At 43.6% G+C, this 72,089-nt stretch overlaps 2 protein-coding genes and 2 long non-coding RNA genes across 6 annotated transcripts; 2 read left to right on the forward strand and 2 right to left on the reverse strand.

Annotated features, from left to right (window-relative positions):
- The first annotated feature begins 9,120 nt into the window (after positions 1-9,120).
- LOC147253854 (uncharacterized) lies at positions 9,121-19,885 on the forward strand. The gene is made up of 3 exons (XR_015118606.1): positions 9,121-9,235; positions 15,627-15,782; positions 19,825-19,885. It is a non-coding gene; the product is annotated as an uncharacterized LOC147253854 (long non-coding RNA).
- Positions 14,409-27,747, reverse strand: LOC147253855 (uncharacterized). The gene is made up of 3 exons (XR_015118605.1): positions 21,439-27,747; positions 20,323-20,402; positions 14,409-14,759 (listed from the first exon to the last, which is right to left on the reverse strand). It is a non-coding gene; the product is annotated as an uncharacterized LOC147253855 (long non-coding RNA).
- Positions 27,748-27,974: 227 nt separating this feature from the next.
- pou3f2b (POU class 3 homeobox 2b) lies at positions 27,975-29,619 on the forward strand. The gene has a single exon (XM_086219195.1). It carries the CDS (start codon positions 27,999-28,001, stop codon positions 29,142-29,144), a length of 1,146 nt encoding a protein of 381 aa, XP_086075321.1. The 5' UTR covers positions 27,975-27,998; the 3' UTR covers positions 29,145-29,619.
- A 13,630-nt stretch (positions 29,620-43,249) lies between these two features.
- Positions 43,250-57,156, reverse strand: fbxl4 (F-box and leucine-rich repeat protein 4). Of its 3 annotated transcripts, none has more exons than XM_086219198.1 (9): positions 57,094-57,156; positions 55,116-55,750; positions 54,044-54,371; positions 52,096-52,340; positions 51,647-51,860; positions 48,939-49,010; positions 47,908-48,032; positions 47,639-47,826; positions 43,250-45,849 (listed from the first exon to the last, which is right to left on the reverse strand). In XM_086219198.1, exons 2-9 carry the CDS (start codon positions 55,610-55,612, stop codon positions 45,686-45,688), a joined length of 1,833 nt encoding a protein of 610 aa, XP_086075324.1. In that variant the 5' UTR covers positions 55,613-55,750; positions 57,094-57,156; the 3' UTR covers positions 43,250-45,685. The 3 variants fall into 3 exon arrangements, with proteins under 3 accessions (XP_086075324.1, XP_086075322.1, XP_086075323.1); XM_086219196.1 differs by lacking the exon at positions 57,094-57,156 and adding an exon at positions 56,750-57,061; XM_086219197.1 differs by lacking the exon at positions 57,094-57,156 and adding an exon at positions 56,571-56,728.
- Between the last annotated feature and the right edge of the window lie 14,933 nt (positions 57,157-72,089).

Below are 72,089 nucleotides of genomic sequence, written 5' to 3' on the forward strand. Positions count from 1 at the left end.
AAAAAGATGTTCCACAGCATTTATGGTCATGAAATCTTTTCCCGGAAAAATCGTGTAACTTTATTGGCAAAAATGCGTGTGAACCCTGGCAACTGTCTGTGCCTGACCAGCTCAGATTGTTTACATGCTGATTCTTCCAGGTTAGGAGCACTGACTTAATTAATTCCATCTCTATTGATGTCAGGTCAACACATTAACTTTTGCTAAAACCATGAGCTCCATGGAACCGGTCTTGGGTCTGTGGGTTGTGGATGTCGGTGTAGACCACGGTGCCATAGGTTGTCTTTTTTTTTTTTCTTGGAAGATAGAGTCATGTTATTTTACTATCTTTCCATCTTCTTCCTGCTCGTCCCACAACAATTTTGTCTCACTTTCTCTTTCTGAACTTGTTTTTCTTCATAGTCTCATCCTCTATCAGCGGGTCTCACTTGCTTCTCTCTGACACCCACCCATTTCGATATCCTGCCATCTCTCACCCATCACTAATCCCCCCACCTACTTTTTTTTCCCTCTCTGTATTTTCTCTCTCTGGTTTTGAAATCCTTCCCCTCTGTTCCCCGGTTTCTGCTAATCCCCTCATTTCTTTGTCTCTCTCTTGTCTATAAATCAGTTTCATTTCTTCTGCCTTTATGTTCTGGTTTGAGCTCTGCATGGAGTGCTAACACTTTTTGTTCCACCGTAGTTTAAGATCATTTATTTTATCACACCAGTGATAAAACAACTAGTTGATTTATTTTCGTTTTGGTTCCTCCTTTTGCAGCGAGAGCAGTTTGCATGAAGAATATACAGTTGCAAGCAGCGCTTTGAGGGTACAAATCATTTTGTCAGTCAAAATTAGAACTGTGATTAAAAAGCTGCTTTTTTGGCTTCATAACTGAGGCAGGTCACTTCAGCCAGTTTTATTCTGTTTAAACACAAAGCAACAGACCAATCACTCATCCAGACATTATCTGCAGTAAAAAAAGGAATCTGAAGTCAACAAAATCCATATTGCAAATAATATCTTGACAACTAACTTCATAATATACCAGACCTGCAAAGACAGGTTTGGCCAAATCATCTCCAAGCAGAGGACTGCCCCAAGAGAAAGAGGGAGGAGGGAAAGGGAGATCGCCCAGCTTGTGCAAAGACGCCGGCAACTCTGTAAGAACTGGAGGAAGGCACCCCATGCAAAGAGAGAAGGTCTGAAAGTCCTGTGGGATGAGGTCAGGCAAAGGCTTTCCAGACTCCGCAGAGCGGAACGCATCCGCAAACGGAAGCAGAGGGAGCGAGCCAGTTTCTTCAAGGATCCCTTTAGGCACGCCAGGCAACTGTTGGAGGACAACAAGTCCGGAAAGCTTGAAATCACCAGGGAGCAATTGGAACAGCACGTCAAAAGGCAGTACAGCGACAAGTTGAGAAACGTCCCGCTAGGAACACCAGGGTATGTGCCTGGCCCTGTGCCACCAATGACTGAGTTCAACATCATGCCCCCCAAGCTCAGCAAAGTCAGGCAAGCCGTGAAGAAGGCAAGGTCCTCGTTAGCACCAGGCCCCAACAGAGTCCCCTACAAGCTTTAAAAGAACTGCCCCAAGGTACTAGAGGTGTTATGGTACCTAATGAGAATGGTCTGGAAGAAGCAGCTCATTCCATCAGAGTGGCAAAGGGCCGTAGCGGTCTTCATCCCAAAGGAAGCAAACTCCAAGGACATCGGCCAATTCAGAAACATCCCCCTGCTGAATGTAGAGGGGAAAATCTTCTTCTCAGTGCTGGCCAGAAGGATGACCAGCTACCTGCTAGAGAATGGCTTCCTCGATACCAGCTGCCAGAAAGCAGGTGTCCCAGGTTTCCCAGGGTGCGTAGAGCACTCTATGATGATCTGGGACCAGATCCAGAAGGCCAAGCGGGAGAAGATCGACCTGCACATCGTGTGGCTTGACCTCGCCAATGCATATGGATCGGTTCCACATCAGCTGATCAACTAGGCCTTGGAGTTCTTCCACATGCCTCCCTGCATCAAGAACCTGGTAGCACTCTACTTCAATGACCTGCAGATATGCTTTACCCTCCAAGACTTCACCACCGAGTGGCAGCATTTGGAAGTGGGAATTGCAATGGGGTCTGCCATTTCCCCAATCCTCTTTGTGGCAGCCTTTGTGCCATTTCCCCAATCCTCTTTGTGGCAGCCTTTGAGATAATCCTCATCGGAGCAAGGCAAATGGTTGGAGGAATCAAACTACCATCCGGTCAGAGGTTACCCCCATTGAGGAGCTACATGGACGACGTAACCAGCCTCCTTCAGACAGCAGCATGTACATCCCGACTGCTGGGGAGGCTGGACGAGTTGATGTCATGGGCCAGAATGAAGATCAAACCCTCAAAGTATTTAAGGATCAGCTTCCTTATTCACGCAACTTGCGACACGCTTCCCTGTGCTCAAAACCTCCACCAGTGGTTCGGGAATGAGGAATGTTGCTCTCTCTGCAGTGCTCCCAATGCAAGCCTCCAACACATCCTGTCAGGCTGCAAGGTCGCACTTTCCCGGTTGACAGATGGTGCCACGACCAGGTCCTGAGGAAACTGGCTGAGGTGCTGGAGGGCAAAGCAGCACAGAACCACCACCGGCAGAGAACCACACCAGCTTCATCACAGAAGGGGATGGACACAGTTACATCAGGCCCAGAGAGACATCAAGGCCTTTTTCCCTTGGCCAGGAGTGGGACATAAGGTTGGACCTCAACAAACAACTAAGGTTCCCCACGGAGATCACAACATCTCTCCGCCCAGACATCGTGGTGTGGTCCACCAAAGCAAGAGCGGTGCACCTCATCGAGCTGACAGTCCCATCAGAAGAAGGGATAGAGGCCGCCTTTGAGCGTAAGAAGGCCAAGTACTCTGAGCTGACCGCTGAGTGCCGGGAGGCCGGTTGGAAGACCACCATCTACCCAGTGGAGGTTGGCTGCCGAGGGTACGTGGGGCTATCAACAACGCACCTCTTGAGGGACGCAGGAGTGGCTGGAGGGAAGCTGAGGAAGGCCACCAAAGACCTGGCAGAAGAGGCTGAGAAGGGCAGCTTTTGGATCTAGCTGAGGAGGAAGGACAGGAGCTGGGGAAATAACAACTAACCCCAACAACACCCATCAACTGCAGGGGGTGACACTGAGATGTCCCTGTCACTGCTCCGCCACCAGGAGACGTTCTAGTGATTAAAGGAGCGAAACGTTGATGAATGGTGGTTCCTAGCTGACGACCCTGCAGCTGACCCATGGGCACCGGAGGAGGTGCGACAGGCAGCAATGCCAAGCAGGTAATACCACCTACCTGTACATCGACTCATTATGCTGCTATTTGATGACAAAAACGAATTACTTCAGTTCTACTTGTTACCATTTTACTCCAAAAAATTGGCAGCAGTAAATAGTGAGTGCTCTGCTCCCTGCACTTTCGTGAATAATAAATTCAATATTGTCTTCATATTTATTTACATGACTGCACTGAACTAACTGGGCCTGTTGTAAAAATGTGAAAAAAACCTGAAGCGTTATAGTTTTACGGACCCTGGTTAAAGAACTGTTCTCATAGCTTTTGAAGTTTATAGTTCACATTAGTTTCATTGATAAATAGTTTTCATACTCTCTCACACTCAATAAAATCTATGCCAAGAAGAATTGTATCACTATCATAGGCTGCAGAATATTTCACAAAAACAATTTTCAGTCTAAAAAGGCTATTTTATGTATCTTTTCACTCACTCATTCTGTGACGTCACCTCAAATCCCCCACGAGTTTCGGACCAACAAACGCCAAGAGTTTCACAGAGGAACAAATGACAAAAACAATCAAAAGCACACATAATAACATGAAGTAACAAGCTAATAATCTGAGCAAGTCAATCAGAAACACAGCATATATAATAGATTAAAAGCAGTGTAAAAGAGAGGGTTGGTCACCTTAGCTTAACAAAAACTATGCTATGCTATGCTATGCTATGCTATGCTATGCTATGCTATGCTATATTGCTTTGGGGATGTTTTTTGCACTGCTTTGTCTTTTATGTTTGTGTTCCAAACATCAAGAAGAGCTGATGTGATCTATATTCATATGCAGTATGATCAAACTGACAACATGTATACATTACGTAAGTAGTCTAACTTCAATGAGTGAAAAAAAAATGGGGACTTTTAGCAGTTGGTCAATTTGCTACGGACCTCAGGAACCCCCTCAGAGACCCCTGCTGGTCCCCAGATGCCACCTTGATCACTTATCTGAAGGCTGCAGAGAGGAAAATATAATTCATGGTTGAATGCATTCAGAGTTAGCAACATATATGTATAAGCTGCAGTTTTGGATTGAATTAGTGATTTATTAGATAAAATCATGCTGTTTCATTGTATAAAATATCCTAAATTATTTGTGTGATACAATTTGATAGGTATTTGGTGGAGAGGAACTAAGTAAATTTATTCAACTATTCTTGTTCATTCCCTGTTTTCATTTCATACTACTCTGTACATTCATTCTGCTGATCATACTACTTTCTACTTACTCCGGCTTCCTCCACAGTCCAAAGACATCAAGAGGGACCAGGTTAATCCAGACTCTAAATTGACCGTAGGCGTGGCTGGGAGAGCCAATGGTTGTCTGTCTATATGTGTTGGCCCTACCATGTACTGGTTGTACCCCGCCTCTCGCCCGAAGGCTGCTGGGATAGGCTCCACCCCCGCCCCCCCACCACCACAACCCTTAACAGGATAAGCAGAAGAAAATGGAAGGATTCTTGTTCATTCCCTATTTTCATTTCATACTACTTTGTACGTTCGTTCTGCTTATCATATTTATTTAGCTACTTTGACTAACATCAAGGTGAAGATTCCTCACAATTTCACATTTTATATTTATATGTTTTTTTTTAACTTGTTTAAGATCGAACCTGATGTGGTTTTCCTGTTTCTTTTTTAACTTTGTCATGTGATTTCATATCCATGAAAGTCAAAATTTTTCAGTAAAACCATGTCAAAGGAGGTGACTGGTATTACCATCACACATCACATAACCCACCAATAGCTGGCGCTGTACATCAACATTTTTAGATGCGTTTCAGCTCGTAATTCCCATGTGCATGATCTACAAATCTTAAACCTCATGTCCGTGTATTTGCTCACACTCCTCTGGAGATGCCAAGTGAAAGCTTTGCATGGAGGATCTATGGATGGTCATGACAACAAACCATCAAATGTATTTTCATACTGTCAAAAATGTCCTGTCATGTCCACATTTTGCAACATTTGGCCACAAGGTTTTGGCAAAACCAGAATTATGTATATACAATTTATATACACCATCAAAAATTTTGACAACCCATGAAATGCAACAGTGGAACAAACAGTGCTGCATAAAAAGCAGATATCCATTAGAACTTTGATTATCTTGGCAAAAGCAGATCTGATTAATTAGACATCTGTAAGTTTTGTCCTGTCCCCCAGGATGTCTGTGCCAGATTTGGTGCCAATCAGTCAATCTGAAGTATTGACCATATAACAAAAAAATGCTCCGATAGTGCACTGTAGATGAAAAGATTTTAAATTACCCAAGATTTTTTTTAAGGTAATGAGCAATAAAATGTTGCATTCCAAACAGGAAGTGTTGAGCATTGGCTCTCCCAGCCACGCCTACGGTCCGTTTAGAGTCTGGATTAACCTGGTCCCCTCTTGATGTCTTTGGACTGTGGGAGGAAGCCGGAGTACCAGAGAGAACCCATGCAGGAACGGGGAGAACATGGAGACTCACCCAGAAAGACCCCGTGCTCCAGCTGGGGCTCGAACCCGGAACCTTCTTGCTGTGAGGGGACAGTGCTGACCACTGCACCACCGTGCTGCCCAGAACAAATTCACTAGATGCAATTTTTTGTCTTTCTTTCTTCCTGTTTTTATTGAATAAGGACATCGCGCTTCAATTAACATCACTATATATAGAAATACATGATGTTAATGCACTTAGCAAGAAGATAGCAGGAATGCTAATTTACATCCATAGTCCCTCGGCAGAAATGTCCTACCACCCCTCGTCAAACCCTTATCCTGTTCAGGGTTGTTAGGGGCTCCACTCTCTATCGGTCTTAAATGTTGCCTGTCATCACCAATGATGATGTCGCAAGGCTCCATCACGCCAATCATTTAAATCATGGTTGTCTCAGCACTAACCTCTGTGGTACCTTTTATTTCCTAAACTGGTCTCCATGTAGTGCTGCGATTGCTACGTGACTGGTGGCCGCTGAAACGATCCACTGTGTTTTGGTAGGCACCTCCATAGGGACACCTCCCTGGCCTTTTCCCGCTTAGGCCGACCTTCATCCCTCCTATTATAATGCCAATTATTCATAGTGCTCTCTCCATGAGTGTGGCCTCTCTTATCTCTGTCTGGTCTCCACGTATTATTTGTTTCATTGCGGTCTTTTTCCTCATTGCATCCAAATCCACAACGGAACTCTCAAATGGTCGTAGACACTGACACGCTCATACAACTTGACGATCTAATATTTTACTGCTGGATAAAATCCCTTCTGGTTACAAAGTTATGGAATCTAGTATTTATGGATTTCATGAGCCCTAATGTCAAGAGAGCAATTTCCTGTATAAATTTAACTTCAGGTCAATTAAAACAATCAGGCAGCTCACAATATTTGATTCCAGAGGTTTTCATGCAGGTCGCAACTCCTGGTAGAGTCATGTCGACCCAGTAGAACGGCACGCTGGGAGACCAGGAGGCATGCGAGGAATATCGATCCACCTGTAGCATCCAGCTGTTTGTTTACCAACAACAAATCAATGCGGCGCTCGGCTGGGGGCTGCCATGCCTGGCCTCTGGGCTGCTCTGAGTACTCAAACACACACACTCACACACACACACACACACACACACACACACACACACACACACACACACACACACAAGCTGGCACGCTGCTCTTGCTGGTGCAGAGTTTGAATAGAGGAGAAAATCTTTGGGCAGATTTTATTTTGGTATCTTTCCTGAATTCATAAACCAAAATGAGTTTGGTGTAGTTGTTTGTTTCATCGTTGTAATGGAGACACAAGTTAAATAATATCCTGAAAGCCATCAAATCAGTGCCTGTATTTATCGATAACTTAAGAATCATTCAAATCCCACTTTAAGTTTGTCAAATGTCTGAGTTTGAGAGAAGTCTTGAATGGAACGGTTGCGTGAACTGAAAAACCACAAAGGAGAGTTTTACACTTTGTCACGTCTGTCTCCAACAGCCGGCTTCACTCATTCTGACATGCACAATGAAAGACTCAGTCGGTGTTCCTGCTTCTAGACTGGCGTGAAAGGTCGCCCTCGTGAAGTCTAGGACAACATCAAATGCAGTCCGAGGTTCTGCTGGTTAAAACAAAGCTTCTCCCAAAGTTACCATCTTTTTCGTACAAAATTTGCATTTTGTCTTGCTGTCACTACTGCGGCTCAGCAAGGAAACGACAACTGTGAGATCAAACAGGAGGAATTTGCACTATAAAGACTATAAATGTAGAGGACACACTCACCTGATACCTCAACTTTAGAACACATCTCTGCACAGGACAGCCCCTCATTACTTACATACGTCCACATTGTTTAGTGAGTGTTGAGAACAATCACAGCCTCTCCGTCAATGTACATACGTGTGCAGGAGTATTCATTTAAAGATAAACATGAAATCTTTGCATGGCAGAAGTGCTGAATCCTGTGCTGCAGCCACACAATGAAGTGAATCCTGTCATGTGATATCAGAACTTTGTCTCTCACAGATGTGCTGGATGTGAATGTTCTCTTTGACCTTTATGCAGACATCCACTGGTTACTAGTTTGTGACCTTTGACCTGTTTTGGTCACACAGAGCTAATGTTGTTGGTGTCCGGGGCTCTTCTAGGCTTTTGTTCGGGGTCTGTACTTCTACGGGGATAAATGTACCACATGTACAGTGGTATGAGGTATAACTGCTCATGGTCATGTGATTCAACACCACAAGTTTTGGCTCCCGCTCGATGTTCTTCCACTTGTCATTATAAACATACAGTGGAGTGGTCTCTCGCAGTTCAACTGGTTTCTTCGAGTCCAGAATATTTTTTTATCACAGTTGTTTCTTCCCCATATGATGAATGACTTCTAAAATATACTAGATTAAGGGGATGATAAATGATAATTAGGATTATTATGACAATATCAATGAAAAAATGGATGTAAATTGCATGCGCCTGCTAAAGGAGTTTGCTTTTGCCCATGACAGGCTCATATTGTTCTTATCAGAGTCGGAAACCTTCATAGAGAAGATCCCTTCAGAGATAGACAGGTCCATCCTGTGGACAGTTTCCCACGTGCCCCTCTGGTCTTGTCTGTCTTTTTTTTTTTTTGTAGACAGATAAAAGAATGTCTCAAGCACACAAGTTCTCACCACCGCAGGACTTATGCAGATCACCAATAACAGCCAACTCTTTACAACACAGAAGGTTTTTTTTTTTTTTTAAATTTTCCCCTGCAGGCATTACAGCACCCACAGCTACACCACTACCACCACCACCACACCCCGAGCTCCACGGCCTCAGCAGCACCTGCTCATTCAAACTCCTCCGCCTTTTTCTTCTTGTTTCTCCGCTCTCTCATTTCTCCTTCAGGTGCTTAGGAAAAGGCGCAAATAAATACTGACAGCTGCCCCATTCATTGCCACATCAAAAGGACAGTTCAAGAAATCCAGTACAGAAAGTCAACGTGAAGCATAATCGAAAAGGAAGCAATCTGAGCCTGGTGTCAGTGATGAAAACACACACTTACTGTATAGGGGACAGATGAACACAATTTCCCCTGGTATCAATTTGTTGCAGCTGTTTTGCAGGTGCCAGTCAGTGTTTTTGCTCAATATTGAAACATTTAAAATAATTTTGATTTCTTATCATTCATTTCAACCCAGGCAGACTAAACTAAACACACTTCCACCAAGTATTTCCTTAAATAAGAATAGTAATTGAATAATTAGCTGCGGTTCTATTATTTATTCATTTATTTAATAACCCCTTTTCTCTACACTTCCAGGTGACTGCCCACCAAGCCTCAGTGAGGAGCAGCTCAAGACCAAACGAAGAGGAGGCAGCTGGAGCCTTGCACGGTGTTACACTCATCCTCTCCAGCAGCTACCACCCACACAGGACCATGCGCGCTGTGTGAAAGTGTCTGCCACTAGCGTTACTTTGAACGCATGCAAACTGAGGTGAGCGCTGAGTTACTGCCGAGGCCCAACAATCATGCCCTGATAGCACAAATGAAAAACAATAGCCACTGAAAGCAAACAAATGAAGGTAAAAAGAAGCAGAACTAAAAAAAAAAAAGGGGGGGGGCTTCCTAACACCACAACCTGCCATCTCTTCTTCTTTGTCCGGGGCGATGCAGTCAGTCGGGCCACTGACCACAGGGACTGTGATGTGTAATTACAGCGTGAACCCTGGCTGGACCTTCCATACCCGATGACTCCTCCACAATGTGTGTCAGCTCCCCCGATGCCCGTGACCTCTACACACAAACACACACACACACACAAACACACCTCGTTAGCCACACCGGCATGAACCCACCACTGCCGTCATCCCGGTTGGGGGTTTTAGGGTTGTTAGAAGCACTGAGGCATGCTGGGAGAGAGAGACATTGGACCAGACATCCCTGTTGATCTCTGTCAACAGGGGCTCCTGCCGGTCATTGAGGTCCTGGGTTATCATGGAGTTTTGAAAGGTGGTGTGGAAATGTTAGGAGTCTTTGGGAAATTCATTTATTTTCCAGTTCTTTCAGGCTTTATCTGCATGGAAACTGGGATTTTAACCGAGACATGATTTCATCCACATCACATAAGATGAGTGCAGCGACTGCTGGTGCAGTCAATAATCACTGCAATCAATTGGAACACCCATACTGACACAGCGTCACAGCGTGATGCATCTCTGTTTTTTCATGAAGGTCTACTTTTCTTTCTCAACAACGCAGTCTTTCAGGCTTTTGAAATGACATAATTTCCATAGAAACTGCTGTGATTGTGCTGCTGCTGGCCAGGTCCATACACACACACACACACACACACACACACACACACACACACACACGTATGCATGTACCCACATAGGCCTTCTGACTGACAGCATCACGTATGTCTTCAGTGTGTTCCTACTGGAAGGGGGATACGACACTCCTACTAGGCTGTGTGTGTGTGTGTGTGTGTGTGTGTGTGTGTGTGTGTGTGTGTGTGTGTGTGTGTGTGTGTGTATTGCTCTGTTGCTCTCTCGTCTCTTTCTGTCAAGATGCTGATCTCTCTGTTGAGAAATCAATGGTCCCCCCCTCCCCTGCTCCCCCCTCTCTCCATCCATCCATGCATCCCTCGCCGTGCTCCTGGATCTAACCCAAGCTCAAGCTGTTAGTCAATCTGCTGTCCACACACAACACATTTTGGGAAGTGCACTTATTTGCTTTCTTGCCGAGAGTTAGATGAGAAGATTTTTACCGCTCGTGCGTGCGTGTGTGTGTGTGTGTGTGTGTGTGTGTGTGTGTGCGCGCACTGAATAAGGCCCTACCACCAGCAGGCACCTGGATGCAACAGGAATAGGTGAAACATGTTAATTAGTTTTAAGCTAGTTATTTCCCCTGCTTTTCAGGCTTAATGCTAAGCTACGCTAACCTGACTTGGTTTTATGTTCACTGCACAAAGGTGAGATTGTATCAGTCTCTTCTAGATCTCGGCAACAAGGACTTTTAGTGTTGACAGTTCTTTGTTTTAAGTTTAGAACAAATTCTTTCCAGTTGACGAATACTGAATTATCACACAACCTAAAAGGGTACAAATGCTTGTGATTGACAGGAAGTACCATTTTGATGGACATCTGTGTCCCCCTCAAGTCCCTCTCTGTTGGTAAAAAGCATACCTCTGGTGTCTCGAGGGCCTGAATTTTACCCTTAAGTTATCATATGTAGCTTTGAGGGAATATTTTTTGAAAGATTATCTGTTGTGTTCTGCGGAACAGAACTGCTCTTGTCTCATGTCTACCAGTACATTCCAGCATAGGTACATTGTACATCCAGTGACTGTCTACAGGCCCCTTACACAGGATGCTTTCTGGACGTGCCGCTGTGAATCAACGGGATTCATCTGCTGTTTTATTACATTTTGGTGTCTTGCTGCAGGGACCTGTTCAGCAGGAAGAGCATTAGCAAGGGTCGGCCTCGGATGTGATAAGGCCTGGTTTGTAACAGGCGTTACAGCTCATCCAGAAGGTGCTGATGAGGTTTAGTTAAGGCCGTGTGAAGGGCGCTCAAGGTCTTCCATATCAAACGGAGAAAATAGCTCCTTCAAGGACCACTGCCATGTTATAAAAAGACCTCCAGGCCCGCCCAAACTGTTGCTGGAAAGTTGAAAGCACACAGCTGATTTAAGAACTGCTAGTTTTGATCACCTTTCCTGTTCTGTTCTTAAACACAGTGTCGCAGCTAGGTTCAGCTTTAGCTGGACACGTTAATTAATATCATCCAGGCTGCAGATCATGTGGCAACCGCTTCTAAATGTTTCTTGAAACGATGTTGAATCCTCTTGCACCTGCTGTGGCTCTAGTTTCTGTCAGTCTTTCATTGCTATGCGGTCATGCTCTTTGGCAGTGACACCTTTACACTCTCCTTGAAGATTTTTTGTGAGATGTAGAAGAAAAGTTCTTTTTAGTTTAAAACAGTTTGCTCTGGGTCATTGTCTTGCTCAAAGTCCCAAGACTCTTTCCACCTCAATCTTGGCTGTCTGACTCTGAGTGAAACACCTCACTCCCTTTTCCCACGGCACACACCTGTGTACACCTGGGTCTTTCAGATCCAGGTAAACCTGCAAAAGTAGATCCCTTTTACCATTGCGATGAGATGAGGAACTTGATAAAAATCTATTTTCCTGATGCTTCCTGTTTTACTCAGCAAATGCCGTAACCACACCAGAAAACAGCGAAAGGTGTTTTCCAAGTGGCATGGGACAGTGGCACCTCAGGCTTTGGTAGCTGTACTAAAAGCAGCATGGAGGACAGCGACATTGTTTCTGCTTTTTTCCAACGTGTTGCAAACTGAATGATGTTCAAGCATCACAGCTTGAGTACAGATGGGTTGAATCTGTGGTTGAGATGACACGAAGTCATACGTGTTACTCGTTACAGGATTCCATTCCTCCGTGTATGTTGGTAATAGTGGAGCTCCGACCGCTTGTAGCATGTTTGCATTCGAATAAATTTGTGTCAGAGATTGTAAGTGTGACCACGTTCACCCCGGTTTTGCACAACCATCAGCGCTGATCAGACCCGTGAGTGAAAGCTGCTAAAGTGGGTGTTGGCTGGTTGGCCAGTGGGAATTGGACTTACGCTGCGTGGATCATCTGCAGATGTCCTGATTCCCTTGATACCTTCAGTGGCTCCACAGCCTGATGGAACCTCCACCGTATTTTACTGTAAGTTGAATGCTCTTTTCCTTGTCATGTCATTGGTTGAAAGCAAACTGATGCTCAAAAATTCCCAGAGAGCTGGTTTCACCTGACCTGATCTCATCAAGTATAATGACACTGCAGCACTCACGCTTGTCTTGTTTTGTGGTCAACGTTTGGGTTAATTGTGGACCTTCAGCAGAAGAAGTCAGGTCTCTATACAAGGGGTTAGTGTGCAGCTGAGGGTGTAAAATCCAGCCCGCCAGTTTCCGCTTATCACCGTGTTCTGAGGGCACCTCATCAGTTTGACAGGGAAACTTCTTGATGCCATTATGAAGTGACAACACAGGAATTTGAAGGCCCCTTTGCCATTGTCTTGTTGCCTTTGGCTTCTTTTATTGGTTATAAAATGTCATTCTCAAACGGCTGCTTTTTACTCACAAGCATCCGTTTGTGAATTTATTTACTCAGCTCATGCCAACAGAGTAAGACACAGGTGAGTCTTATTTAATTATTTTTTAATTATTTAGAGGCACTAAATCCAATTCCCTCAAAGAGGCACTAATAATTGTGTCAACCATATATACTTTATCTGTTTTTTTTTTAAATCCTTCAATTTTTGCAATTTGAGATTTTTGTTGTCGTTGTCACTCAAGAACTTTGACCATTTTATCAAATATCAAGATGAATTCAAACTGCTTCAATTGCATTGATTTTTAAGGATATTTTACTTTGAATGTTGTCAGTAATTCTGATCATGGTTTTATCACAGTGCTGTAAGACTGCATTCATTTCCAGAGAACATTAGGAACAAGGCAACAAAGCTGTGTACTATCAAGATACATTTATTACGTTCATATTTCAACGAACTGTAAAACTGGATGCGGTACATACTGAAGCATACAGAGTATAGCTGATAGATTATTTTGTGTCTGATTCCTGCTGCAAGACAAAATTGGTCACGAACAGTTTTAGTCATTTACAACTGTTTAATATTCTTATGCACACGCTAAAATATAACATACTGCTTAACCTGGAGAGAAACTGTGATACTTGATAATTCTGTTATATATGGTCATATATATGCAAATGTAAATCTTAAATCCATGCATCGTACTCTGCCAACATCCTCCATGTCTCTTCATGCCAGTTCCCCTGCAGTTAGTTACCACACAGTGAGCCTTACACTCATGATGTGTAGGACGAACCTCCAGCTTCAGTTGTCTTTTGTGATCTAGTCATGTCCATGTGTGTGTGGTTTCCTGCCTCTGTGTGTGTGCTTGCTCCTGTGTGTGTTTATTTGGTGGCTGTGTGGCAAGTGAAGGTAAATTGCTGTGATTATGTGGCAGTAATTGAACAGGGATGGTGTGTTTAATTGAGTTGTTGTTTCCTGATGTTTCTCTGTAGTAGCAGGAGCCGCTGCGCTGACAGGTGCCTCGTCTCGCCTCACAGAGATGAGAGGGTTTCAGTGCTGCCACGTATGCATTGTTCTGTCTTTTTTAGCTGTATTTCTGTGTGTTTGGGCTTAATGGTGTTTGGCTGAAGGATGTGTGTGGATTTTTACTGTAGGAAGGTCCTCTGAGCTCTGGCAAACTACATTCTAAATGTTTAGAAAGATGCATCTTTGCGTGTGTGTGTGTGTGTGTGTGTGTGTGTGTGTGTGTGTGTGTGTGTGTGTGTGTGTGTGTGTGTGTGTGTGTGTGTCAAACTGTTTTTGTTTACAGGGTTACTTGAATACGTGTGTAAGGGATTGCACATGCATTTGTGTGTGTTTGCTTGCATGCGCTGTTTGTCATGCATATGTGTGTGTTTGTGTGTGTGTGTGTGTGTGTATGTGTGTGTGTGGCTCTATCTGATCTGCCTCCTGGGCTCTGTGGCCCAAATCAAATGGTAACATCAGTTTCAGAAACATCAATTTCACCATCCTACCCCCCCCCCATCCCTCCCAGCCCACATCCGCCTCAGCCCCTCTCCTTGTCTAATTTCTTTTCTCCTCTTGCTCTCTCTCCTCTCCCCACCACCCCACCAGCTCCTCTCCTCCTTCTCTCCTCGATGTCTTGCTCTCTGTGGAGCAGTGATTACGTTCCTCCTCTGAACAACAGTGATCTGAGGGCTGTGTGTGTGTGTGTGTGTGTGTGTGTGAGTGTGAGTGAGTGTGCTTGGTGACTCGTTGGTGATCTGAGCAGCCTGGCGCTGGGTATTGTGCGGTGTAATTCACGGACGACGTCTCCAGATGAATGCCTCCATTCACAATTACAGCCTCTCCATTAGCTGCAGCCCTCACCGCCTTGTTGTTGTCTTTTCTTCCTCTCTGCAAAAAAAGAAGAAGCAATTAAAACAGGACAAAAACAAACTAGAACACAAGCAGTGTACCTGAAAATAGAAAAAAAAACAACAGCAAGGAGAGCGGCTGTGAGCGAGTGGTTTGTGTGTTCAGATGCACAAAAGTCTGACGAATTTCAAGATATAGTTTGATTTTCCATTTACACTGCAAGTGCTAATTGTCTTCACGAGACGTTTCAGTGCTTCTCTTGCACTCATCAGAAATGCTTGAAAAGTTTGTTTTTTTAAGTTTTTTAAGTCATTATGTTGTTTCTAGGGTTTTTTTCTTCATGCACCAACAGTATGAAAGGTCGCATGAACTTTCACTTAACCTTTGTTATATATTAAATTGCAATATTTGAACAGAAAAGGCCCATTGCATGCTTTTAAAAATGTTCAACATTTAAATTTCTTGTAAATTCAAGGTAATGTAGCCGGGGTGCTCGACAACCCCGATATCTAAACCTATTATAGGACATAACCATGACATTCCTCAGTAGGAGCATAATGTAAATAAAACAATTCTTTTAATGCAGCGGAAAATTTGAATTAACTTTAAAAAAAAAAAGCTCTGATACAGTCAGGCCATTATCAATGAAACAAAATTACGTTAATGCTGCACTGTTTCCAGTAATTCCCTCGTGCAGGTGAAGACAATTTGAATTCAGAATAAGAATGACAAACTCCGCCACTGTTAATGAAATGTAGAGAGGTAATAAATGAATGTAAATACATGGAAAGACTATTGCTGAACCAGCACACGTTATCAAAAGATGGAGTATCATTTAATGAAACTAGCGCCGTGCTCTTCTTTCAACACATCCTTGTATTTTGACTATTTCTTTTACTTGAGGAGGTCCCCTGCAGAGCATTGGGTCCATGGTGTTGCGTCATCCTGTCCCTCAAAGCGAGCCTGTACCACAGGGAGAGTTACCCCCCTCTGCACCTGACTAAATGGGCTACCAAAGGGAGAGAGCAAGCTGCTGACATCTCCGTCCCAGCCAGACACAAGGTACTGTACGCAGAGTGAGAGCGCACACGTTTCACACATCACACATGCTGTGATTTACTATTCCAATAAATCACTGGTGCCGCCTAATTTCCTATGGATTTCAATTTCCCCCTGGACATATCTGCATTGATCAACTTCACGTGTAGGGATGTGCCAGGCGTCGCTCACTGTGACACTGAGGAATGGCTCATAGAGCCTCACACACACACACACACACACACACACACAAGTGTGTGTGTGTGTGTGTGTGTGTGTGTGTGTGTGTGTGTATGCAACGATAGGATTTGTGCACATGCAGCATTTCTGTTCAACGCTGTAATCACTGTCAAGGCTTTAGGATACAAATCCTTGAGTCTGAGTAATAACATCTGAAAATGTCAGAATCATACAGACAGAGATAGGGATCAGATGGGTGAATCAGGACTTGAGAGATTGTTATTCTGATCATATCTGCTCACAACACTGAGTCTGGGCCTGATTATGAGAAACAATTAAATTTCATTGTAGCTTCTACATTACTGCAGAAAAAAAGACCTGGGTTTAACTCCCCTTTGAAATTTTGTGGTCGACTTAATCATCTTTCAGCACAGTGTTTGAAGTGAAACAAATATAATTCACAATCACTGACGCCTTCTATCTGTGTCCTTTATGCTGCATTATCAGGCCAATTACAGCCCTTCCAGAAGGGTGCCGCTCCACGACAGGTAGCTTTGTCTGCTGCTGCTGACGTGACTTTGCAGGGGTGCACAGTCCTCCGGCTTGTAGATGAGTTTTGAGCTGCCATACGGAGACGATGACATGAGGCCTGACAATGTCTTTACCCCAAGTTCCTCCCCTAGAGGCGGATCTGGATGGATTGTACACGCAAAGAGGAGAAATAAATTGGAGAAAAGGATAAATCGATGCTTGGCGGAGAGGCAAACAGACCTTCCAACCCCTGGCCCAGACACACACATGCACAAATACACACGCACACGTACCACAGCATGGCTTTTTTCCTTGGGCTCTATTGGATTGGTATGCAGAGCTGAGGAGAGACGCTCAGAAAAAGACTTGGCCTACAAATGATGTCCTTTGTTTGATCCATTAGGTTGGGGGGGGGGGGGGGGGTTGGTAGATGGGGAGGGTCGTCCCACCGAGACGGTGGAGGGGCTGGGAAACAAACATCTCTCGCTCTCTCTCTCTCATCTGAAGGAGAAGAGAGAGACCCGCTCCAGCAAAAGCTGGTTGTCATCTGTTTCAGTTGATGAGCTCGAGAGCAGAAAGGGTTTCTTTGCTTGAATGTATGGGCAATCTGTGCATCGGAAGTTTTTAATCTGAAAGACTTTAAAGGATCTCTCCTCTTTAGCACAGCTTGGCTTCCATCACTAAAAGCACAGTCAGGCAATCAGACTGGCGCTTTATTATGTAACCGTAATGACAGGAATGTTGGCCAAAACTGCAGAACTCTAAATTTTAACAAATTAATCGTCACTCATGACTCAGTGGGTCTCATGCAACAAACTCATTTTTTAAAAATTATTCTTATCATCAGTCTCGTTTCCTTTCTTATTTGACCGCATGCCTCCGCCCAGACAACGTCAGCCGAACCTTGCTGTGTTGAACTGATCTGTGAGGGCTCTTCCGTGGCCATGCTGCACCCCTCCACCAGCTGTGCTCACCTCATGGTTTTTGTGTAAACTGCCATTAAAGAAACAAACAGCACCAGAGGGATTCCCTCCTTGGCGCGAGTAACTATTTATATAACCAAATTCTCAGCGCAAACTTCCTAGAAGTCTCTTGTTTCAGCTTGAGGGAACACCACCTCTTCATGAGTAGGTGCATGTTGTTGAAATGGAGATCTTCGTACTATCAGTGTCCTCAAATTCCTGTAAAAAGCTCCTATTTCTCACGTTCAGAGACAATTGTTGTTCGCTTAGACGTCACCCATGCGGTAAAAGACGAACTTGAGGGTGACTGATGCCTTTTGTCAAGAATAAGTTAAAAGAATAAGAATTTACCAATACGAACGGCAGTATGGCGGCAACGGAAAAATATGGCAAGATTCTTCTTCAAGATTATGGACCATGCACACGCGGCTCTTAGCATTTTAGCATGCAGCCGCTCTGTCTAACCTCACGGCACTGGCTGGATTCACGGTGGACACTTGATCCGGTTTATTTTTTTATTTTACTGACACGCTTTTAAAGCACCAGTTCATTTCAATAAGGACATGCTTCCGCTCATAGCCGCTGTGAGAAAGCACAACTTCATGTTCACCATCAACATGGTGGTCTTAAATTGAGTGTCCTTGAACTCTTGCCTCAGAGCGCGTGATTCTTGCACGAGGCCCGCCATTGCAGGACCATATCTTCCGGATTCTGTTAAATCTAAACTTAAGTCGGGTTTCTGCTCCATCACAGCTCACCCTGAGTACACTCCGCCACTCTGTCCTTATTCCTCTGGTTCCAGAGACGCGCTCTATTTTCAGCCCTTCACTAGCACACAACGCCATTTATTTTAGCTAGGGAGTTCTTTCGCTCCATGTCTTTTTATAGTTTTGTCGTTCACACTGTACTCCCCGCTGTGCTTCTATTTTCATGAATGCTGTGAGAAATAATTGAAAGCGCTGTATACGCTCACGCTTGTTGCCGCGCTCCCACTTCCCCTTGCCTTGTAAAATATTGTATCACTGAAACCCCTGCTGTAAGCTGCTGGCTCCGCACTCCTCACAACTCTGAGATGTTAACACTCAATGAAAATTTGAGCCTAGATCAAATCTTCACCGGCGCCTGAATGTGGCTCCCATGGACAGAGCCAGTTTTTGATTGATTTCAAATTCCACTGTTTGTCCTTGTCTCTTTCCTTGAGAAAAGCCAGTTGATTTCTCATGCCTTGTGTGTGTTCTCATGTTCGTTTCCTTCACAAGGAGGGGGAGGGAATGTCAAAGGACCCACAGCCTCTGCTGCAAGTTGTGTTGGTGTGAAGTGCAACAGACGGAGGTCCTCAAGGAGTCTCATCACAAATAATGCACCACTACATCTCCTAATAAAATCATGGCTTATTAGAATAAGATCAAAGGGACACTACGCTGATTTTACACCTATTTTTAATTGCCATGGGATCCGCCAGTCAGCCTGTGAAACATTTGCATGTTTTCAACTGTTGTTCTTGAGGAGCTTTAGTTGATTGTACAAACATGGAGAATGAAGTTTGAAAGTTTGGGGCGTTTATTTACCACGTGGGGTGGATTCCAACATAAATACGCCATTATGGGAAATGTATTTCAACATTTTTGGAGTTGAATTCATATTTGGGCTCCTTCAAACTGCAGGCAAATCTGATTTGTTTCTACAATCAGCTCTCTCTGTGTCCACAGTATTATTTGCAAGTGAGTAAAAGAGGGTTTTTTTGTGTGTAAAGACATCACCAATCTGTCAACAAGACACAAATGTAAGGCAGACCATTTCTACAGAGAGATGGGTTGCGAACGACACAGACGGCACTGCCAGTCCAAATCAGATTTTGGCAGATATAGATTGCATCCAGATTAATGTTCCACAGTCTGAACAGCCCAAAATACATTTGGAGGTAAGTCTGAAACATGATTAGAATCAGATTTTTTTTTACAAATGCGTCTCAGTCTGGATGCTCTGATGCTCAAATCCATTTCTCCATGGAAGTTTGTTACCTTAAGTTTAAGTCTCGTCGATAGATTGGTGATGTCTGGACACATCAAATTGGATTTAATCGCCTGCAAATAGCAGTGTGAACAGGAACAAAGCAGATTTGCCTGCGGTCTGAACGAAGCCACAAGATTCAGCATTTCAGGCTCTGCTGCTTTGATTTGTATCACTTTTCTTCTTTTGTGTTTCCAAACTTAATCAAAGCACAGCGCTGTGCAGCCAGAGTTCCGCTTTGATTCAGTAGATTCAATGACCCTTGAAATGATCTTTCATTATCCTGAGTTTCATCCTCAGAACCTGGACCTGTGGTAGTATACATTTACATGACATCTACATTTTGATCAGTTGTCCTTAATAGCCAACATCTGTTCCATTAGCCAGATGTGACAGAGCCCTGAAGACACGGTGTTGGCTAATCAGACCATCAGCAAGCCTTCGACACCGGCTGTGCAGGTACGACGGTTGTTTCTGTGCTGACTTTTCTCTCGCCCAAACAATGAATGTTGCTATTTGAACACAAAGGAACGGAAACTATATTGCAAGTCAAAGTGTTTATGTGCACAAATATATTAACAAAATATCTGTATCTTGTGAAATATACCAATGCACACGTGAACGTGACACTTTTCTGTATCCTCTGATCCTTGTGCGTTTTACAGACATAATCATGAACTGATCAGTAAAAAAAAAAAAATCTATTTGTCGATTCAATGAAAACAATTGTTAGCTGCAGCCCTGTTTTTTTCTACTGTGTGCTTCTGCAGCTTCTTCACATATCTTTAATATTACAGACAGATGTTGTCCAGATGTGCTCCCTGCTGCTCTGAAGGAGGTTCATAGAACTTCATCATGGCAACCAAAGATCCGGACCTTACCCAGGCAGATCCTCGAAGGTGGTCGTCTTGATGCGAGGCAGGTGCAGCAGGTAGACTCCTCAGATCCAGGAGCAACTGAACTGAGAGGCAGAGGAGGGCCCAGGACAGCCGGTAGAGAACCGAAGAGGAAGAAAACATGAACCATGATCAAATAAAGACTTTCCACAGAGCAGCAAGGCAGTTGATCTTGAATCAATTCCACGTACAGTACTTGGACGGCATGTCTCAGTGTCAGCAGAGATTATTTATTGTGGATTACTTACATGGTTTTGAAACTCAATGACTCTCACGCCCACACAAACACATACGCACACAGAAATCATTCCCCCGAAAACAAATAGTTTCAGAAGCACATCTCAGCACTTCTCTTCCCCTGCTCGTTTGCCTCCAGAAGTTCCAAAGGTTAGTGAAAGATGTGTTTGTCTTTTTCCACTTCATTGAAGGGTGAATTCAGCTCAGCGCAGTAAGAAATGGATTACCCATTCATTAAAGGGGCTGTGTCACTCCTCATTGAGTTGGACAAATAACAAATTAATTCCTAGCCGCCTAATTTCTCTCTGTTCTCCACTGAATTCCGATAACATCAAATTACCGATCACAGCCACGCGAACTCCCTCAACTTTTTATCAATTCATTAAAAATGTGCCACAAAGGAGATGCAGAAGATGATTTTTTTTATTTTATTTTGTTGCATGCTTCCTTTGCCACCTCAATACTTTGTAAACAGAAATCAACTGATGAGTTTCATTCAAATTAGGATATTAAAAACACCAGAAACTGATGGAAAAAGTTACTCTGCAGTCGTTCTGAAACTTTGGAATATATCAAGGAAGAAACAAAAATGTAATCACGTTTTTTTTTTTTCCCCAAGTCAAGAGCAGGGCGAGACAGTGGTGTTTTGTAAAGTAGCAGTACTGTATTGACAGGCCAGTATTGATGTTTCAATTAGAGCAGCGTTACATAGTGCCGCAGCATGGTAACACGGTGCATCTCCTGCCATCTGCTCTGCCTCCACGTCTGACGAACGAGACACGTGGGGCTAATCGAGCCGCACATGAGCGATGGGATCACGAGATCTAACACACATACACACACACACGCTTCTCTTATACGCACGTCCTTATGCAGAAAAATGGGTGGTGGTGAGGAGAGGAGGGTGGGGTGGGTGGGGGAGCTCCTCAGCCCTGCTGTTTAAACACCCTTCAGAAAGCCTGTGATTCCTCCCCTTCACATGTGCCTCACGAGCAGCCAGCAGGTTATTTCACCGATGAGGAAGACACAAAACATGCCAGATGCACAAGTTAAAATTCTTCAAAAGCTCGTCTGACGCAAAGACAGGAAAAAAAACAAAAAAAAGGGAACTGCTTCTGCCAGGTTTTCCCGTGCTGGGTCTGAAATTATGCCCGGCATTACTGCCTGCCAAACCACACGAATCAAAGACCTCATTGTGTGGATTATCTCGTTAATCTGTTGATGCCATTGAGTAGTATTGCAGGTGTTAATGTGCCAGGCTTTTTTTTTCCTCCTGCTCTCTTATTGGGGAGGTGTAGCGTTAGGTTGGTAATCTGCTTTAAATGCTTTCTGGGGAATGAGGCACGTTGAAACGCAGCCAAGAGAACTGTGCTATCGAGAAGAGCTTTCTCTTAATACAGCACACAGACGGGCCTGACTGAGGCTGCAGCACTGATGCCAACGGGGATGAGCTACTGAGCTACACGCCCCACGCCACTTGTTGAAATGTATGACTCTATGAATAATGAAAGAGGGAAAGGAGAGTGATATTGCTAAAGCAGTCCCACAACGACATCTATCACAGAACTGCCTCATTGCTCCTCTTCTTCTGTTTCCTCGCACACACACACGCGCACACAAAAAAAAAACAAAAAAAACCCTCAAAGTTGTGTGTCTTCAGAGGAGCAAACCAAAGCTGAGCTCTGCGCCTGCCTGAACTGATAGACTTTCGAGGTGAACTCCTACACCGGGCAGAGGGTGAAAGAGAGAACGATAAAGAGACAGAGAGTGAAAGGCACAGAAAGAGAGGTAATCCTCCCTTTTTTCTACTCCCTGGGGTGGTCTCTTCATCCAAGGCCTCAAAAAGAGGGACAGAATACACCTCCCTGCTACAATGGAGGGGACCCACAGGGGTTGTTGCTATCTGAGGGTCTGTGCGCGTGTGTGTGTGCGCGTGCGTGCGTGCGCGTGCGTGTGTGTGTGTGTGTGTGTGTGTGTGTGGTGGGGTACAGCTTTAAGCAGGCCTTTGAGTGGCCTAATTGCATTGGAATACAGCAGTCTGAGAGCTGGCTCAGATCACGGCGGGCTGCTGGAGGGGTTAGCGCCCGCACATCGACAGCCACACTCAGCAAAAGAGCCATGGCACAATGCATACAATTAATGCTCTCCCTCTCGTTAACTCTCACTCCCCACTTCTACTTTCCTCTCATTCTCTTCCTTCTCACCCCATCTCTCCCTCTCCCTCTCTCTCTCTCTCTCTCTCTCTCTCTCTCTCTCACTCGTCTCCTCTCTGCTCAGTATGTCGTCATCAGCCGCTGCATTAATCCGCCCATACAGCCTGTCAATCTCCCTCTCTTTGATGCACACAAGAATTACAGTAGGGATGAAAGGTGTGGGTCGGCTGTGGTTATGTAAGATTTGCAGCAGGCCTCAGAAACGAATGATTGATATCTGAACAGCTTATCTGAAATCAAACATCAACGATATGACATTTCTTATCACGGCACCAACTGATCAGTGCTTGATGCAAACTACTGAATGTTGTGCCTCTTATGTTTGCAGCAGCAGTCCACAGTTCTATCAAAGCAGCATTTAATCAGGATATCTTTTGTTTTGCTGTTTTGTAAAGCGTCCTTGGATTTCTTTAAAGATGCTATATATATCTGAATTTTTATTATTAGGCTATTGTTTATTTGAAATGTGATTGATTCAATTTCTTTATTTTCAGTTTTGTGCTGTGTGATGTATTGTGACGGAGGGTATGGATTTATCCATTTAGTCATAATTGTTCTCAATTAATCTTTTTATATCTTCGTGGCACCGAATTTGAGATTATTTCCTCCTTTATCTCCTGTTGAGTTGCTCCACACCGAGGGATTGTCCAACGGTGGCTCAGAGCTGAAACAGCCAGTGGATTAGTCGAGTTCCAGAAAATTAATTGGAACAATCGTTGTACGTATCGCAGTTTAAGGCAGTTTTTTTTTTTCAAATAATGAAAATTAAGTGACAGTTTTTACTATTGTATTCCATGTTCAGTCACTCAGTCAAAGTAAATAGTAGGGTGGAGGGGCATTGCCTCCCAATTTCCTGACACTGAGCAGAGCCATCGATGGAATGATAAATCCAGAGTACTGGACGGATGAGAACTGAATGAAAGCAACTGTTCTACTTGCAGTAATGTCAGCGATGTAAAGCATGAATGCTGTAACAGACCGGCTGTAGTTATGACAGATGTGCTGAGAGGACTACGTCTCTACTACAGACAGGCGTTATATTAATGTAGTCAGACACAATCTGGAGCCCCTCTGCTCCAGTTTGGACTGCCCTCGACTTTAAATGGGACTCAGTGGACTGTGGGTGGAACGATCAATAATTTTAAAAACATATCATATTTAACCAGCCCCTCCTTTGATTTTCTTCATTACACGAGCCGTGTCTTCATAAAATCTAATTATTTCCGCTCACAGGACGCTTTCTAGTGAGAAATTGGCAGAGGGATGAGAGCTGATGTATGGGGAGACAGTCGCCTAATTAGAGCGTTAGAAATTGAATCTTTACAGCACATGGGTCATATAATTATCCTACTGTTAATTTAACGCTTACATTCTCCTCTGTTCGTTTTTATTCCCATAAATGTAGGTTGCCAGTGACCCTCGGTGTTCTGCATTGTGTTTTTACTGTAGAAGAGGAGGCGGCATGGCCCCTAACATTGGCCCCTCTGAGTGATTGAATAACTGAGGACCCTGCAGTCCAAATAACAAGGCTCGCATCATTTATGCATTGTTAAACCATGTAATTGAAATGAGCCGTAGTTTGCATATTACACCATTAAAATAATGTGCTTTGCGTTTCTCCCAACACGACCATTTAAGCCTGTGTGGCGATGTGGTAATTCCTTGAATTACAGCCTAATTACCACAATGTTCTTTTGATTTGGCCGATTTCAATGTTACGCCACAATAATGTTCAATATTACCAGAATGAATTACTGAACCGTGCCTGCAAACTTTTCCTTGTATGACTGGAATCCCGGCAGCTTCATGAACTGTCACTCAGCGAGACTCAGGTCCATAAAGGATTAGCAGCCTCTCAAATGAGATATATTAAAGGCCCAATCAGGGAAATTTACTTGACGAGGCGGAGTTACACGTGTAAGAGAGCAGGTTGTCTGTTGGTCAACTGGTCATCAAAGGAGGCCTGGTTTACATCCCGGTTATAACAGCCTTTTAAACAGAGCGGCTGCGTGAGAAAGCGTGCCAACTAACTAAACTGATTCAAAGTAGAACTTGTCTGTTAATTACAACTTCTGATTTTATCAGAACACTTGGGTGGATTTGGGTTGTACACTGTGCCTTTAATAAATTATACATTTAATCTAAAAAATTTGACAGCCATTTTATCATTTGAAGTGGTACATTTTATTTCACGTTTATTTATTTTTTTATTCACTTTTTTTCCTTCTTCCCCAGTATGAGGAATCTTTATTTAGCCACTAAAGCAACATGAAGACAAAAATGAAAGTTGCATTTCAGCTTGAAGGAAACTCACCCAGAATGGAGAACATTTTTAATTAGCACTCGCTCTTCGTTACGGGCCCTGTTTTGTCGACAGATCTCAGTCTATATGTGTTGCTACAGAGTGACGTGTGTCCCCGTGTGAACCTTTGGAATAAATTAACATGCCTGTTCATTTTTCATTGAATTTATATCCAGTGCACAGTGTGAATCTTTTTTTTGGGGGGGTGGGGGTGAAAATATTTCTTTGATAATTGCTTTGTTTTTTTTCTTTCTTTCTTTCTTTCTTTCTTTCTTTCTTTTTTATAACTGGCTTTTAATTTTACTACAGAGTCCAAGTTATTAAATAAAGTGTTTAATTACAGCTTTGGTCGTTTGCATATTTTAGAAGTTATAAATTGCAGATACTGAACTGTCTGGATTGATTTATAGGTTTAATTTGTGGCCATTGTGTATCTCTTCATTTCTACTTGATTGAATTGTTATAAAGGCCCTCAACCAAGCAAACATGTGTTTTATTGCACATCTGGAGACGGAATTATTATTAATGCCTTCTAATATTTAATACCGAGCCCCACAAGTTAGGAAGGTGAAGCATCGTTCTGTGGTGGGGGGGGGGGGGAACTTTTGTTTGTGATTTTTTTTTTTTTTACACTCTTTACTTGATCTCAGTGGAGTGTGAGGAGCAGCTTTGAGGACGTACATAATCTCTCTCATCTTTTTCAGTTTTCTACCCCTTTCTCCCTCTCTGGGCTCTATGCTCTTTACTCCTCCCTCCTTTATCCCTGCGAAGGCTTTGTCCCCATGGCAGAGAGCCTCTCTAAATAGAGGCCTTTAGATAGTCGAGGAACAGGGAGGGGGAGGGAGCAGCAGTGACGCGGCTGCTGTTGTTTCATTTACCTCTCCCTATGGCAACCAGCAGCAGTCGGCCAGGAATGTCCCCCTCTCTGGACAAAGTCCTGGTCCATGAAGCTGACACTGGGGGGACGACAGCTGGGTCAGGATGGAAATCTGTCCTCCCCTAGTCCCTGAACTGGACTAGAGGCCTGAGTCTGGACTTAATCTCTATCCTCACTTCTGTCCCTCTTCATGCTGGATGATGAACAGCCGGACAGGTTTTTGTTGTTTGTTTGGGTTTTTTCCCCGTACTATTAAACTGTAAAGTAGACAAATCTGAGTCCTGAAATGATTTCAGGATGTCTGTGGTGATGTAAATACTCCTGAAGCTCCTCTGATGGTCCCATAGATCCTTTAGAATGTCATAAATAATCTTTTAGGAGCACATAAAATGCTCCACACTACAGATGTGCCAGCGGAACACTTTGAGGAATATGTGACTTATTGTGTGTTTAAGAAACAAATATCTGAGTCGGTCAAGTGAAATAAGCAAGCTCAGCTTCAGGGTTCATTTGTCAGTGGTGCCACTCCTGCATCAAAGCAGGCTTCTTCATTTACTTTACAGCTTATTTGGACCCAAATGTTGACTTCTTGTTGTTGTTGTTGTTTTTAACTTTATTGGCCGTTAAAAGTTTTGAAGTTAAGACACATTAAAGAAATCTACATTTACAAGATGTAACGGAGGTAAATATATTCACTGAACCTCCTGTGGTGTTGCTAAAAAAAATGGCTAATGAATGTGTTATTCATAAAACGGATTTTTAAAAGGTTTGTACACGTGAAGAGGAACATGACGACTATGCAGAAGTCCCAGTCTGAGTCAAAGTCTAGGATCTCAATTTGAATAAGTGTAAAACTCCTGAACTTAATGTTTAAAAGCTCAATAAAGAAGGAGAGTTGCTTTCAACAAATAAAGTTCAGCAGTTCCACTTGGAATTGAATTAGTGAAGTTTTGCTACAGGCTTCTGTTTAATCAATTTAATTGAAGTGTGTCCCAGCTTTTTCCTTCACTGAATATCTGGATTTAGAAAACAAACAGTTCCTATTATGGATTCATGTCTCCTGTGTCCAAACACACAGCCTTTATCTGAGCTGTGCAGAACTGTGGTATTTAATATGTTATTATGTCAGTATGTCTGTTGTTGTTAACCCAGTCTGAATACTTTGTAATTATTATTATTATTATTATTATTATTATTATTATTGTTATTATTGTAGTATCTGTCCTAGCATCTGCTTCTTTTTTCACTTTAATTTACAGTATTTTAATTTCAAAGTAATGGTAGGTCATATTTAAGGTTGTCAGTCATACATGCAAATAGCACAAATAAATGCACACATACGAACAGAATTGTTGGAACACTGCAGCACACCCACAACATGTAACTGGATTTCTCTTTCAAATCTATAATATTTAATATATTACAGATTACAATAAATATGTATTTGTATCGATATATATGTATATATAGATATATTTGTAGCGATTAAAAGTACATTATCTAACAAATCAGAATGATGCACAAACGTTTACTACATTTAATATCATAGATGTGCTCAGGATTACAGCCAATGAATAACGGATAAATTCCCTGGAAAAATATTTTACAGTCTAGACACCACAGCTTTCCAGCCGGGGAAAGCCTGGTCCGATGGCTCTAGTCTACCTACGTCTTGATAGTTCACGATTAGCAAAGTAAATCAACTGTATCTTACAGTTGCACTGCTGATCCCGGTGCTCCGTCTCCCCAAGCTGCACTCCGACTCTCGCTTCCACGGGAGCCTCAACTCGCACCCCAATCAACAAAGAGAGAAGCGCTTGTGGAGTCTTCCCTGCAGCCAATCGGCGCGTCGTTGCCCCTAGCAACCACGTCCATCATCCTCGCGCGCCCAATGAGCGGCGGAGGCGGGGTCGGGTCCAGGTGCGCCTCGGCGTCCTTTTGGCAGAGCGCCTGGGAGCCGCCTGTAGGCAGGAGAGGATCTGTCAAATGAGAGGTTCCTTTAATGAGAGCGACCAGTCCGGCTCCGAGAGTCATGGCGACCGCAGCATCTAACCACTACAGCATCCTCACCACCAGCGCATCCATCGTGCACTCGGAGCCCGGCAGCATGCAGCAAGCCTCGGCGTACCGGGACGCGCAGAGCCTGTTGCAGAGCGACTACCCGCTGCAGAGCAACAGCCACACGCTCAGCCACGCACACCAGTGGATCACGGCGCTGTCCCACGGAGAAGGAGCCCCGTGGTCCTCCAGCCCGCTCGGAGCAGAGCAGGACATCAAACCCGCGGTGCAGGGCGCCCGGGACGAGATGCACAACTCCAGCAGCAACCTACAGCACCAGTCACGGCCACCCCACCTGGTGCACCAGACGCACGGGAACCACCACGACGGCCGGGCGTGGAGAACCACCACGGCGGCGCACATACCGAGCATGGCGACGACGAACGGCCAAAGCCTTATATACTCTCAGCCGGGCTTCAGCGTTAACGGGCTAATCCCGGGCGGCGGGCAGGGGATGCACCACCACAACCTAAGAGACAGTCATGACGACCACCACAGTCCGCACCTCAGCGAACACAGCCACCCCCCGTCCCAGCATCAGCACCAGCACCGGCCGCAGAACCACCACGACCACTCGGACGAGGATACACCGACCTCGGACGACCTGGAGCAGTTCGCCAAACAGTTCAAGCAGCGGAGGATCAAGCTGGGCTTCACGCAGGCGGACGTGGGACTCGCCCTGGGGACCTTGTACGGAAATGTCTTTTCCCAGACCACCATATGCAGGTTTGAGGCCCTGCAGCTCAGCTTCAAAAACATGTGCAAACTGAAGCCTCTGTTGAACAAGTGGCTGGAGGAGGCGGACTCCACCTCGGGCAGCCCGACCAGCCTCGACAAAATCGCTGCGCAGGGGAGGAAACGGAAAAAACGGACTTCAATCGAGGTAAGCGTGAAGGGGGCTTTGGAGAGCCATTTTTTGAAGTGCCCTAAACCGGCAGCGTCGGAAATAATCAGCCTGGCGGACAGTCTGCATCTGGAGAAAGAGGTGGTGAGGGTTTGGTTTTGTAACAGGAGACAGAAGGAGAAACGCATGACCCCTCCCGGAGGAGCTCTGCCGGGGAGCGAGGATGTGTACGGGGACACGCCGCCGCACCACGGGGTCCAGACCCCGGTCCCGTGAACTCAACTGGATCTCTCCGCCAGGACTTGTTTATCCCCAAGATTTTTATTTATCCCCGAGGTTATATATAAATCACTGGACTATGAAGCGATATAGTGGGTGTTTTATGTATACTATAGATTGCAGTGAGTAATATCTGCTGAGTGAGAGAGGGGAGGACAGGACAATGTCCCCTCGCTCCTCTCCCAGAACTACAGGAACCTAGGCCCGCCTGTGTGGTGTTCTCCGAGGATACATGCCCAGCACTGTGACTCCAGCCGACGCAGTTTCAAGGTGTAACCCCTATTGTGTACTGAAATTATACTTGACGTTTAAAAGAAGAGGGAGGGGAAAGAGGGACACACGGTTTTAAACGAAAAGCATCGCTGAATGGTTTCCATTCGCCACTTTTATATCAAATCTTGACACAATTTTCCTGTGCGTAAAAGGGAAGTAAAGGCAAAGGCGTTTTAGTTTTGTAGCTCTAAATGGTGCGTCCAGCATTGACGGGTGGGGTGGGGGTGTGGGGTGGGGGGGGGGGGGGTCATAGGAGCTGCGGTGAGGGAGTGAACTGGAGGCCAGTAAAGAGTCCAGCTCAGGGTGACAAGCGCCTAAGTCCCATCTGTCAGCCGGGCTTTGTATTCACTCCACTGCTGGGAAACTGCAGGCCACATTCTGGGAAGACTGGGGTCAGGATTGAGTTATTAAAAACAACAACAGATTATTATTATTATTATTATTATTATTATTATTATTATTATTATTATTATTATTATTATTGTTGTTGTTGTTGTTGTTGTTCTTAGCATTATTCCCATCATTATTATTACATTTGTGCAGCTTTCTGGTTTAACTTTTTAAAGGTTTGGCCTGAGTGACGTGGCCACCTAAACTAGGATCATGAATCAAACAGCAGGCGAAATAAAAGGTATAACACATTTTCACAAAACAAACATCCCCCTCCCCCTCCCCCCTCCCCCCACCAGGAAAGACTCCGCGGCGTTTGATTGGATAATCTGGCACTCTTCCCCAGCAGGATGGGCTATACAGATGGATCTATAGGTGCATCTACACAATTAAGACTCACCAACTCTCACAGCATCCACTTTTGTAAATAGTGTAACTTTAAAAGTCATGGCTTCATCCTTTTTTTTTATTTTACTTTATATTTTTCCACTGGGGCACTTTTTTATGATTAATGTTTTCAAAAACAGACAGTTTTAAATCCATGTTTTTATTGCTAATCTCCCTACTGCCTTGTATCTGTGTGCTATTTATCTTTCATTTGGTTGCCGAGATTATTTCTTTGCGTCGCTTTTTTCATTTGGGCTACCCCCCCCCACCCTGAATTAATCAAAATATATATCTATATCTATACATATATTTTAAATTTGTTTAAATTATCAAAAGAGCAGTGTTTGATTCCAGTCAAAAACTCAGCCAGCATTCTGATCGGAATAAATTCAGGCTACACGTGAAGAGAAGCATCCAATGAACCCCGTTGAAACATTTACATTTGATCCCAACACTTATTTAACTCACACTCCAAATCAAAATCAAAATTATATTATTATTATTGTTATTGTTATTATTATTATTATTATTATTATTATTATTATTATTATTATTATTATTATTATTATTCGCACGATGTTATTTGAATTCGTTCCACGCGTTTCCCTCCTGCCATTTTCTCCGTCTACATGTCGCTTTATTACTGGGGAGGGGCGTTTTATTTTATTTTATTTGGATTTTTTTGTTTTTTTTTTTAGATGTGCTTTTTATTGAGATCGTAATTTATTGAGGGTGGTTTTCTACACGACACAGAGGGAGATACAGTCTATAAGAAGGCTTCTGCTTGTTAGGGGAGAGCTATTTTGGTTTCAGCGGCTTTGCCTGAGCCTGAGCCGTCACAGCTACATGTATATACATCTTTTCCTCCGTAGCTTGCTTCTTCTTTTACGCAAAGACACAGAGTTTGTTTATTCCTCCCTCCCTCCCTCCCTCCCTCCCTCCCGAATTCAGTTTCTCCTTCAGAAATAAGCACGCAGGAGAAACGATCATGGCATTGAAAATCTTCCTCAGTAGCTTTAATGAATCCATCCGAGTCATAATTCGCTGGACTGGACGTTGAGCTTGTGGGATGTAGACCTGTAGCAGTCCCACGCTCCTGCCCTTTGTTTTTGTTTTGCTTGTGAAACCAGTTTTCTTTCTTATATATTTTATTTTATTGGGGCGGGGGTGGGGTTATAGATTATGTCATATTCACTGGATGAACTTGGGGTAGTTAAAACAGAGATGTGGAGGTGTTTCATCACTTGACACATGAACAACGGACTTGCACATTTTTAAGTAATGGGGTTGATATTAAACAGCTTTTTTTCCAATATCGCGACTAAATGTATTTCTTAAACCAGAGTATCTCTCTCTCTCTCTCTCTCTCTCTCTCTCTGTTTATATATATATATATATATATATATATATATATATATATATATATATATGTAAAATTTTAATAATGGCCATGGAAAGGGACTTGTTTCTGTTCCGACTGCTTTGAGAGGGGGGCTGGCATTAACTGGGAAACCTCAGCCTCCATCTGTGGTTCAACTAGGGGGTGTTCAAAGTGGGGCCTGGGGACCAGCGGTGGTCCTTAGATCCTCTGCAAAGGGCCCAACATCAGACTAATATTCCGTTTTTAATTATGAAAGTACAGGCTACTGAAATATAGATACGTACAAACAACCATCAAAAATATTTCATCATCAGTAAAGTAGCAAACAGTTCATCTCTAATCCCTAAAACCCACCATCACTATTTTGCCTTTATTTTCAGCTGCAGCAGCAGGAAATGCTAAAATGTATACTTTTCAACGTTTCCTGTTGAGGTCAAGTCTGTGCCTGCACACCTGCACTACACCTGGCGAGGTGCAGCCAGGCAAAGAGACACTGGCACACGCCATCAAAAGAGGAGAGGAAGAGAGACAGCAGGCCGCAGCACCTGCAACCAGACAAAGCGCAGGGTTTCCTTCCGTCCTCCTTCCGGATTAAAATTACTGATCAATTTAAAAAGGGGGGAAAAAAACCTCAGGTTTCAGCGGGACGTATAGTGACAGGTATTGACAGTGGTGGGCCTGATGCTGGGCTCTGTCACGGTCCCCCGGGACACGGAGGGGGACACGGTGTGACCGGGAGAACAAGAGAAGAGCTTTATAGCAGCTACAATTTAACCACCAAAATAAACACTTCTATTTTTTTCTATTCAACTGTAATTGTCGGGTTCTCAATGGCTAATAAAATAATAATAATAAAATAATAATAATTATTATTATTATAATATAAAGCTGGTGTGTTTAGTGCCGCACCCATGTGCTTCAGCAGCTTAATCTTAACGAGGACGATCAGTCAGGAATCAATAAGTCGGTGGAGTTGACCAGTTAACCTGATCACAACCTAACCAGCAGGTCGCTCTCCTGGACTTCGTTCCTGCAGACTGAGAGCTGCAGGCGTGTTGCGTGTCGCCACAACAGGCCAAATACAGGATTTGGGACATTATTGATCGGACGGTTTCTCCAGTTCACACCGCCAGGAGAGTGTGTGAGCTGGATGCTTTTTGTCTTCAGGAATTTTCTCTGATTTTGATGCCCTCTTTCACGCTGTGCTCGTTTATTTGTCTGTTTATTTGTTTTCTTCAATTTCGTGAGAGCAGACGCTCGTGAGCGTAGGTGTTATCGCGTGCATGCAAAAACAGCACAAACGTGTCCCTGACGTGTGACGTCTGGTGTGAAGTGACATCCGGGAATTTTACTTTTTTCTTTGTTTTTATTGACATTATTGTGGCCAGTAACCCGAGCGCGCGCCCTACAGTGTTCTCCACGTGCTCGGCAATTAATAGCGCGTCACGTTAATTACACTTCCTTCCTCCTTGTCTGGGTGAACTGTCCCATTAGACTCGGCGGCTGGGAGGAAGAGCTGCTCCGGCGCCGGGCTGAGCTGAGAGGGAACACAGGGGATAGTCGGGGCTGTAGCGCCATCTAGTGACGTCGGCGTGACCCCGCAGTTCAGCGTGTGTGATAGTGTGAGGAACAAAATTTTTTTTTTAAATGCAGCGCGAGAGTAGATCCTCGTCACGTGGGGAGGTGTAACAATATTCTGATGAACGTGAGGTCTGAATATAAAATATGATTCAACCAGAACTCACTGCATCGTCATATTTGATGCGTGTCCTTTTGTTTTGTTTGTTTGTTTGTTGTCAGTAATGACATACATGACAAAATAGACCTGTAAACGTTTGGTCGGATCAGCATCAAGTCTTGACAAAAATGTTGACCTCAAAGGGAACAAGGAGAACATTTTACCCTGAGCGTCATTGACGATAATGGTTAAGTTGGCCAAAAAAAAAAACAAGTCAAATATTTTTTAAAAACAGAAACATAACTCGCTATTAAGTCAAATATTGGATAAATGTAAATGCAGAAATACAAAAATACTCTTTGAATTGTAAATATTTAGAGGAAATATTCTCATGGTGGGAAGGTTTTGGAACGACATATCAACCTTTCAGAGACACACAGAGCGCTTCTGTCAGTTTCTCAGAGGCGTTTATGAAAATAGGACAGCGTTATTTTACAGGTGAAGTGTCTGATACGTCCACATCGCGTGCTCGTCTTGACCCAGACTGAGAACCAGTCGGTTATCATGTTAAGAACCTCTAGAATTCACTCTCTCGATTTATAATACGTTTGAAAGTGTATTTGATTGTAGATTTGTGTTAATCGACTCCTAATATTAGGCCTTGCTGTAACACACGTGCACCAATTTAAAAAGGCAGTCTGATGGAAGATGCAACATACGGCTTAATCTTATGAGTTAAATCGGAGTTTTATTCAAACGCTCGTGTGTGTTGAAAGTTTACAGCTGTTTTTCTGCTAAAATGTGACTTTAAGTAGCCCATGAGCCACATTTTCTATCTACGCCTTCTGAACATCTAAAAACAAAAATTCTTTTGAAGGAGAAGAAAGTTGTTGTGCTCAATTATGGCTGAATTCACTCCGAGCAGTTAACCGTCCTGTACGGAGTAGTGAGAGTACATCCTTTCCACAGAGCTAACACAAGAATATCAAATAAACACCTGAAGATCAGAAAAGCTGGCACTCCAAGACAACATTCACTTACTTTAAAAGATAATTAGAAGAATAACACCTTCTTTACCTTAAAGGCGTGTCTCGAGGGATGATGATCATGGAACATATTCAATCTTAACTCTACTAAATCTAAATATATACATAAAAACACCTGCAAACAGCTAATAAAGGTGGGTTCAGAAGACTGCAGTACCCTGAGCTTAATGTACTCGTATCAAGTGATGATCACTGGACAAGTTGAGCTCCGTACGCAAAAGAAGTGCCAGCTCAGATCTTCTCCTCTGGAGGGGATCGCTCAGGCTGCTGTCGTTTGTCTGCTTCCAGCCACTCCAGTCCCATCACCTGCTGCTTTTCTCACCTTCACGTCACTGTAAACCGATTGTCACCCAGCATCTGATGTTTGGACCGAACAGGTAATAATCCTGTCTCACCCAAGACATTTAGAAAACGTCAGGCGTAAATAATAGTTTTGGTTTCAGCTGCTTTGTTTCACACGGCCCCTGCTGCGTGTTTGGCTGGACCTGCACTGCTGCTGCTATCGGTTACCATGAGTCTGCTTTTACAGTCAGACGTCACCTTTGACTCTAGGGGAGGTCCCGGGGAAAAAAATTCTGCCGCTTACAATAATCCTTTCTTTGTCTCATCAGATATAAATCACCATCTTATTTGGAGACGTCTGAATTCTGAGCTGTCTCCGCTAACATGGCCTTTGATGGAAATAAGAAGCAAGAGAATAAATCAGTGTTCAGAGGAATGAACCTGTCCAGTGTGAGAAGACACGGTTGACAAATAAGAAAAGCAGCTGTGCTCATGGACAGAGGTTTTTTTTTTTTAGGGTAATTTGATCACTCAGACTAGTTGCAGCCTCACTGATAAGACAATAACATTCAAACTGTCAAGTCAAGATCTGATCATTGCAGACAAGAGAAGACCGGCGCAGTGAGACGAGAGGAGAGGAAGGCTGTGTCTGAGGGAGCTGGTTTAAGAAACACTGATATCAAACTGTGTGTGGGGGAGGGAGAGAAGAGATCCTGACCTAAGTTCTCCTGTCCTCCGAGTCGTGAGGGGCGTTTTGAAATGCTTCATCATTTCATCCCAGAAGAGATCTAACTCACTCTACATGACAGTACTGAAGAGAGGCGTCGAATACTGCATTCATACCACTAAAAAGCAGTAGCTCGTACAGTACGCTGCATGGGATTACTCCACATCTACACATCACTTCCTGGCAGATTTGAGTGTTATTTCGAGGCCGGCCTAAAAACCTGGAGAAATATCCTCCCAACCACAGATTTCTCTCAGTTTACTGTCATCATCCGCCTCCCGATTCTAAACATCCAGATAAAATCAACAGGCTTGCAAGTATAAATACTAGTGATGAACTATAATACCTGTTCAGTAGCAGAGGTGACCAGTACCAAGGAAAAGGCAGTGCAGTGAAGTGGGTCCCTCAGTGTACACACACGCACACACACACACACACACACACACACACACACGCACACACACGCACGGATGACTCAGCGCGTCAGTTCTTAATTAAATCACTAAATACATGATTTCATTTGACAGCAGGAGATTCAATACCTATTTGGAAAAATGACAAATTAAAATGTAATTAGACAACAGGCAGATATTTCTCTGTCTGCCAGCAAAAAGAAATAAATAATTTGCCTCAAATCACATAACATAATATAACATTGTGTCATTTTTAATATGTTTTTGTGACTAATATTATTTACCCACAATAGATCTTCATCTAATGTCGGTGTACAGTTTCCCTGTCAAACAGCATGTCCATCTCTGCATTGTGTGAGGATGAATCAGCCTTTACACACGCACGCACGCGCGCGCACACACACACACACACACTCACTCACACACACAGAGTGCTACGAGCTCATGAGCTGAACATGATTCCACCGTTTGACATTGTTGTTCTTCAATCTCACTCAGACGCATCGCAGCTAATTACGCTGCGCTCACTTAAATACACAAATGCATGTGTGCGTTCATTTGTAAACGAGTTATTGTTTAATTATAACTTCACATGAACTTTGCTGATCAGCGGGGCGAATCGTGTCTCCCCTTCAACACATAATTATTCAGGCTGTAATTGCTTGGCCTGTTTGTGAAACATGCTCGTCTCTCTGGGCGAGGCCATCTTCTTCAGCATCAGAGCAGAGAGAGTTAAACAGTCGACAGTCACAAGATTTACGCAAAAACAAAACAAACACAAAAACCATTACTAGAAATCAAAGACGAGAAGTCTACCCCAGTAAGTGTTTCTTTAAGTTTGAGGATGTGTAATCAATTCCGAGTTAAACACCAGTTTAGTTAAACACTAGTAAAACTTCAAATCGTCACAAGTGTGTAGCCAAACTAGGATTTCTTGAAAATTCTTGGGAATGTATGCTGATGGTGGGTTTTTTTTCCTATTTTTGTCATCAGTTCAACTCAGTCGTAGAATCTATGATGAATCAGGATTAGCTTCCAAACAGGCTGCGATGTCGCCAATCCTGCATGTCGGTGGAGGAGGTTCAGGAGGGAAACGTTCCTCCATCGGCAGATGAGTGTACGAGCAGGCCTCTGGATCCGCCCTGCACGACGACACTCAAACACCCAGCTGAGGGCCAAGAAGCGAAGCCCCGCTTCCGAGTAACGGCCCACTTTGAAGGTGTCATTTGTCAACGATCTGAACAAGTCTGCGCTTCACATTTCACTCTCCCAATCGAACGGGGACAGCATGTTACCAGAACGTTTGGGTGTCAATTCCTATTCCTGTACCTACTATAATTTCCTTAACATGAGCTCAGGGTGAACGTCTGGGTTCAACAGGCGATTTACAATCCTGAATAATCCTGATGCTCCACGTCCCTGCCAGCAGGAGGTGAGGAGCTCTGAGGAGGACCTCACGGGTACCGCTGGACTGCAACCGCGGCATTTGCACGCTCCACTGACACGATGTCGCATGGTGATGAGCTGCAGGAGCTACGGCTACCACTCACAGTGTCAATGACAAAGTTCTCCCTTCACAAGTGTAACTTTTAGTTGCAGTAGACATTTGATTTTCATTTTTACAGCATAATTAGGAAGTCGGTGGTGATTGCACCATGTGATGCTACTAGATAATCGTACCAGTATTTGGACTGGCTCCCTATGAAGCTTACTTTCACCGGGCGATTCTATCTGACACAAAATACAAATATGTTTGAGTAGAAATTATTCAACCTTATTATTCAACCAGGTGGGTCACGATACAAGAAATGTGTAGATTTATCACGCAACACCTCAGATGTCACAGGTTTGAGGGAGTGTCCCAGGTGTTGCGTCCACCTGTGCATTAATAATAATAGTTTCATCAGCATGCTGATGTGAAACACCCGCGAGGAGGAGGAGGAGCAGGAGGAGGAGCAAGAGGAGGGGAAGGAGGGATTGTCCTGGCAAAACTGAAGCGCTCACAAACACAGACTTGAACAAATTTGTAAAGAAATGTGTTTGAAAGAATTCTTTTTTGTATATAAAATGCCTGAGCTTTTTTTTTTTTTTTGACCTTAAGGAATAGGTGCCAAACACTGTTTTAATTTTTATCAATGTTTAGTGTAAAATGATGAGAGGCTCCCTTCACTGCACCTCTTCAGTGAACATGTTTGTCTTTGATTGGCAAGCTGCTGTTCATGGTTTTTGCATGCAGTGGCTCACTGCTGAGCTGCAGCCCGGCTTTGCCTCAGTGGTGCCGACTGCAGCGACAGAAGCAGAAATACCAGGAGGCACAAGTTGTCCAGTTCCCCTTTAAGTTGAGTTACGCATTTTAAAAACCTTTTTTTTTTTTTTTTTTTTCAAAACTTGAAAATCTAAGTTTCCTACACAAAGATCTGTGGCACTTTTTTGATATTGAACACAATGTATCACATTAACAATCTTAAATACGAAGAAATAAGTGCACTCTTTGTTTTGTTTCTGCATCTGAGAGAAACGACTGAACTCCTCAGAGCTCACACTGACAGCGAGGGCAGTCATGAGGTCTCACGCAGACGTTGCTTTGTTTTCAAGGATCACGCCTCCAGAACTGTTCAAAAACAATGGAAGACACAACAAGAAGCTTTAAGCAAGCAAGTAATGACTCGCTGTAACGTGACACGATTTTCCTGCTCAAACATTGTATCTGCACCACGAGCGATCAGATCAGGCTGGTGCTGCTTGTTTACAGTAATTACAGCGAGGTATCACTGTTCAACAACGTGTTCAAATGAAAACTGGTATCCTCCAGGATTTGGACCTGCCTAAAAGCATCCGCGCCTCACAAACCTACCATGGATTTTAGCATTTAGATGGATTTTAGTATCTATGTGCTGAAATTTTCAATATCTTCCGAAAAAAAACTAAAATAATAAGCTTTAGACACAGCAGAGCACCCACTGACAGGGATGTCTTCATTATTAGAGTCTAAGCCCAGAAACTGGAGAAGGAACACCAAGCCACATAATGATGGGTATCATAGCGAGGCCCCCCTCAGGCAGGTCTGAGGCCTGTCGAGTCCCAGCCTGAAGAGAGCTCGGAGGAAGCAGACCACAGCTCTCTACAGACGTGTGTCACACTGATGGGAAGACGATTACTACACAGTCGGGGTGGTGCCATATTTGTCAAGGTATGTTCTGGTGTCGCTCATGTGGTCTGTGGATAGAAGCAAGCAAGAAGGAACTAAGAAGACAGAACATTGCACCAGCACCACCCCTGTTTTAATGCAGCTGGGATGTTTCCGTTGCAGAGTCATCAAGCTTTGTCTTTAAGCTGTTGAAAGACATAAAAAGCCAAAGGGACTGCTGTGGGTCCCCCCTCGCCTGGATATATTGGTCTCTTGGAGGAGTCAGTTGCACAGCAGCAGCAGCAGCGGTGGTGTTAGAGTTGGTGGCTGAGGAATAATCATCGGGGAAGCAGTTCAAATTAATACTTCAGCCGAGACCGCCTCAGTCTCCGTCATTAGGGCACATGACAGGGCCACAATATACATCATTAAACCGGGCATAAACAATTCATTAAAAGGCAGTTAAGAAGACAAGCTAATGTCACGTCTCCCTGTGGTATTAATAGACTGTAAAATGGCAGAGGGTTAAAGCAAAACGGATCATCCCACCACGACTTTCCAGTCAGTCATCCTGACTAATGGCTTTGCTAGTTGTTGTGGATTCAGTAAACGACCCCATTTTCTCTCTCTCTCTCTCTCTCACACACACACACACACACACACACACACACACACACACACACACACACAAACAAGTCCACCAGAGAAGCCTCAGCATGAGACGATTTACATTTGTTCTGTCAGTGATCATGCACTGTTTACTCAACATGAGAAACAAGTGGCAATGGAATATGCATGTATCCATCCATCCATCTATTTTCTATACCACTTATCTGTTAAGGGTCATGGGGGGGTGGAGCCTATCCCAGCTGACATTGGGCGAGAGGCGGTGTTCACCCTGGACGGGTCACCAGCCCGTCGCAGGGCTGTCAGGAGCAATTAGGGGTTCAGTATCTTGCTCAAGGACACTTGGACATGGTCACCGGGGGAAGTGAGGATCAAACCAGGGACCCTTCAGTTGCTGGCCGACCACTCTACCTCTGAGCCATGCCGCCCCTGAGAATGGAATCCATCCATCCATCCATCCATTTTCTTCCACTTATCCTGTTAAGGGTCGCGGGGGGGGGGGTGGAGCCTATCACTGCAGTTTTCTGGCGAGAGGCCGGGTTCCCCCTGGACAGGTCACCAGTCCATGGCAGGGCCAACACATATAGACAGACAACCATTGGCTCTCCCAGCCACACCTACGGTCAATTTAGAGTCTGGATTAACCTGGTCCCTCTTGATGTCTTTGGACTGTGGAGGAAGCTGGAGTACCAGAGAGAACCCAGCAGGAACAGGGAGAACATGGAGACTCACCCAGAAAGACCCAATGCCCGAGACGGGACTCAAACCTGGAACCTTCTTGCTGTGAGGTGACAGTGCTGACCACTGCTCCACCGTGCCGCAGAGAATGAAATATATCAACTTAATTATTTCCGCCAATGCAGACTCCTGATCATCGAGCCTGACTGCTGCATCCCTATGGCTGTGAATATTGGCTGATATCAGCCTATAATTGATGTATGGTATCGGGGTTTATGTTGTCCAATTTGTGCCAATTTGAAAAGAGATGCTTAGGATAAGTAACAGTTATTAAATCCCAAAAGATGTTTATTATGTCAATGTTCAAATGTCATGAATTGTAGAATATTCGACTTCTATGTCTTACTTATAACTTTTTGATGACCACAACTGAGAAATCATGGCACAAAGATTACTGGAAGATACAATGCTCTTAGGTAAATCAAGCACCCAGTATCGGTCAAGCTCTTCTTAATACAAAATTTGAAGTCATGTTACTGATCAGCACAATATTATGGATGTTAAACTCCAACTTATCTTACCATCATTTCAGAACGCTGTCAAAAGTGTTTCATAATCTAATTTGGAGGAAAAAAGATCAAATATATATCAGACCCGATATATGGACGTCAGCATGATCTCACTCCTTTACATCGGTATCGGTCCCCAGCATCCTGCATCTGCCAGGCCCAACTGATAAAAGCCACGTTCCGCAAGGATCAGAAGAGGCTCATAAAAATCAAGGCACACACACGCAGACATGGAGTCCGCTGCATTGCAAATTAGCTTTCGGCCAAGTCTTCTCACAGAGCGCTCACGCGGCTGCACAGGGAGCACCACTGAGCGCACCCAGACTGGGAGGCAGGAGAATGCATAATCATGAGAGGAAGGTAGGGAGCAGGTTCAACATCAAAGTATGGAACCAAACTGCTTCAAGACAAGTAGCACCAGTAGTAACAGCATTCATTTTTATAAAAAAATTATCATTGCCGGTCACTGTTGTGGTTTCCTTGTGTTACTGCAGTCTTTATGTTTTTTTGTAAATGTTCCACTTGAAATACCAGATGTCCACTCACTAATATTGATGGACGTATTGCAATACTTCCTCTTATAATACACTATCCCTCCAAAATTCTGGAGAAAGCAGTTGCTAAACAGCTCTGTGACTTCTCCACAGCAACAGCTTATTAGAGAGTTTCCAGTCAGGTTTCAGGGTTCATCATAGCACAGAAACAGCACTAGTCAAAGTTACCAATGACCTCCTACTAGCATCAGATGAGGGACTGGTCTCTGTGCTGGTCTTACAAGATCTCAGTGCAGCTTTTGATACCATTGACCACCACATCCTTCTACAGAGACTTGAACGTGTCATTGACATTAAAGGAACACATTAAATTGGTTTAGATCATATTTACTAGGTTGATCTCAGTTCGTACTGACTAATGATAACCCCTCTGAAATCACTGCAGTCAGTTATGGTGTTCCACAAGGTTCTGTGCTTGGACCAGTTCTCCTCACACTATACCTGCTGCCTCAAGGTCACATTATAAGGAAACACTTGATTAATTTTCACTGCTGTGAGGACGATACGCAGCTGTACTTATCAATGCATCAACAGGAAACAAATCAGCTGACTAAACTGGAGGCCTGTCTAAAGGAGACAAAAACATGGATAAGTTATTGTGCTGGGCCCAAAACACCTTAGAGACACCCTATCTAATGAGATAGGTACCCTGGATGGCATCACTCTGGCCCCCAGCACCACCATAAGGAACCTAGGAGTTCTCTTTGATCAGGATCTGTCCTTTAACTCCCACATTAAGCAAATCTCTAGGACTGCTTTCTTTCATTTTCGTAACATCGCTAAGATCAGACACATCCTGTCTCAAAAAGATGCAGCAAAACTAGTCCCTGCTTTTGTCACTTCCAGGCTGGATTACTACTATTCCCTCCTATCAGGCTGCACCAGTAAATCCCTAAAGACTCTCCAGCTGGTCCAGAACGCTGCTGCCCGCATGTTGACTAGAACTAGTAGAAGAGACCGTGTCTCTCCTGGACTGCTTCTCTGCATGGCTCCCTGTCAAATTCAGAATAGAATTGAAAATTCTCCTTCTAGGCTCCTTCATACCTGACAGAGCTCCTAGTCCCCTATTATCCAGTTAGAACCCTTCACTCCCAGGATGCAGGGTTACTGCTGGTTTCTAAAAGTAGAATGGGAGTCAGAGCCTTCAGCTATCAGGCTCCCCTTCTGTGCATTCTGATCCTGTGGATCCAAATTCATTGTAGGAGTGTGGCACTGGACCTGCTCTACTTGTAAAGTGTCATGAGAGAAACTTTGTTGTGATTTGGTGCCTTACATATAAAACTGACTTGACTATCAATGCCTCAAAATACCCACAGATAAAAGATGTTGAGAGAAAGGGGTCAGAAACAGCCACCAGGGCTTCCTTTGTTCAAGACTCAAACAAGAATGGCTCCATATGTTCTTATTAAAACATTATGTGTGTGTGTGTGTGTATGTACGAATATGTAAACGTACATATTTATACATACACACACACACATATATATATATTCATACATATATGCGTGTGTCAAAGCTCTCAAAGCTGACACGCTTGGTTATACACTGTTTAAATGTCCAGCATTCACAATTAAAATTACAAAACATGGTCGTATTCATCAACTTCTTATATTCCATTGAACACTGGTTGTTTCTGGTTGAAGCCTCTTCCTTGGTTGGCACTGTTGTAAATGTAGTAACTGAAAATATATTTGAATTTATTGGAGCTGGGTTGGAGTCTGAAGACAGGGCCCACAGCAGGGTGTATTTTATCTATGGACTGAACTCCTGTCTTCATGTAGTACTACAGTTTTGAACTGTAGCACACTCTCATGCATGCCCTCAGCAGCGCCACCGGATGAAAACATCTGACGTGACAAAGAAAATTATGTGTGATGGCAAAAGTAAAGCAGCTAAAACTTTACAAATATAGCAGATGCTAGGTGGGTCTTTATTTGGTGCATAAACCACAATGTGGACCCATACCTCCTCTGCTTCAACATCAGTGTTCCAGCAGTTACACACACAGACTCAGTACGCATAACATCAGGAAAATAAAGAAAGAGCAAAGTGTATGTCTTGCTAACACTGGAATGCTGGATAATGAATTGATACCCCAGTCGCTGCTAGCATGCAGCCCATTGTCGCACTCATCAGACCATTCAGGGGCTGCTGTGTCTCCTATGGAGGCGTCAGCATTTAATACAGTCAGCACGCATGTAATCAGGTGTTTCCTTTAATCAGTCTGTAGTTCTGCTCAGCTGAAACAAGTCGCTGCGGTGTTTGTGCTGAGCTCGGACACATTCACATCGACAGCACTGAGATGACATTGGTATCAATAGCTTTTGGCTGTGGGTCAGAAAACAAAGAATGGTAGTTCCCAAAATTATTATTATTGTTTCTGTACATAAAGATGCAGAAATAGAAAATGCGAAAACAAGAAAATATGAATAAATATTTTGCATATTAATTAACATGGCTGATATACAATATATGGCAATTGAACTGGTCGAATGCAGTTGTGTGTCCAGTTCTCTACATGTCACTTTGGTTGAAGCACATACAAGCAAAGCATTTCTCTACAATCTCAACTAAACACGCCATATTCAAACAGGAGCATAAGGCACAATTACATCCGACATACTGACTAGTAGCGTGTGCTTTAAAGAAAAATTCAAGTTTCTCTCCAAAAGGAAATGCTTCTCAAGCACTTCTACCACACTTCATGTGGCTTCAAATAATCCAAAATTTAAATTATATATCAATTTACATTTTCACAATCCAAACCAAATGAGGAAAATTTTTTGTCTCGGTTACATCAGAGCTAAGTGATAACACATGTTGTCTGGTGTTTCTTGTGTAACAACAATGGTAGGTACAATAAATTAGTCCGGTGGTACCATCTGTAAAGACGTCTGTTGTGCTGGTAAAAAACATAAAAAAGAAAACCAGGTGAGACATATAACCCCTGAGTTTCAGGATGAATACTGTGGTCACACACAGTACTCTCACTGTGTCATTGTAATACTCCCCCCTGCAGTACTCGTCCCATCAGTGGCAGCGAAGCAGTTCATCTGTGACCGACAACAGCAAAGCATGTGACATTACGACACAGACGCAGTTAGCATTCAGCTTTGGTGAGGAAAACTGCTCCATCCATCTTATGAAACCTCTTGAATCCCTAAAATCAAAAGTAATGAAAAACTAAATCTCTACGTGATGCCACCCCCCCCCCCCCAAAAAAAATCTAAGACCGAAATTCTTCACTGTTGACATCTGCTTCTTCAACGTGCCGATTTGCTGATTTTCACAGTTTTATATAATTGTAGAAAGAACATCCTTAATTTGGGATTTTTGCAGGGATGTGCATTGTGAAAACAAATGTACCCCCCCTCCAAACAAGCCCTAAATGTTACAAAAGTTTTTTTAATAGCATTGTAACCACCATTATATAGTAGCTGCATCTTAATTAAATTTCAATTGGGCTGTCGTGTGTTTGTGTGTGGTGTTTGTACACTTCTGGGGACCATGGGGGTTGAGTCTCTGGCACCTTTATTTTGGGGGTCCTGGCTGAGGAGTTTCTCTGCTCTACTGCTCAGTTGAGTCTGCAGGGCGAAAGCGCAGAAGTTCACATCTGTCTGTGTCCTTGATTTTAATTCTTGAGAAGATGAACACAAACATCCCGGTCTGCTTTGAAATTAGTTCTTAAGTTGCAGATGAAAATGTCCCGTCAGTGAATTTGTTTGTTTTTTTTCAATATGAAATTCTTGAGTGTAATTTTGCATTAACTAGATTACTTAAAATTAAGGATTGAACGAACTCAAACTGCAGATCACCTCTGAAGCATCACTGTATGTTTTCTCATGAGTCAAACTGGTTTGACGTTGCTTTCCCAATGAAAGAACTCTTCACATTTTGTAACGGCCCGTATATCTGTTGCACGTTCTGACCAGGCACTGACTAACAGCTGCGAGGAAGCCACCAATCTCACCGTTGCTTCCCTAACAATTCCCAATAAAGGTGTAATTTCCCCTTTCTTTCTCCTACCAGGACTTTGTATTGTATCTTGCACCCAGTAGTGAGGCATATTTCTGAGCCTTGTGTTGCTGGGCAATAGATAAGTGGTGATTCATATTCTGGGAAGATCTAGCAGCTTTACTGCCACAACCCTGATTTCTCAGAGTCCAAGAAAAAACAACAACGCGGTTGTTTGTGCTCAGCCTGTTAATCCAAAGCACCTCCACACGCCATCCAACTGTTTTATTTACTGACCGCTAAAAGATCTCATCTGAGATAGCGATGCAGGCAGTTCTGCAGTCCACTGCAGCGTCTGACGTGCCTCTGTTTGCTTCGGGGCAGTGTCTGATAGCGAGCACCTCCCTCCACTGGCATCCTCTGGACAGTGAGAAATGAGACCATGGCTGAGGTCAGTGAGTGAAACTCTTCTTGATGGCAATGTTGGGGAAGAGGCCTGAGAGTTCTTGGACAACCCTCATGTCTATCTGAGAGCAGAAGGAGACATCCAGGAGGACGAGCTGTGGACACGACTGGAGGAGTTTCTTCAGTGAGGCAGCGCTCACCAGCCGTGTACCTGAACATCAGACCAGCCACAACAGGGGTACAAATGTCAGTGAAGCTATTTACAACACTTACAGAGAAACGTGCAAATATTAAAAGCATGTGCTACTTTTTCCTCGTGACTTCACTTCACTTATACACACATACTGTGTTCATTAGAATTTACACTGAATAGATGCTACACAATTTACTCCGTAGCATCAATCAGATGAAACCAAGTACTGTCAGACACATTTGATTGGGAAAAAACTGATGTTCCAGCATCACCAGTGGGCCTGGGTAATAGACATTACACTGTGGTCGTGTTGTCATGACACTGGATTTCACACTTCGATACGATATTTTGAAAAATCTTGATATTCGATTCGATTTTCGATACTAAGCAACCACTCAGAATTTAGTGCAAAAATGTTTTTTATTCAAAGAAAAATAAACTTTATTCTTGAGGTAGAGAACTTTTTCAAGTTATTCTTTACACATTAACAGTGTGCACATAAGTTTTAATTGATGTGACCTACCATTGATTAGCTTTAGCTAGCACTCGCTGACAAGACAACACGTCAACGTAAACACCGATAGATGTGATAACTCTGGGCAACACGTACTTCAAGTTCTACTGTTACCAACCTCTACACCTCTAAATCTATACAGGTCCGGTGTCTGTCTTGGAGGTTCTTTGCTACCTTCGTCGTGTTCCCTCCTTTTGTCGGCACAGTTCTGTTGCATCTCTTGCATATGGGCAGGCTGCTGTCCTTTGGCTTTCCTTGTTCATCCGACTCAAATCCAAAGAACCTCCAAACAGCACTTCTGCTGTTATGTTTATTTATTAAAACTGGTTGCGAAGGTCCTGCAGACGCCATCTCATGGCAGCTTACACACGTAGAGCGACGACACGAAAAAAAAAAAAATACAGCCAGCGGTGTTTGTGTGAGCGAGGCAGGAGGGGAGGGGCTGCTGCACAATAGCTCGCTCCCCAGGACAGCGCTCCGTCTTGTTTGTATGCGTGTGTTGGCGGCGGCGGCGGCACATGTGTAAACCAAGGAGGCAGGTAGAGTATCGATACTATCGAAAAGTCATTTTGTACCGTTTTTACTTTTCAAAATCGATATTTAATCGCTAAATCAATATTTTTGACAACATTACATTGTGGTACAGGTTTCATGTTGGAGAACTGATTGTAGCATGTACGACAGTTGTTGCAGCAGCAGGGGATACCGACCTATTAGTGAGCAGTAACAGAGATGATGAGCAGTAACAGTGAGCCAGATGGATTTCTGTATGCCAGGGTGGAAGTTAGCATCTCTTTGGGTTGCTTTGACCAAAAGCTAATTGAATTTTGACACTAAATTTTTGGTTATTGTAGAAAATAAGTACTGTATTTATGAGACCTGCGGGTTTTCTTCATTATTCTCACAAATGAACCACTGAATGATTTTGAAGCATTGATGCAACCGTTGGAAGAGTAAAGCTCAGGTTGTGTGATGGCTAATCTACAGCGCGGACGCATGACCTCAACAGCACCTCATCTCGCTCTGAGATATTATATGTTTGACAGGATAAAAAAGGCATCATCTTCAAGGAACACGTGTGCAGAAAATCTACGTCTGATTACGTGAAATGGTGCCGTGCTGCTGACCTTCTCATCAAGTTACAGAAGGTTGTGCGTGTTTCTGTGGGGTTTTAAGAACCATTGGTTACAACCTCCATCAAATCTTTGGTGGTGGTTGTCATGAACTCGAGTGCTGTTGCCGTGCCTAAGGTGGTGCGAGGCTCCTGAATGCCGTGTTGGGGGAAGAGCTCACCCAGTATGTCCAGATGCTGCAGCGAGGGGCAGTTGGCAGCCAGCTCCTCTATGTCGGAGTCACAAATTGTACGGTTTGCTGTGAGGAAGAGCTTGCGCAGGCGTGGCAGGTTGCGAGCGAGGTGCTGGAAACAGCCAGTGCTGCTCTGCAGGGTGGGACACCAACCCAGGTCCAGCTCCTCTAGCATTCTGAGCGCATAATGGGAAACTGTTGCACAACTACTGTGACTTTTTCAATCTGTCAGTCAAGCACACATTCTGGTTACTTACCTGCACCCGGAGACAAGTTCGTTCAGACCTCGATCTGTCAGGTTTCTGCAGCGCCACAGATCCAGGGAACAGAGTGAGCGGCAGCGAGCAGCCAGCATGCTGGTCACAACATCATAATCCTCAATCTGAAGGGGAGACGGCAGCAGTTCAGGTGTATTCACACAATTGTGGCTACTCCTCACCAGCCTCTCCATCACCTACTGGACTGAGCAGTTCAGCTTCACTGTCACAGCCGAGGACCTTTCCTGCCCAAAGCAATCCTTCGCCTCCGTGTAACAGAACTCTCAGCTTTTTGGCTCCATGTCAGTTGAACTCCAATTTGTTTCTCTCAGTCAATAACTTTTACTCACAGTGATTTCACACATCTTTGATTTATTTATCTTTATTTTGTTTTTTGTTGCGTCGACTGGTATGTACTGGATTTCTAGTGCTGTACATTTTCACTGTTTCTTACTTTCCAAGCAATTCCTGGATAATCTACAGCTGTAACAAGAATTTCCCAATTCTGAGATCAATTAAGTTCAGATAATTCAAAACCATTCTTGTTTTGGATTTGTTAATTAATCCCAGTAATTATTACAATAAACAATAGTGTCATTTTAAGACCTTTTTATGGCAGTATTATGATAACCTACTAGCATAATAATGAAAGTAAACTCTTATAAAGAGTGACAAACCTTTAATTCTTAAGATTATTCAGAGTGCGACATTAGAATTCGAGTGCAAAAAAATACAAAAATACCCGAGATGAATCCTTACTGAAAATAAATTAATCACAAAAAGTGTTGACTTTTCTATGTCAGCAAACATAAACGTTATCACAAAATAATGAGGCTGTTAAAATTATTGACTTCATGTCCATTTACTGAATGTTTAGTCTTTTAAAGTTTTGATTGCAAAGTGCCTCCCAGTGTCTTGAGCGTGTTTTGGACGAGCTGTCCAATAATCCAGACCAGCAGAAGGCTGCATAGGCGGCAGTATTCGACCTTCTGCATGTGTACATGCATGTGTGTGTGTATGAACACACTCACCCTCACACAACTGCCCAGGTTGAGGTGTTTCAGCTCTATGCAGAAAGTCAGGATGCTCAGAATAGCAGTTTGCTGCAGAGACAACAAAGAGAAGGACAAGACAGATGCACGTTACCCAACTTAATGAATGATGGTAAGAAAAAAGCCTTCTCCAACTCATCCATGAGTAAACTAACACGTCTTTGTGTACAAAGCAAGACAATTTTATTTGTCGAGCCCGTTTTCACAACCAGTTTGTCTCAAAGGCCTTCACATGGCATCATAACAACATCCTCTGCCCTCAGACCCTCACATCGACCGAGGAAAAACTCCATAGAAAAATGGGAGGAAACCTCAGGGTGAGCAACAGAGGAGGGATCCCTCACCCAGGACAGACAGACGTGTAGTAGATGTTGTTACAGACAAGAAAACAGTTTATAACACAAAATGTGGACTTCTGGTAGGTGGGGGTGGGGGGGGGGGCAGGGAGAGCGAGCCAGCTTGATGGGAGGACTGGAGGTTCAGAACAAAAGCACTGTGATAAAAGCAGGGAACAACGGGGGAAAATAACAGCCAGCAAAGAATAAACTTCAACTAAACCAGCTGATGAACGTCTTTCATAAGTTTAAATCAAAAGGGACAATATATGTGTAAATAACAGTCGCAGGTTTAGTCATGTCAGTTAGCATTGCTCCTAAGTGATTTCCTGCCTTCTCCCTGGTGCAATCAGGTAACACTTGCTCTATTTATGGGAAATTAATATCATAGTTTTTTATGTCTCCTCCTCACAGAGTCAAGCACAGTGAGGCCTCCCCACTGGCACTGCAGCTAGAACAGAGATATGGGAATTCAACATAGCTGCCAACACATGTACCTCAGTGGCGAGACATGAAAGTGAAAGCCTGTGTGTGTGTGTGTGTGTGTGTGTGTGTGTGTGTGTGTGTGTGTGTGTGTGTGTGTGTGCGCGCATGTGCTCTACTTGCTCGCTGGCATCTTCATAAACGCCCCTCTCCGGCGAGCTAGCCATTTAATTAGAGCCGTGACAGGGTAATGACAGCTGAAATGTCAGAGCCTCAAACAAACACACAGCTCGCTCTGTCTGCTCGGGTATAATCAACCTGCAGCTTGTTGCCTGGCTCCACCGCAGAAACTCGACACTACACTCCTACCCACGACGCCACTCTGAAATATGACAAACACTGAAAAACTGTGAGATGCAGCAGGAAAACACAAGCCAGTGATTTCACACGCCAGACAGGCCTGAACCTGATCAGTGTGTGTCCTTAGAACCTCCTAGGAGAGAGTTGACTGTTCATTTTAAAACCCTACTACAACATTTCTAGCTCATTCACCAACACTATCACATGGCCTCTGCTTAAGCGAAGCAAAACTACAGATGACAATAGAGAGATAGTTGTAGAAGCGGATCCAATGAGTAATAAGTAGTAGAAGTGCTCAGAATAGTGCCTAATGTCAAGAAATTACAAGACGGTTGACACGAGCTGGGCGATGTATTCTGCTATGTACCTGTTCACTCGTGGATCATGTTGTTGACAACAAACACATTTTGACCAATAATGTCCAGCACCGGGATGCACCAATAGCATCATTACACACTGGTTTTGTGCATTTATTGGTTGTTACCTTACACTGCATGCACAGGGTTTTGTGGGTTATTTAAGTCTGCAAAGAATCCAGCCTTGAAAATCGTCTGACAGGAAGACCCAGTCTTGGGTTAATTTAGAAGGCTCCTACACATGGGAGTAGCCTGTTGTCAGGCTCCGAGGAGAGCAGGGCATTAAAAAGTACATTTACAACACACTGACAAGTGGCATTCATGTCACACCGACCTGGCTTCAGCAGATTTCTGCATCCCAAAACGTATCAGTCCAAAGTATATATGACACAACATCCTCAGCTCTTTATTGAACCCCACCAAATCCCATCCCTGGAGTACATGCACATGTTATACATTAAGGGACTATTGCAAACCCTCAATCACACACTTTGTGCTCTTTATATGTTTTATTGATTCCAGTATGACAGCTGCTGGGAGGACTAACTCTGACTGAGAGCTCTCCATGGTGCTGATCCTGCTCCTGTGTGGGAGGAGGCTAAATAAACAGATGTTTGAATTGTTTTGTTTTTATTTTTGATGAAACAAAACAAGTATTGGAACTCTTCAGAAAAGACCAGCTTTTGTCTTTTTTTTTTTGTTTTGACCCACCCACACAAACCCATTATATTTTTTAAAAAAAAGAAAAGAAAAACATCAACCCAAAACCACACTCCTTGTGGGTCAACCCCCAGGAAGTCAGGGAGGAACAGGGTCATTACTTTGGTTAACTAATGAGGACGCTGCGATGATTCCCATTTTAAATGAGATGATGATGATTTCTATGACGCAACCTCAGTTTTGGGTGCTGAACTTTCGTGTGTTGCAACATATTTAAGTGTATGCAGGTCATTCATGTAGATTCTAACAGGCAGTTTACACATAAAAGCTGCAAATTATCATTACATAGGCCTATAAAACAGGTTCATAAGCGTGAGTCTGACTTTAACACATAATGATATGACTGCCTTGTTTCCTTTATGGCAAACTATATTAAAAGATGGAAACGTGTATATAAAAAGGTTTGTAGGCTTGCATTTCTGGAAGGTAACCTGTATTATCCAGTACAAAAAGCCATTACTGGCCTGCTGTATCACCTTTTGATTTGGCATACCTCTATTTTGGTGCGGTAAAGCACCAGCCTGCGAAGGCGAGTAAGTTTGGAGATGTGAGTGAAAGCCTGCGGGGGGAGGCGGTCGCAGGAGGACAGGTTTAACTCCTGCAGCCCCGGACAAGTTTGAGCGATGACCTCCACACAGGCCTCCGTTAGGAAGTGGCAGCACGACAGCTCCAGGCAAACCAGACTGAGCCCACAGGCCTTCATGAAGCTGAGGGGGAGAACAGAGAAAGGAGTCATCAGTGAAAGGAGAAACGAAAGCTGCAATATATTCACCTCACATTAGCAACCTCCTCGTCCTTGGACTTTTCTTGTTTTGCAGATTTTTCAGAGACTGATACGATTGAAACCCCTCCCACTACGAAAACAGTGGTGCCTGTAAGTACTTGCTAGTTTTCAAGGCCATTTCTCTTGTTCTTGGCCTCTTGGACTGCTGACAGTCTGACCTGCTGAAGCTATTCAGTGTGAGAGCTCCACGGTTGCCAGTCCAGGAGAGGTTGAGCCTCTGGAGGAGGGTGCAGCGGCTCTGCAGGTGTCCCAGGGAGGCGTCAGTCAGCCGGGCCCAGTAGGGCTGAAGACTCAGCTGGGTGTACTGCAGCGGGTCACAGCAGTGCTGGTGCAGCAGCTTACAGCTCTGGGCCAGACGGCAGAGGTCTGGCAGGGTCAGGTGGCTCAGTATCAGCTGAATGAGCTATGGATGGAAGATGGGGAGAGGAGAATAGAAAGGGTAAGTTATGGGGGAGGGGGAGAGGCACCACAAAGAAAGAGGAAAGATAAAAATCAAACAGGTTAGATCTGATAGCAGAGCATAAAGAAGAACAAAGCACGAAATAGAAAATGAAATGTACAACGTAGTAGACGAAGCTTTGCTCGTAGGATCAGAGCAGGGGTGAGTCAGCTTGTTATGCCTAAGAGTCAGAATGACTGTGCTTGTGTGTGTGTGTGTGTGTGTTGCAGTGAATTAACAATACGTTGTGTTCAAGTGGGTATCAGCTGACAGATAATAACTATATTGTGTTTCTGATACAAACACACCGCAGTAGGGAGGGCTGCTGTTAATGGCAGCGGTTTGGAGAGGAGATAAGAGAGTGAATATCAAGACCACTACCTGTGTTTTGTAGGTCTGCTCGAAAACATGATACGCCTGCACGCCACCAAAATGACTCTGTGTCCTCGAGTGCAGGCAAGCTCAAGAGCATGCACGTTTTCGAGCCATTGACGCTACATTTGATATCCTTAAATTGATTTGACCATAACCTGCAGTAAACTCAGTGATTTGGAGAGTACAGATAATACTGCCATACATGACTATCAGGACTACTACAACGAGGCTTCTTTTGTCGGGCTCATTGGATGCATAGTTTATTAGCTGACATATAACAGCCAATCATGAAGCGCAACCCTCTCGGCAACGATTCTAACCACGGAACCAACAAAGTGGCTGTCAGATGAAAATCCACAAAGAAACTCAACTGCATCAAGAACGACTTCAGCCTGGCACGTTGTGTAGATTACAGGCAGGTACACCTGCCACCAATATTACTTAAAGTAAGGTCATGGAGCTCTTTGTTATGCCTCCATGCCGGCAACAGCCAAAGGTCTGCCCGTTAACTCAGCAGCACCCTGGACTGCTCGGAAGGAATTTCTTTGAATTTGGCACAAACATCCACTGGGATTCAAGGATGAACTGAGATGAGTTTGGTGGTCAAAGGTTAAGGACACTGTCAGCACACAATATGTGTTATTCCTGGTCACATGATACCTCACGATTACCTTGAGAAAAATTCTTCACATCTGCCACAAACATCCACTTGGACTCAATGAAGAACTAGAAGACTTTGGTGGTCAAAGGTCAAGGTCGATGTCACCTCATACGAACGAGGTTGATTAGCTAGTAGCAAAACATTTGTTCTGAGATTATTCGGCCCCTGCTGAACTGAAATGCCCATTTTTATTTCCCAGTCTTACGGAATGTTTGACCACCATACACACGACAGTAGAATTATCATTAGGGTGGAGTCTAGCGTGTTTTGGTGGAGACAAACTTCAAAACCCGGATAGATAAAAGCAAAACTCTACTCTACATGTATGCCTACATACCATCAGGGTGAAATGAGAACAGGTCAAGTTTTAGAGGTGGGTTATGAGCCAGACTATTTTCCTGAATGGTAGCCTAGCAACCTCACAGCAATAACAGCCTCGGAGAGTTAGCGATCTTCTCATTTGCTCTCAGGAACAAAGTGGATCATTGAAAAATGTTAAAGTTTAAGCCCATATTTTAAGTTGAAGTAACCCAATAAAGATGACATTCAACTGAAATCAAAAGCACAGTCCGGGATCTGCAGGATCTCACAGAGACTACATGCTCCTTTACCCAGACTTCCCATCATTCACCTCATAGGGCAGCTTGTCAAAGTAGCCGTTGCCCGTCCTGCTGTCTCCTCCTTGTCTGAAGGGACCTCCCACATCACACAGCTCATCCTCGCTGTCACTCAGGTCACTAATGTCAATAATGGGCATCTTATAGAGTGCTAGCATCGGCCTCTCCTTGACACCTCGCAGGATAACGGCGTCCAGCTCGGTGTAGTAGTCCAGTAGAGAACTGTTGACCTCCAGACGCAAAAGGTTGGTGGGGAAGTTGATGTGCTTGATGTTCGGGGAAAACTGGCGTGCCTGGGGTGTCAGCACCTTGGTGGGCTCCCCTGACCACAGCACTTCCCATCTGAACAAGAGAAAGTTTACACAATTTTACGCTGCATTAGCAAACCACTACTCCTTAAGATGTCTGGCTAGGGTTTAACTATGATGGCGGTTTGAACCATGAAGGAGGAAGGGTGAGTCAAAGCAAGGAGAGACAGATTTCTGTCCAGAACACACACAAAATATTTGATTTGTGTGTTCCAGTTTACGTTACGCATACGTACATCCATCCATTTTCTATATCGTTTATCCACTAAGGGCCGCGGGGGGGGGGGGGTTGGAACCTATCCCAGCTGACTTCGGGCGGGAGGTGGGGTTCACCCTGGACAGATAGCCAGTCCATTGCAGCACATAACATTGTGGCACTATGATATTTTATATTGTTTATAACAACTCAAGATTAAACTAAACTACCAAACTATATCAGTGTTGCTACATTTATTTTTTTTTGGTCTCATGTCTAGACATTCCAAAGGAAAAAAAACAATCCAGTATATGCACTCAAAACAGGTCTTGCTGTCAGGCATCACCATGCATTGATGCTAATTTAAGAATCGTCTTAAATGGTGGATGAAGGATGGCTGATAAGCAGCACAAGTGCATTTTCAAATACATTTTCTGACTTCTGGAGTCACCAAGAAGAAATGCAAGGAGGAAAAATATCTTTGTGAGAGCAAGACGACCAAACTGTGAATACCTAAAAGACAAATTACACTTTTTCTGAGAAGTATTGCTACAAGTACTAATGATATCTGATGACCTTTACCTGACATCAGTTGGTGGGTTCTGTGAAAAGGGGTTGTGTGAGCAGGCCAGAATCTGGACGATGGCTCCAGGGTAGTAAGTCTCAAGCACCTCCACGGCTGTAGGGTAAACAGGCTCCTCGAAGCCCAGCTCTATATAATCCTGGCTGTAGAAGCCTTTAGGGATGCGCCGGAAAGGCGGAGGAGCACTGGCACATTGTTCCCACCACTTCCCATATGCTCTAAATACAGCTGTCTGGGTGAAGTCCCCGGAGCTGGGGTACACATTGGGTACACCAGCCAGGTTCCACATAGTGTAGGACATACTATTCTCACTGCCATAATGAGAGCTGAAGTCCAAAACCTCTTTGGCATACTGCTCCACCTCCACACTGACTGGCAACACCGCCCGCTGGCCAGACTCCACAGCTCGTCGACTGGTCAGCGCCTCACCACGAGTCCCACTCCTGGAGCGTCGCCGCAGACAGATATAGTAAAACATGCTCAAGAGAGTTAACATAGGGAACTCTGGTGCTGACGGGTGCAGTGGGGAGAAATGGAGGTTAGAAGGAGGAAGAGCCTCCACCTACAGGAAGCACACTGGTTCAAGGGCTGGGGTGTACAAAGCGCAGGCTTGAGGCCTGGCTGCATGCATGACCTGTAGGTTAGGCAGAGACAAACATACAAGAGTGAGAACTGTAAACAAGGCAGGAGTTAGACACTACAGAACGACTGCTCCTCGGAAATCTCAATCTTTACTCTTGTCTATGTTCGCTATTTAGATCTGAAGGAAATCAACAGCTCCTTGTGCAGCTTGAGCAAATTCAGCAACCTATTTGTTCAATAGTCAGAACAACAAGAAACAAGCATGAGAGCATGTTTATCTGGTCAAACAGCATGCTGGCATCCCAGGTATTCTGTAACCCCAGCGCTCATTCTAGTCTTCAATAACCAGTATTACCACAGTTTAGTACACTGGCTTAAACCAAACGTGGCTCGTTAACTGGCAGGCACAAAGGCAGCAGGATGCCAGGGACCTCAGTAGCTGTGGTCTGACAGCACAGCTGCACAGCTGCAGCAGAGGATCCACAACACTGCTATGCTGGGATTCCGCTGGATAACTTCATGGTGAACATCACTTCATATCAGTTAGTTCAACTTCCATCCACACTTCAATTAGAAGCGACAGCAAGGCAAAGTTACAGAAATATTAATGGAGATCTGTTTTTCTTTAGCTGACAAACCCGAGAGACACAAACGCGATTGGAACCACTGTTTAAGCACCGTAACTTATTTTTAATTTCCTGACAAAAACAGAGGACAACGTTTTTGAAAACAAATATATAAGTTATCATACATCAAACTCCAAGGAGCCATTCACGCTAACATCAATCGACAGTGGGTTGCTTTTATTAATTCGAGTAAAAGGTGATGTGAATGTTTAACACCGAGTCCAGCTCTCAAATTGTTGTTGTTACCTGTTCTGAGGTTTCATCTGTGTACCAATGACGCTAGTTGTTCTGTAGCTAACTTACTCTGAAACCTTAGCTTACTTTAACGGCATTAACAATGTTTCAATAACGTCAACTACCGGTAAAACGACCCCTGCAGGCCTTGTTTGTGCGGTAACATGGCAGGAATGAGAGCTGCTGCTTACCCCGCTAGTGGTGTTTGTGGTTCACGATGTTGTTTAACAGCTGGCATTAGCAAACATTAGCTAGCATGCTATGTTTCCCCTCAGGCTAGCTGAGCTGTCACAACACATAGACTGTTAGCTTCCGTGGCCACTGCTGCAAAAGCAAACACCGAAAGGACGGGACATAAATTAAAATTACGGCAAACGTAGATCGATGTATCCATTCATATGACAAAGTGCTCTTCCTCCCTTTATCAGGATATTTCAACCACCAAGTCACATTCCTAGCGTTTACATTATGTTGCATTCGCGATAATCGGAGACTGCGCTTGCATGTCGAGCACACAGAATGCTGCAAATCCTACCTCGTTGCACCTCTACTGCACAAAGTTAAGCAAAGTGGAACAACTGTCAAAATGTATCACGATATAGAATAAACCGTAACGTGTAAATGCTGATAGGATTTTAAGATCAAAATATGTGGTTGAATAAGTTGTAACAAGTACATACTCACTTTAAAGCAGCATCAGTTCCCCACTGTATTATCAACATCCGGTTAGAGAAAAATATTTGAGGGCAAAGGATTCTGGGTGTAGTAGTTTTACACTGTTTAGGCTTTATTTCCATAATTTGATATTTTCCACAGTGGACTGCACCTGATCAGTTGTTTTGTTGTTGTTTTTGTTGTTTTTTGCAGACCTACTTGTTTGTGTTAACTATGAGTTTGTAGGATCCTGATTCTGAAGGGAAGACGACTTCATGTGTCTTCTGTGTGTGTTTCCTAGCACTTTTTGCTCTAAGCCTGACTGCCTGTGTCCATGCATCTGCAGGCTACACTGAAGACTGCCTGCTGTCAGAGACTTTGCCAGTGCATGGTGAGCCTGTTGTGTCTTGTTATGTTCACTCTTCCTGTCGGGTCAAGTTTTTTTTTTAATTAAAAACTCACTGCTTCAGCTACATGGGGGAGGCGTGGCTCAGAGGCAGAGTGGCCATCCGTTTGATCCTCACTTCCCCCGATGACCATATCGAATGATCCCTGAGCAAGATACTGAATCCCTAATTGCTCCTGATGGCCCGGAATGGCGACCCGTCCAGGGTGAACACCACTTCTCACCCAATATCAGCTGGGATAGGCTCCACCCCCGCAACCCTTAATGGATAAGCGGTATAGAAAATGCATGGATGCTTCAGCAGCTCCACCCATTCAATTACAGTCACCCCTTCCCCTTTGTGGCTGTTGGATCGGTTTCAATACTCTGTTGTAGTTGTTTGTCATGTCTGATTGCTCTCTCAATAATCTGCAGCAAAAACCATGTTTGAGCCTTTCTGACAACTTTAACTTGCCAAAGGAACTACTGGAACATACTGTTGCATCCTTTATGTCCAACACCAAATCATACCATCGTGTTCAGAAATCAAACTGTAAACATTTTTGCTCACATTATTGTGCGGTGCGACATCAAGATATCTGTGTTGTGCCTGAGCACTGGCATCTCAGAGGACTTTGTGAGATTACTCTACTGCATTTCAAAGAAATGATTGTAGTTTTTACCCTACTCGAATTATCTGAAACCAGCCCATCGCTTTGATTAAAAAAGATTTTGCAAAGAAAACATGACGAACCCTAATGAAGATGAGATGCCTGGCAACTTCAAGAGGACTAAACCAGAGCAGCACAACTGGAACAGGCAGCAGGACCTTGAGAGGACAGTTGTGGATCTGTTATTGAACGTTTCCAAGCACTGGAATATACAGTGATTTATGATGCTTACAACTCAGTAGCAATACTTATTAATACTACATTTACTCGGATGGAATTTTGAACGGAGACTTTTACTTTCATACAAGTCCTATTTATACTTTTATTTAAGTAAATTAGTTTTGTACTTCTTCCATTGCTGCTCTTGACAAAGGTCCTCTATTGTTCAGGAGCTGTTTACTCTTATGACCATGACTACTACCATGGCAGAGGTTGTTTAAATGTAAAACGTGTTTTACATTAAAATGATCATCAGCATGGAGGAGTTTGAGTACAGAGTAAGTAGGGTGAGTGAGCGAGAGCGTACAAATTTGTGAGTGTGCGTTTTTAAGCATGATTAAACCCTCGGAAATCTGATCCATATGGAGGAAAAAATAATAACTGCTCAGGGTGTTCGGGGCGTAATGTGAGATATTTATAACTTCAGACTCAGACACTCAGCTGGAACCACTTCCCCGACTGGGCACTTTGATTTGGCACCTGAAATAACCCTTTGTCATTTCAGCAAACAAAACACGACATTTGCTAATGACTAGAAATATAAACAAGATATGAAGTCTTCCCTGGTCCAAGACACTCATTCTCAACTGTCTAGTTGAACAAAGCTTAATAGAAAATAAAATAAATACATAAAATAAAGTAACAACCTCCAGTCCTGGATAGGTTTTAGACATTTCGGAGAAAAATCTCTTTTGGGTTATATGGCGTTACTGCAGTAGCCGTTTATGTGCTATCAACCCACAAGGCGTGACATAGATATAAAGAACAATTTAATGTTCATGAGTTAGCGTAGCGCTATGAATGCTAGTGGATGAATGTTTGCATGACTTCTTCAACAGCCAAAACTATTTTCCTCCTCAGCGATATTTGCCTGAATTATTAGGACTCAACATCAGCGACTAATTGAAAATTGAAATTGAGCGTTTATACAATTTCAGAATCAGACCAAGTGAGAACTGCTTTACTGTGTGATTGACTACCACCTTTAAACCAGACGGCGCCGAGTAAAGCGAAACTTTTGACAAGAAGAGCGACTATGAAGAGTAATTAAGTGCAGCTTTGTCAGAGGGAATGAGGGGGGAGTACGTCTGAGCAAACACTGATCCTGAACTGAATATATTCAAACTCTGATTCACAAGAAGGCAACCTTCCAGTTCTGAAACCAAACGGCTACACAGAGGTAATATTAACCTGCATGCTAACCCGTGCTAAGCTAACTAGCTGGTGTCTTTGTCCCTCATCTACCATGATGTCTGGCTCTTGGACCATTGGACTATTGGATATAACTGTAAAAAAAAAAAAAAAAAAGCTGCACAAAACTTTCCAATTTCAGAGCTGACTGGAAAAAGCCACAAGCTGGTCATTCCAGCTGAGTCTCCAGACAAGAAGCTAGGAGAACAAATGCGGAATTTAGATTAAATGACTAAATACGAACATGACTTTGAATTCATTTTTTCTAATCAACTCTTTCTTATTGTTTCAGTTCAGAACTGCTGTCGAGGACTGCCAGCTGCGGGGCTTTGTGAGTGGTTTTGTGAGGACTCAGCAGGTGATGTTGACGCCAGCTGCCAGCGCCGCTGAGCTGAGGACTGAGCTCCTCCGTGCTGTTGTGCCCCGTCCTTGCGGAGCAGGACCACCAGCCAGACAGAAGCAGACCTCAACATGCTCCTGACCCGCGTCTGCAGTCACTGGGTGAACGTATGTGGATGGTTTTTTTTGTCTTATATTTTTGTAGTAATTGATTTTAGATTGGTTCCAAACATTTAAAGAGGTATATAGATAATAGTTCATGTTTTAATGGATGTTATGGGAAGTTTGATTTCAGTGGTTGTTGTATTTTTAGGTCTTTTTCCCTAAATTTCCTCCATGACTCAGTGTTGACGTGGCTCAGCAGGAGCCAGAACCTACATTTGTATTTGTGGTACTATTGTGCTTGCGATTTTACTCGGTTGAACGATTGGCATTGCTTCTCCAATAAGTGGTACTGAATCATGTGCTTCTGTTCAGTTCCCCCTCTTATGTCTTTTAGTGCATCAAATTCAATGGTACTATTTAAACTCATTGTCTTTGTTGGTTATGTTTTGTGAAAGTATTACATTGATAATGTTAAAGTACATTTCGAACAATCTGTCAAACACACATTATGAGGTTTAAAGTGTAGCAGAATAAAAAGTGTAAATGTAATTAAGGTTTCCTTATACACTTTAACTCAAACACAGTCACGTCTTGCATGATTACATATCAATCATTGCCTTTAACTGGAAACACATTCGGCAGGTTGTGAATACTGCTCTGGCCTGGGGGTCGAACAGCCTTCAGTCACATGTCCACTGTGTCCACAGGGAGCCTGCTGGCTGTCGAGCCACCTAGAGGGCTGGGCATCAGGGCCACCTGCACGTGAGGAGACTCGGTCTGGCTGATGGACTCATGATGCTGAGGGGGGTAGTGCTGGAACAGCCTCTACATCCTCTGTCCAGTCAATACAAGTCAGTTGTATTTGTAGTGCGCCAGAACTCAACAAAAGGTTATTTCACAACACTTTACAAGTGGAGCAAAAACCTTCCATTTAACAGGCAGGAACGTCGAGCAGATCCAGGCTCAATGGAGACGGGCACCTGCTTTGACCGGTTGAGGGGAAAGAGAGCAGGAGAGCGGGGCAGAGACAAAGATGGATACAGAATAGAGACGGAGACACAGAGAGAGAGAGAAAGAAGGGAGAGAGAGCATGACAGACAGACAGGGACATGAAAAAAAAAACAAGGAGAAAGACGGGGAGAGGGGGTTCTACACAGCACCTCGCAGGTTACCTGTTCAGGTGATTGAACTACATAGTTTCACTGCATGCAATCAGAAAGCATTTGCACGGTCCTCCAATTTCTGGTTTCATGTTCTCAAGTTTTAATTAATAATTACTCTGTATATTATCAAAATTAAGGATGCACTGTATTGTATATCTTTGGTTTTGGAAACTAAGTGTTGGTGCAATTTAGCACGCGTCCAGTTGTGCATAACATTGTTCACAGATACAGAGCAGACTGTGGGAGCGGAATCGGCATAAATTAATATTTAATCATGGCTCAAGTCTTAGGTATACATGAACACCAGCTTTAATTTAAACCTGTTAGTGTGAATAAGACAATTTGCAGCTTCAGTAAATCGATGCAATGTCACAGGGGTATCAAAGTAAAGGTATTACAGGGTCCTCTCTTTGTGGTTAAGTGTGGATCTTCATACCCACAAAAGTACATTTTAAGGAGGCTAATTATGAGTACAGGTTAAAGACTGGCATACTTAAATCAAGGGTTTTCTGCGAGGTGGCATTTTTCAATGTTATTTATTGTTAAATTAACAGAATAATGGCAGACGTTGAGCTCGAGCTACAGGTCTTATCGTAGCTAGCATTAGCGTAATCAGAAAAATTCATTTGTAGAGATGTCAAACTGAAAAATAGACTTTTTTTTTTAATAAAAGAAATGTGTCCAATGCAACCATTTTAGTAATGACCACCTTAAGATGTCAAATCAAACACACTGTCAGGTTTCAACTTTAGCTCTAGAAAACATGAAATCCAAGTACACGGAGTAAATGAGAGGGAATCCTATTTTTATACTTGAGCAGCTGCTGCCAAAGAGTTTTAAAGGCTATTTCATCAGAGTTCAGTTACCCTGTGAGGATAAAAGCCCAAATGCTCCTGTTTTATTGTTACTTAGTTTTCTCCACACAGGAGTTGACACCGGATATCGTGTTCATCTTTGACTTCGTCACCGGCACCGCCGGGAGTGCTTTCTACCTTCAGCGTCTGTATGTTTTTCGGTTCTCTGCCTGTTGTGTGCCATCAGGTGGACTGGTACAAACAGCCTGACAACTGCTGTTATTAACTCCAAACGACAAGGCTTGTTTGTCTGAACTGAGCCTGAATTGATTTCAGCAAATCCTCCTGTGTTTGCTTACAAAAACATGAAGTGACATGTGGGTACAACATAGAAATATTATTCCTCGCTCACTGCTGAACATGTCCAAGGCCAAAAATGTGCCTCTGAATTTGACTGATTTATGCTTGAATGTGAACTGGGTAGCGTGAATCATTGCGTTAAAAACTGGCGGTGAATTGCATAATTTGAATTTGCATTTATTATTTGTAACAGTGCTGCAATCAAACTGAAACTGAATTCATTTACCTTGATTTTTTTTTTAGTTTTCGCCTACCTGAACGACCAATTCTCTGTGTGCTTCCACGCTCTTTTCTCTCAGATCAAATTCCGTTTCCTGAGACGGACGTCCGGCGCGTGAGGACCAGTAACCCAGCACTCTCACGCTCTCCAGCACCTCAAACTGCCTCAGAATGACACATTTTCATTACAGTCAATGCGTCTATTCTCACCACCCTGGTGACCTTCTGTGACTGCAGACACTGACCACAAAATACTGCAACAGGAAGCTACCAAGGCAATGACATTGTCTTGTTCCTCAGCGTCAACTATGAAGACGTTGTATCCTTCATCTCTTCTCCTCCTGGTGCTTTTTAAAGTTTGTTTGTTTGTTTGTTTGTTTGTTTGGGGGGGCTGTTCCTATCATCATCAACCTATAATTGATTTTTAGATCAGTAACTTTGATCAGACAGCAGCAACATTTACTGATGTACATGGGCAGTGTTTACTGGCCTATTTTTATTCGATGTGGTTTCAGCCAAAATACAGAAACAAAATCTGATTATCTAAAAGTTGTTAGATTTAGTCGCTCATGCCGGTGCAGCTGCTCTATGTCTGGGTTCTCCAGCCCTTCTGGTCCCAGCAGGGATGTTTCCTCATCTCCCTTCTTATCCAGAGGTTACACCTCATTTCAGTTGTCCTGCAAGGGTTCCCTGTGGTGTTCTTTTCCTTGTGCAGTTTTCCAGGGTTTATACTTAAAAAAAAACAGAAGAAAAAACCCCATTAAATACTTAAAAAGATTTGAGACCGCAGAATTGTACTTGGGCTTCCCTCCCGTCTAAATTCTTGCCAATGAAAGTGTAGGATTGTAGGATATTTCACTGGTTTGCAGGTGATGCAGACATCATCTGACCTCAGGCCGCCTCTCGTTGTGTTTGCTCTTCTGGGGTCTGATTCATTGTCATTGGTGACTGAGGACTTTTTTTGTGTAAAAATTGTTTGTGAATAAATTTAAACATGCATAGGTTTAAAAATAGTACCTCACCATTCTAATCAATGTCCACTTCGAAAGTGTTGCGTTCACACTTGCTCATCTTGTTTGACTCTGTTACTCACCTTTGTTTGCGTATCGAGGGATATTTATGATATCTTATCTATATTTAGGGTTTTTATGATTAACAAATAACTGATCCAGTGCCAGCATATATGGTACAGTTGTATGCAGTCTTTTTTTAGTCCAGAGGGTGACTTGTAAATACTGAAACACAAAAAAAGTCCTCGCACCTCATTTTGTTTCAAGATGGAAACTTAAATCTGAGACTTGAATTCCAGTTGTACGAACATGTGAGACTCTTGGCCAAAAAAACTCTTGCAATGTGCAATCAAAAGGTTTGGTGTGAGGTTAATAAACACAAACTTCATCAGGCACCTGAGAGATCAACTGCACAGGTGAGTTGGCGCGCTGCCGTCGCGAGTGCGCTGCCGGCTCTGAGGGACGTCAGCTTGATGAGATGGTTTTGGAGACTTGTGCTTTCAAGCTGAGGTGGTTTCATCATTCCACATTTGTTAGTTACATAGAATCTCAACCTTCCCGCCCTCGACCTGGACCTGAGCGCTCATGGAGAATTGGCACAACAGGAGACTTTAAATTTAACTCGGACTTGAGTGATGTCATCAGTTTTTTTTCTTTGGGGTCTTCTTATGGTTGGAAAGCAGCTCTGAAGTAAGAACAAAAAAATTCAGACTTTCCCGTTTTCTCCGTGGCTCTTCTCTTCTTGGACCCTTAGCTGGGGTTATGCGTTTGTAGCTCTTGTCTTATTGAGAGAGAGGTATGTCCTCGCCTTTTCTTTCCTTCATCTCATCATGGGATGGTCCCTCATTTGTCCAGATGGGTTACCAGGTATCTTCTCCTCATTTCTGGAGTCCTGGGGTCATCAAGAACTGTAGGAAAACCACACACCTCAGACAAAATAACGAAGCAGAACCCCCAAGCCTGAAAAGTCAAACACCTGAAATCAGCAACTCTCTGACTCATGGTTCCATGGTCCAGTTGCATTCAAGGGCAGGCCGTATCAAATGCTGAGCTGATGAGGTGATGCTCTTGCTTCACCAAGGTTCCACTCTTCCCAATACTGAACAACGAATAATGAGTGATCAGTTTTATAAATATCCTTACTTCCTATTTTCTCTCTGCCTGGGAACAAGAAAGGTGACCTGGAGGTTATTACAGATGCCATTAATACTTTTAGTATAATGCAGCATTTTCCTAAAACTAGAAAGTAAAGAGAAATGATCATAATAATTATAATAATATATCGATATAGCATTACGACCAACAGTACAAAAACGTAAACAACAGAAGAATGACAAGGAAGACCTTAGTTGGCCATTTTTCAAAAAAGCCTGATAGTGGAGTTCTTCACTTTACCTTGATTTTCTTTTCTTTTTTTTCTTTTTTTTGGTCAAATCAAAGTGTGAGTCTCCATTCAGTCGTCCACACACAAACCAAGATAATTGCTAGCTGGATTTCTCTATAACTTCAGTTGTTTTTTGTTTGTTTGTTTGTTTGTTTGTTTGTTTGTTTGTGTTGCATATTGATGAGAGTGAAAATATAAAATGTTTCCTCACTTAGAGATGGGGAGTTTTCATGCTCAGCGTCTTTCTCTTTGTGTTCTATCTCCCCTTTTCTTTTCTTTCTTAACCTTCAGTAAAAACACACAATATCCCCTGGTAGTTAAGAGCCTTATAGCTCTTGTGAACAGCGATGGTCACTTCTTGGCAGGCATTTGCATGGACGGAAGTCTTGTCCAGCGTCTCTGTCTCTGCAGAGCTCCGATGAGGCTCCGGCGTCTCCACTGACCTGCAGCCAACCAATCACAGCTCCAGCTCTCATTAGCAAGTATCCATTGTGGGTGATAAGAGGAGATAATTACCTTTGACAGCGATTGCTCTTGCTACTTTTCTGAGTGGCAACAATGCTGGGTCTATCAGATCTGTTATTAGTTTTTTTTGATAGGAGCTCTCATCTTTGCCGTGTAACGTGCTTGAATTTCGTGCTTAATATTTATTAGCTCTCAAATAATTCAATTAATTTGTCACGCTCTATGATGGACCGGACATGTCTCTAAGAACAGGGGATCTCCCTCAGCATGACACGTGTCTCAGCAGTCCCAGTGCTTCCTCACGTTGTCTCGATTGATCTCTGTGTGCTACTGGTACACACAGCTTCAATGGTGACACACGTAAATCACTAAAAAGCACGCACGCACACACACACACACACACACACACACACACACACACACACACACACACAGTCAGTACATAAACGGTACCAAGACAGATTTAGAGTTAACAAGATGGGATGATATGAAAAGGGGGCATGCTTGGTGATTGACGGGCCGGGCTGCTGTCAGCTCCTCCAGGCAGGCATCAGCGAGCAGCAGTCCTGTGACTGTCAGAGCTCTGTTCTGCTCTACTGTGCCACACATGCATATGCACCCGGCCGAGCACACACAGATGCAAATGAGGATGGACACACACATAGGTGCAGGCATGGATTCATGTGCTCACGCGCGCACACACACACACACACACACTTTTTCTTTGTGTCACACATACATGCACTCACACACTTTCTGTCCCTCTGCTACGTCCCAGCTGTCAAAAGTCAGTTAAATAAGGAGTGTGCTGCTCTCCCCCCATTTTGCATGGAGGCTGAGCGGCTGTTATTGCTTGTACCGAGCGCTGTGCGTTTCTCCCCCAGCTGCAGCGCGGTCAGCCCACCTGGGGAAGCGTCTCCTGAGTCTCTGAGCATGTCCAGGCAGTCCTAGCCATCTCTGTTTAGACTGATCCGCAGTGACCGCTGGCACCGCTCTGAAGCTAACCTCCTTTTTTATTGCATTTCTTAGAACAAACACGAAACTATGCATCATCGTATAAAGTCAAAGCTCATGCAGTGTGGGACTGTGGCAATGGAGCTGTAGAGTCTTGTGATTTATAAAAGGAATCCAACATGATTTCCAGGTGACAATCACATACATTTAAATATAGCTGACACTCTTCACATGTTTCATGCTTTTAGGCGTGTCAGCAGTGCAAAACCTGTGATAACATTAAAGTGTGAAGCACCCGGAGCTGACAAGCTTCCAGAAAACTGACATCAGACAGCAGAGATGGTGCAGCGCTGTTGTTCTCAGGGACTCTTGAGTGTGTACGGCCGTGCAGACAATTACTCTGATCATCATGTTTTTATTTGCCTTTATTTTTATAATCCTTCAATGATTGGAACACTTTCAATATTCTGTTAGCCCAAGTTGTCCTGAACAGAAAAAAGGATTTTTACACACAAGATCAGGTGAAAAAAAAGTCTGTCAAAGTGGAGCCCTCAGCATGCAAACATATCCCACCTGTCTGGAGGAGGGTTTTCTTAGCAGCGGTGAGCACCAACGAATGTAGATTTTAACACATCTGCATTCAAACGTCATGCTTTAGACCTTTTACGTGAACTCCAGAGAAAACAAATGTTTCACTTGTGCTTTGGTTGGTTGTATCTTATTTTATTCCATAGCCAATATGGATGCAAGACTTTGGATTTCTTTTGCCATGTGCTCTATGATACAGTATACCCACGGGAAAATACAAGTTAACGTTGTGAATTTGAAAAAGGTAACTTCTTTCATGAAGTTTCCAAAATATTTTGAAAAAACCCTTCATTCATATAAAAAGTGATTATTGTTTCCTCATCGTAAACAACAGGCGATGAGCCAAGAGGAGACTTGAGCACAACAGGACCGATATAAAGATCAGCAATCAATCAGGAATGAAATAAACCAGTACAGACACCAGTATCTGCTGAGACGGATCAGGTGCCGGTGTTACTGTGCATCCCAAGTCATGAGCACATTCATCAACGCATGAACCATAAGTTCTCTACGGTGCACTCAACATTATTTTGTTAATCATCAGTATTGATTAAATGTTTGAGACGGATCAAGAAGCCATGATGTGGGGCTGAAAACACCGATCAAATGAGCCGACCTTGAGTAAAAAAATATTTACAAAGGAAACTCCTGGTTTCCTGATTATGTTATATTATCAACCAGTTATTTACTCTCTGGTGATTTGGGCTTAAGTGGATTTTGACATTTTAGATCCTAACTTTTCATCATTTCATTTTGCACCCTCACATCTACACATCTGACTCTGTTTCCAAATACTGATAACGACATTCAGCACAACGTTTTGAATATTTACAACTGACTGCAAAACTTCTCCAGTGTTAATGACAAAATCTGCAAATATAATTACTGCAGCGAGAACACCCGGACCGAGATAGCGAGGAGAAGCTGTCATCTGCCATTGTTTTCCAGTACATGTCCTCCAACTGAACTTCACCGACCGACAGTTTAATTGGTTTCAGGGAATCTGGTGTGAAGAGGAGTCATGACCTTGATCTTCCTCCCGGATAAATGATTCTTTCTTTTTTTTTTTAAGCCAGCCATACATGCAAATATGCGGTGTGTGTGAATGTGTGTGTTGAAAGGGAAGTAAACAGATACAGATTGTCGCATTTTATTGTGTGTTTAGTGGCTGATTAGAGGCCTAATTAAATACAGTGTTCGTGAGTTCAGAGGCAAACAGAGGAGACACTGACCCTGTGACTTCTAATGCGCCCCGGGGATGATCTGAACAAAGAGAATAGATGCACACTCTCTGATAGGAAACATGCATTTCGAGACTTTGAACAAACAAGCATCATCAGACCTTTATCGCCAGGACCTGTCCTCGATTTACTCTTCACCTTGCACCATAAATATTAATAGGAGGGCAGGGAGAAGTAATACTTAATACAGGAAGAAGTAATCCTAAATACAGGGAGAAGAAATACTTAAAACAGGCAGAAGTAATACTTAATACAGGCAGCAGTAATACTTAATACAGGCAGAAGTAATACTTAATACAGGCAGCAGTAATACTTAATACAGGCAGCAGTAATACTTAAAACAGGCAGAAGTAATACTTAATACAGGCAGCAGTAATACTTAATACAGGCAGCAGTAATACTTAAAACAGGCAGAAGTAATACTTAATACAGGCAGAAGTAATACTAAATATTTACTCAGGGTGGCTCTAGTTAAGATCTGAAGGATAAAAAGCATGTTTGGTGTTACTGACGTTCATAATTACTTTTCTTTGCCGTTGTGTGTTTAACAGTGACATTAACACGAGACTTGATGGTGAGTACTCGTTATATACACATCTAAACATTGTATCAGTGGCTGACAGTCTATTAGTCATGACAGAAAACCTGGCAACCCAAAACTCATCCTTTGCTCATAGTTTTGTGGGGAATTAAATTACTGCCTTGATTATGTATAACTAGAATGCTTTTGGTCTGAACTGGGGTACATGTACCCTCAGCGTGTCCCCTCAAAACTCTCAATCAAAAGTAAAACCGCTTTTGATGTTTTCCCCTCCTGTATTATGCAAAAGACCTGCTCCTCTTCCTCTTATTGGATACGACTCCGATCCACTTCTCCCCACACAAGAAGTGCCGGCCCACCGGGGCAGAGCAGGACCTCTCGTGGGTCCTCTGGATCTGGAGAGACGGCCCTTTAGAACCCAGTTTGTTTCCTCACTAACTTAAATATGAGAAATGCTTGAAGTGGTCTTGTCCCTCATCCATGGACGCAGCTCAGCTGAAGACTGAGTCACGTCTGTCAAAACCATCTGCTCTGGCTCAGTACTGTCTTACACAGCTAGCGTGAACATCAGTTGCCCATACACTAGTGCTATCTGTGGAGATGGGGGAGGGGGGTGCCCCACAGCAGTAGTTTGAACGTTTAAAGGGACACAGGATTTAAAACTGTTGGAGAACCCCAGAGGCAGGTGGTGCAGGCGGTGGTGGAAGAAGAAAGCACCAAACTTTGAGGCCTGAGGTTTGCGCCTCGGATTCGGTTTGGACAGGACTGACCTCGTTCTCTGGGGAGAGCAGGAGTCAGGTAGAAACTGCTTGTGCAGACAAAAGCGATTGTGATTACGTCAAAAAAATTAGACTATTTGAAGACAAACAAATATTTTTTTCAATTCACATTTAACTGCTGGGCTCCAGAGGTTTTCTTCACTATTATTATACTACATAGGCTTTAAAGTTCCACATTATACTTGAGATACTCTGCACCTGCATCATAGTGAAGCACCACAGGGATGGGGGGGGGTGCGTCTAAGTCAAATATAAAGAGTGAAGAAAGCTCCCCAGGGCGACGACCGGGGCTCCATCGTGCAGGTGTGAGGCCGGCCCCTCACCTACTGACGTCTACAGCGCTGATGGTGCGAACATCAAGAACAAGAAACAAGAACAAGAAACCTGCAAATATACCAAAAACTGTCCCAACACAGACTCTTGTTTCTTCTCCAGGAGGTGATCACACAGTGTCCAGTGCCCAGGAGCAATGGGAGTGTTAGAGTTGATGTGTGATGCCAGTGGCTTTAGATGTAGAAAATGAGCCCAAATATACTGCAGTGGCCAAGACTTTGATTTCCATTTAGCTCGTGTTCCTCCTGAGGCCCGTGAAGGCTATTTCACATGCAAACCCCCCTCCCTTCCCTACCGCCCCCCCCCCTTTTTATTCCCCAACCCTCTCATCCCCTCTCCACCCCATTGGCGCCAACAATACCCCTCTCACCGCACCGCCCCACTCTCAACAGGCTTCTGTGGAATTTATTCAAATATTTTGACATTTCGCCTCCCCTCACTTCCCGAGCAGAAATGATTTGTGACAGCTGGAGATGGGCTCAGTCGGAGGAGCTTCCTCCAACACCCAGCCTTCTTTTTTTTTCTCCTATCCTTCTTTGTAGTAGACCGATTTTTTTTCCTTTTTGACTCCCGTCTTATTTCTTCGTCCTTTATTCGCTGCTGCTCCTCCTGTCAGCAGACGCAGGCCTTGAAAGCTCCTCACCGTGTTTTTTTATGACTCCACAGTGCTGGAAACAAACTGGCTGGTATTCTGGTATTTGCTGACATTTTGTGTTTGCTGGTTGTTGTTGTTGTTTTATTTTTTCCTGGTGTCTCTTGCTAGGTGCCCACCTACTGTTTGATCCTGTGCTGCCACCGTGTATCGGCAGCACTGAGGATAATCCTCCGATGTACAGCTTTCATGGCTTCTCTGATGCGACAGTGCAACAAAACGATTCCGTTTTTTTGTTTTAGAGGATGAGAATATTCCTGAAATGATCACCTGCTGGAGGCTGCATGTGCAGAACAGTGAGCAACACCTTAACAAGGTGGCTGATTTTCATGCATTTCGATAGGCAGTAAGCTGATAGAGCATCAAAATGAGGAAGTGTTGCATCAGACGATGCCGCGTGTCACAGCAGCGTATAGACTAGAACGCAGTGCACTGACAACAAAGACCCCGTTTGAATAATGCTGCTCATTAGTTTGGGGACAGGGCCTTTTTCTGTTGGCGCCTGTCCCTGGTCACTTTGCACCGCTGCGATAGACAAACACACTCTCAACACCAAGGTTGTCATCCATCATCGCACCGAGAGAAAGGTGCGAGCTGCACAAGACAAATACGCTTTTCTGTTTTTATTTCCTCTGCAATGATTAGACGTTTTCTCTCGTGGAGCTTTCACAGCAGCCAGACGTACAGAGAATAAAGTGGTGGCAGCTCTGGAGCTCTACCTGCTGCCAGCCAGCTATTGAAGGAGATCTGAAATTCCAGAGGAGCCCTGAGCTGCTGGAAATCGCAATATTGACTCCGGTGCCAGCACACTTTACAATCACGATCTCTCGACGCAAAATTATACTCATCATTCACGCAATTTGGAATCTAAACAGGAGGTTTCTGGTGAGTTTCAGCTGGACATTGGACTCCCTAATACTTTATCTTTAATATTATTGTAATGGTTGATAAAGTCATGTTTTGTTTTTTTTTTCAATTTGGAAAATGTGCTTATTTGATTTCCTGATGGGAGATAGATGAGAAAACCAACTCTGCTGCCATGTTTGTACGGTAAGTCTGGTCAGTCCGAGCTGAGCGTGGAGACTGAGATCACAATGAAAGGGCTCGTCTGACTCCATCGCAAAGTACCAAGCATCCCTCCCAGCTCCCCTAAACCCCACAGATTAACATGCTGCATCTTGTTTGTCACAAGAAATCTCTTGGCCCGTACACACAACACATCCTGAGACTAAAATAGCCCTCAAGTCCCTGATTAAGGAGATCCTGATAAATATGACCAGCATGTCAGTCCTAAAGATTCCTCATGTCATGCAAACAAAGAATTACAGCTAAAAGTATGAATTTATGTTGGTGTTGTTGTTTTTTTTTGAATAGTTTTAGGAGCATTCGGTGGCACAGAGCTCCTAAAAAGGCATCACCTGAATCCCAACCCTTTTGATGTTATTTTATTTCCAAGTGTTCCTTTAAGTGATGTTCTTGCATTC

The sequence above is a fragment of the Aulostomus chinensis genome, chromosome 11, assembly GCF_037954235.1.
Source record: "Aulostomus chinensis isolate RoL2024-O1b breed Wild chromosome 11, RoL_Achi_v1.0, whole genome shotgun sequence".
Lineage (NCBI taxonomy): Eukaryota > Metazoa > Chordata > Actinopteri > Syngnathiformes > Aulostomidae > Aulostomus > Aulostomus chinensis.

Coding starts and splice junctions, on each gene's coding strand:
- pou3f2b (XM_086219195.1), top strand. CDS start 27,999: ATGGCGACCGCAGCATCTAACCACTACAGCATCCTCACCACCAGCGCA.
- fbxl4 (XM_086219198.1), bottom strand. CDS start 55,612: ATGTTAACTCTCTTGAGCATGTTTTACTATATCTGTCTGCGGCGACGC. Junction 51,861..52,095: donor ACACTGAATAGCTTCAGCAG/GTCAGACTGTCA, acceptor TCTCCCCCTCAG/CTTCATGAAGGCCTGTGGGC. Junction 49,011..51,646: donor TTTACCGCACCAAAATAGAG/GTATGCCAAATC, acceptor TTGTCTCTGCAG/CAAACTGCTATTCTGAGCAT.